Source organism: Pelophylax lessonae (genome assembly GCF_965119305.1).
Source record: "Pelophylax lessonae genome assembly, chromosome: 9".
Lineage (NCBI taxonomy): Eukaryota > Metazoa > Chordata > Amphibia > Anura > Ranidae > Pelophylax > Pelophylax lessonae.
This window is the reverse complement of record NC_138776.1, coordinates 152,732,543-152,804,631: the sequence shown is the minus strand read 5'-3', so window position 1 is coordinate 152,804,631 and position 72,089 is coordinate 152,732,543. Positions and strand designations below refer to the sequence as shown.

The 72,089-nt window shown below is 43.5% G+C and overlaps 1 pseudogene across 1 annotated transcript; it reads left to right on the top strand.

The window, feature by feature from the left end:
- The first annotated feature begins 23,948 nt into the window (after positions 1-23,948).
- On the top strand, positions 23,949-68,090 carry LOC309563322 (annotated as a pseudogene). The gene is made up of 3 exons: positions 23,949-23,994; positions 45,608-46,115; positions 67,839-68,090. The product of its transcript is annotated as an uncharacterized misc_RNA (transcript).
- The last annotated feature ends 3,999 nt before the right edge of the window (positions 68,091-72,089 follow it).

Below are 72,089 nucleotides of genomic sequence, written 5' to 3'. Positions count from 1 at the left end.
AGATACAGGCTCCTGGTCAGTGAATAGGGAGAAGAAGAGATTCACACTGCTGTGGTGAAAAGAGAAGAGAGGGATGCACTGCAGGCTTCTGACCACTGTAACACCCCCATTGCATGTGTCAGAGGAGGTTGGTGTATTACTGAGTGCTGGTTATTGAGCACAGTCTAATGCTGATGCCTATTGGGATGTCCAGTCATATTTGTACACTTGTTGTAACAGGACAGTGGAGGCAAGACTAAAAAAATGGAGGTTGTTATTCTATCTGGATGTAAAGTAACACTGTATGTAAGTGTACACCGGATATAAGTGTACTCCCCGCGCCTGGCTTTTAAATTAAATAGATAATAATAAAATGTGAATAATGATAAAAATATTAAAAATAATAATAACAGCAGCAGCAGTAGTAAAAAAGTTGTATGAAAGAAATAGACCTATTTGGGCTATCTACAGTGCATGCTAAATTATTGTGCAAACAATATGAAAATATATAATATATGATAGATATTAAATAAATATATGATCCCAATGCTTGATTAATAAAGTGCGAATAATAAAAATTAAAATTTTTAAGCTGGGGGGGGGAGTGTAGCTGGGGAAGGGATGGAGCTAGGGGGGTGTATGGAGCTAGGGTGGGCATTTGGGGTGTATGGAGCTTGGGGGGGGATTATGGAGCTTGGGTGGGCATTTGGGGTGTATGGAGCTTGGGGGGGGGTGGATGGAGCTGGGATGGGCATTTGGGGTTTATAGAGCTGGGGGGGTGGATGGAGCTGGGGTGGGCATTTGGGGTGTATAGAGCTGGGGGGGGGGGTGGATGGAGCTGGGGTGGGCATTTGGGGTGTATAGAGCTGGGGGGGGGGTGGATGGAGCTGGGGTGGGCATTTGGGGTGTATAGAGCTGGGGGGTGGATGGAGCTGGGATGGGCATTTGGGGTGGATAGAGCTGGGGGGTGGATGGTGCAGAGTCCGACCCCTGCATTCTGTACATTACATACTCCTGTCCCCTGCATTCTGTACATTACATACTCCTGTCTCCTGCATTCTGTACATTACACACTCCTGTCTCCTGCATTCTGTACATTACATACTCCTGTCTCCTGCATTCTGTACATTACATACTCCTGTCCCCTGCATTCTGTACATTACATACTCCTGTCCCCTGCATTCTGTACATTACATACTCCTGTCTCCTGCATTCTGTACATTACATACTCCTGTCTCCTGCATTCTGTACATTACACACTCCTGTCTTCTGCATTCTGTACATTACATACTCCTGTCTCCTGCATTGTGTACATTACACACTCCTGTCTCCTGCATTGTGTACATTACACACTCCTGTCTCCTGCATTCTGTACATTACATACTCCTGTCTCCTGCATTCTGTACATTACATACTCCTGTCTCCTGCATTCTGTACATTACACACTCCTGTCTCCTGCATTCTGTACATTACATACTCCTGTCTCCTGCATTGTGTACATTACATACTCCTGTCTCCTAAATTGTGTACATTACATACTCCTGTCTCCTGCATTCTGTACATTACACACTCCTGTCTCCTGCATTCTGTACATTACATACTCCTGTCTCCTGCATTTTGTACATTACACTCTCCTGTACTATATACACAATACTGTACATTATATACTTCTCACCAAAGTCTTCATTGTCTCAACAGTTGCTGGTTGCTCTGCAGTCTCTGACTATTTTAATGAAGTTCTTCTTTAAGGTAGGCTGAGCAATCAAAGCATATTTTATAAGTACTAGGAAGTCTGGGTTTTGTTTACCATATCCCTTAAGCCCCTCCCACTGCTAAGCAATTGGCCACACCCACAATTTGCCGCGGCGCGCTATGCGCACCGCAGGTTTTTTCCACTTTCAGTGTCCCTCATTGTTCAAAAGTTGGGAGGTATGATAAATATATGAATATAAACCCCTTTAAAAAAGATACCATCAATGTTAATAGGCAATCAGTACAAATAACTCATGTGCAATCTCAAAGTAATAAAAAATATATTATAATAAAATCAATTTCCATGCATTGAACAATCAGGTATCCAATGAACGTCCGTGAAGATAAATCAAAATAAAATGAACATGACATGTTATATTTTAGAACGGCACATATTTCATGATGTAGTTTAATTTGAATTGATCTACTAGGGATTTTTGTGACAGATTTTTTCATTTTTTTTTTTATCTTTTGATATATCCATCCCCCCCCCCCCCCATTTACCCCCTCCGAAAAACACTGGATGTGATATGGTTATTTTTATTTTTTTTGAGTGATATGTTGACACGGTGATTAAATGACAAGGGAAAGGTGGTTTGCACTTTCCCCTATATCACCTTTTTTTTTTTCTTTTGTCTTCTTTTTCACTTTTTTTCTCATTTTCACTATTAAGTATGATTGCAATATATAGTGTCTTGCCTTATTTCACTTCACGGAATGTATATGACTGGGGGTAATGGGGGAATTTATGTAAGATGTATTTTGTTTTTTTTTTGTTTTGTTTTTTTGTGAGATTATATATGTATGTTAATAAAATTAATAAAAGATTTAATTAAAAATAAAATAAAAAATAAAGTGCTTCTGTGCCTGAACAATTAAAGTGCCGTGCTGTTCTGTGATTCTCATGCAGCAAACTGCTCCACACCCCAATGTTTTTGCACTTACTGGAGAACATGGACCCCTTTGCAGTACTGCATGTGGGTCTGACAGGCTTAATCTGGTAAGTGGAGAGATATCACTTCCTGTGGGTTTCTTGTGTGATCACAACTCACATAAAAGAGGAGGAATCCAAATAGTGTAATACGTTCCCTTTATTCATTGACATATAAACAGATGTACACCTACAGTGTTCCAGATAAAACACCCGCATTCCATAGCCTATACTATGCAGAGAAGGGCAGCTGATCGGTTCGCCTAGTATGGAAACCAGCGCAGCGTGCACACTTTTGCGTGCGTTCTACTTGTTAATCGGACGTGATGTCACTGAGGAGCCGGAAATCTGCCTCTACGCGTTTTGCGCCTGCCACAGGGCGTTATTAAAGACAGTGATTCCAGGCTGCTCAGTGAATATATAGCCATGCGCAGATGCTCACATGACTTCATTACAGTTTCCTGTTGGGTGTACTTGGCTTCACAGTCATCCTGTGTAGTTCACTTCCTGTAACCATGGCATATTACTTCCACATCCTAACGGTGTTAACCTTTTTCATTCAATTTTAATCCATAACCAATACCTCATTAATTATACCACTTATACCTATATCTCGTAGTATTCATTGTACATTTTCCTCAACAGAACCTCATATAATGGATTATCAATGAGGCAAATTGAGCAAAAACACTCTAGGTTGGTTAATGGAATGGTACATATAATTATATATGCTATAAAATGATTAATTAATAAAATACTCTGTATATTTAAAACAATAAAAAAATATAAAAATATGTATATGTAAAAATTTGAAAAAAATATTAATAAAAAAAAAAAATATATATATATACCTCCCTTCTAGATTGTAAGCTCTAACGAGCAGGGCCCTCTAGTTCCTCCTGTTTTGAATTGTATTGTAACTGTATTGTCTTCCCTCACATTGTAAAGCGCTGCGCAAACTGTTGGCGCTATATAAATCCTGTATAATAATAATAATAATATATGTATACATTAAAAAAAAAATATATATATATATATATATATATATATATATATATATATATGAAAAAATCCAGGTAATAAAACCTTCCCATAAAAATGTGAATATTACCAATTTGATATAACACAGTTGAGATCTAGTTCAATGTTCAGTCCCTTAGGGCTCATTGTATTTAACAGATATATTCATTTACTTTCATTTTGGGATATACCCTTTTTCATATTTCCCCCTCTCCAATTGGGCAGAACTCTATCTATGCCACAAAACTTTAACAATGTAGGATCTCTATTATGAACCAATTTAAAATAATTTGTTAAACTATGATGTCTAAACCCCTTTTTTATGTTACCAATATGTTCTCGTAAACTGATTCCTAACGTTCTTGTTGTCTTGCCCACATATTGGAGACATTCAAGAAGGTAGGTCACATTGGTGATTTCACAGGATATAAATTTATCAATCTTGTAGGTTGTCTCTTTACTCTGTGATTCAAAATGGGTGTTTTTCTTTTTCCTATTTCGATTATTTTCACATGCACACCTCTCACATTTATCAAAAACCCACCTGATCCAAAAATGTGGTAGTTTTTTTTAGGGGGGTCAACCACATTCTTCGCCAGCTTTTTTCTCAAAGGGGGGGGGGGTGGTTTTTTTGTATGTGCCAGTGTTTCTGGATTATTCTTTCCAACTGCTTGTATTGCCTAGAAAAACTGGTCATGAAGGCCAGTCCATAATTGCTGTTGCTGTTAAGATTGTTAAGAGAGTTTTCTCTCTTTTTTCCAGCACTTTACCTCTGTCCAGTCTTCGTACTTCTCCTATTTTATGTAACTCTTCAGTTTTATATCCTTTTTCATAGAACCTTTCTATAATTGTGGCTGTTTGACTTTTTTTAGTCCTCTTCGTTCGTTATCGCAGTTTCTCAGTACTCTCAAGCCATCTAGGATGGTGACAACTCCTTATTTTTGTTTGTGAAATTCCCCTTTAATTTTTCATAGGTATCCTGGTCCTCCACCAGTCTATGAAAAATTAAAGGGGAATCCCACAAACAAAAATAAGGCGAAACTGAGGAAACTATTCAAAAATTCACAGAAGGAAGAGTTGATTAATAAAAAGGAAACAAGATATTTAATACCTGATGCTCCAAGAATGCCAGTAATATATCAAATTCCCAAAATACATAAATGTAGAAGTAAGCCTCCTGGTACACCAAAAAAAGGTACTGTTAACTTAAGCTGGCCATTCACATAAGGATTTCTCTATTACAGGCCCGCAGGCTGAAGAAGAAAAAAATCCATAGATTACCCCGATCCATTCTAAACAGTGTGGATGGAAGAATCTCCCCCTGCTGGCTATTATTTTATGACAGCCTGCACCCACAGCTGTCAGAATACCCAAGCGTTGACTACAGCTGATTGGCAGCAGTCACTGTTTGGCTTACTTTTTTCTGCATGGCTCTTTCAATTTCTCAAAGTTTGTTCAGCCAGGTAGCATCCACAGCTTGAATTTTAAGCCAGGTTACAGAATCACTAGAACACTGCATCATTGCACTAGAACTGATATCTCAATAGTTGCCAGGTAGGTAAACAAGCTTTTTTTCTATATTTTAGTCACTACGATGATGGGATCTCTTTGCTTGAATTCCAAGACCTGCATACCTGTTGCAGCTACTATGAATGGATCCACCTCTCCTTTTTTGAATTTCAGTTAATGTTATTTAAAATTCCACAGCAGACAGCTATATACTTCTTTTGCAGCAGGAGACATGAGACTCCAAGGTGGGTGGGGACAGAATCCTTGATATGCCAGGCTCGGCAATGGAATCCCCAAATGCCAATGAGAGATAAATAAATAAAGTAGGGGAGTGATGTGATATAGTATATAATCCCCTTGGAGAGTATCATCCCTAATAAACTGCAAAACAGAAGGAAAAGAAGAAGGAAAGGAGAATGTCATAGGATGTTGATAGGCATATGGCTTGTGGAGGGAACAAGATGCAAACATCTAGAGCCCATATGCAGTCTCCAACTAGTCCTCCAAAAATGGCATCCAAGTGATGAAGTTTGTTCCTTTTTTGGGCATTGAGATTAACTTTTTTGTTGTTTTTTTCACACAATATAATTTAATTGCTATACACCTACAAGAGACCCCCAGGTGGGTGGTCTCCCCAGGTGGGTGGTAGGAATTTACTGGGTTTGGGACCCCCCTTTCATCACCTGTCCCCCCCCCTTTTCTCAGTGCTTTTGATTGAATTTAATTTGATACATCTGTGAAGTGTTCATTCTGTTGGTGGAGATTTGAGGTCCTGAGAAAGCGGGTTTCCCGCAAAATGTATCAACCTATACACAATGATCTTCTGTGTCCCTACAGTTTGAGTCCCTATACTCTTTTCAATCTATTTGGTATCAATATTTACACAATTTCAAAGATTTTTTTATATATACTTTTAACATATTTAATATTTTTTCCAGGTGCATATATGCAATCAATGGCTGAGGACAGTTGGATTATGCTTGCATGTTAGGCATTTAAGGTCTACCGACACCTTAACAATTTTTGTATTTCCTCTCTTATCAAAGAGGTTGTACTCAGTTGACCCTTTTCTCTCTTTCTTTATTTCTGCTTAAACTCTATACATAAATAGATTCCGCAAGCTAGACATGATGAGCCACACCAAGATGACTGTCAAATGATCAACTTGATAATCCAGCTTGGTAGCTGCAGGGCATGACACAGTTTCACTTGACCATTAATGTAACTGGGCTGGTCAGTTCTAGATGTGGTTTTCTTTGATCAAAGTCTTATACTGGAAGTGCAATATAATAAAGCCCTGAGGCTCTGAGCCATTTAGCAGTAACAATAAAAAACAAAGGCTTAGATACATATGACACTGATTTATGAAACCACATAGTGTGTTGGGATACCCCTGCCATTTAAAACTTAGCCTAAGTACATAGCTGCAAGTTCAAACAATTTCCACACACACGTTCAGATATAAAAATTGTATCTAAACCTAAAAACCAACATTTTAAAATATTGCAGCTTATCATTCCTTAGTTGTGCTAATGCAAAACTTTTTCCAGGCTTGTTTTACTTTATTTTGCCTAGTACTAACACACTTCCTGTCCTAGGAAGGCCACACTCATTGACAGTATGTTGACAGTATGTAGAGAGGGAGCCATGGTTGTCATCCAGACTGGGTTTTTAACATACCTTCCTTTCTTCATCTTTCTTAACATTAACAGAGAACATAGCTTATTTGAAGAGTAGCTGAGTTTTTAATTCTGACATTGCTATACTGCACCTGGCTGGTGATGCTTGCCCACTATAGGACCCCAGGGTTGCATGTAGTCTGACAAGTTGAATTTTGTGTATCAAGACACCAGTTTGTAATGGAGTAATTAAAAGGTATTGGCTTTCTGTAGTTTAGTGTAAATTCAATTAAAAAAATATCACTATAAAAATGATCAATGTTTTGATGTATCTTATGTCATTTTTTAAATGTTATAATGCGTCAAAATACATGTTAATTATTAGGAGAGAATGCACAAATAAGAACTGATTCTAGGACAATATCCCCCCGGACAATATCCCCCGGACAATATCCCCCCTGGACAACATTCCCCCGGACAATATCCCCCTAGACAATATCCCCCCTCTAACTCTAACCCTAACCCTATGTCATTGTCCAGGGGGATGTTTTCTGGGGGGATATCGTCCAGGGGGGATATTATCCAGGGGGATGTTGTCCCGGGGGGGGGGGGGATTATGTCCAGGGAGATGTTTTCCGGGGGGATATTGTCCCGGGGGATATTGCCCGGGGGGATAATGTCCTGGGGGGGATATTGTCCGGGGGAAATATTGTCCTGATACCAACTGTACTCCAATAACCAAATGATTAGGTATTGTGACACCACAAGGCCCTGACACTATGTGAATCTAGGTAATAAAGGTAGAAATCACACAGGATTTACATAGAGACCTAATTCCAAGTTCCAGAGTGTTTGTTATGAGTGGAGAAAGCTGTTGCTTTATGTTTTCTCTGATTGGCAATTCAGGATGAGCTTGAAAATTCCAAATTGTCTTGGGTCGGACTAAACCCTCAATCCTATGCCTAGGGGGGGGGGGGTGACCTTCTTGTGAGACAGGACCCTATGTTGGGAGGACTTCTTGCCCACAGAACTGGGAGAATCAGGACAGCTACATGGGTCTGGAGAGACAGAGAAGGCTTAGGTGACTAGCGAGCCCACAGAAGGGGCTGGAGTGAGTCCAGAGAAGTCTGCGAGAACCCAGGGTGCTAGTGAAATCTGTCAGGAAGCCAGGAATAGGCAAGTGCAGCGAGGTGCTGTGGTCAAAAAAGGCTAAGTGAGCCTGAAAAACCTATGGTCTGGGAGACCAATGCTATTAGCAGCAGTGCTGCTAAAGTGCAGCCAGTGGGCTAGAATTTCTCATTGTGCTGGAGAAGAACCTCTGCGTGTGCAACCAGTTTGAACTAAACTATGTGTTGGACTTTGTGTTTTAATAAAAGGGGCCTGCCAAGCCTTTAACTATAGTTCCTGTGTAAAGTAGAGATAAGACCCCAGGGGGAGTTAGGGCCAACTATAGCGCTTGCTGAGATTAAACCAGGGGTGGACAAGGGCTTAGCAGTATCCCAGGTTAGGGAAGAGTAGGCGTAAAAATAAAGTGCTGGGTGCTGATAAATAATCAATCAATAAATTAATTGTATGGTGTGGATAAATATCATAATAATAACAATAATACTGTAAGTGGATGGATAGCAATCAAAATTATCATGAAAATAAATCAAATAAATATTGTCACAATAAAGATATTAATGGTGCTTCAAGTGAAAATGTGCAAATAATAGTCCAAATAAAGTTAATTTGTGACTTGAGTGAAAATACAAATAGATCTTGAATGCCAAATAAGGAAAGTGCAGGTGCTCTGTGCTAAATCCTCCACTGATCCAAGCTGGTACTTGTGGTGTCACCGTGAGGAAATAATAGGGGAATGCACTCACCAGACGTAGTGGGTATTATATACCATACGGTATTAAGACCTGTATGCGCTTAATGGCCACCGAGGCCAGAGAGGATACTGCTGGGCTTTGTAGTACTGCGGCGATCCAGGGTCCCTCACCTGGATGAGCTTTATCTTCAGGGTCCGATTCAGGGTAAAGGAATAAAAGCTTCAGATAGTGCAGTACCGTTAAAAAGATTCTTTAATAAAGTAAGCGGTGTGCAGTACATAAAAAATAGTAAATCGTCAGCCAAAAGGTGCCCGTGAGTGGAGAGCGGTGAAAATCGGCTTGCGTTCCACTCAGGCTCCTGTGACGTGTGCAGCGTGCGTTCCACCTTACGCGCGTTTCGTCAGTGCGTATGACGTCTTCAGAGGTCTAACTCCCCCTGGGGTCTTATCTCTACTTTATCCTACTTTATTCCCTATAGCAGCTGCATTTCTCCTCCTATATCCCTATACCCATTTCACCCTTACCTATCTGTTGGAACATCCTAGGCGCGAAGGATATACACACAAATTTTTTTTGGAGTATATACACTTTCTCATCTATAGTTCCCGTGTGACATGGATTCACTTTAAAATGTTGACCACCTCTGACTCTTATCACACTTTATCACAGTATATAGGAGTATGGTCTAGAAAGATAATAAAGGGGAGGGAGATAGGGTACCAATATAAGAAGGAAAGCTAGTCAGCAAGAAATAAGAGAAAGTAGGAACAGATAAAAGATAGGAAGAGATGAAGGGTCTTTAGGAAAAAGGCAAAGGAAAGGGGTGGGGAGCAATTAGCATGGTCAGTCAGCTGTGCAAAGATCTTCAGCTGGCCATTGGGTTCCCTATGTGATAAACCTGGAAGGAAGCCCAAAAGCCACCTGAAGCAGAGCCCACAGAAAGCTTACAACACTGCTTCTATTTGCAGGGCAGTTGCTTAGTGTTGGTCTCCTGCAATAGCATACCTCCCAACTTTTGAACTTTGCAATGAGGGACAATGAAAGAGAAACAAAACCTGCGGCAAATTGTGGGTGTGGCCAATTGCTTAGCAGTGGGAGGGGCTTAAGGGATAGGGTAAACAAAACCCAGACTTCCTAGTACTCATAAAATATGCTTTGATTGCTCAGCCTACCTTAAAGAAGAACTTCATTAAAATAGTCAGAGACTGCATAGCAACCAGCAACTGTTGAGACAATGAAGTCTTTGGTGAGAAGTATATAATGTACAGTATTGTGTATATAGTGCAGGAGAGTGTAATGTACAAAATGCAGGAGACAGGAGTATGTAATGTACAGAATGCAGGGGTCAGACTCTGCACCATCCACCCCCCCCCCCCAGCTTTATACACCCCAAATGCCCACCCAGCTCCATACACCCCCCCATCCACCCCAAATGCCCCCAGCAGCTCTATCCACCTCAAATGCCCACCCTAGCTCCATCCACCCCAAATGCCCACCCTAGCACTATCTATCCCAAACACTCCAAATGCCCACCCCAGCTCCATCCACCCCCCCATCCAGCTCCATTCACCCCATATGCCCACCCCAGCTCCATCCACCCCAAATGTTCCCAGCTCCATCCAACCCAAATGCCCCCTTTTGGGGGGCGCAAACAAAATGTAATAGGCATTGCTTTGCGGCAAAAAACGCTGTAAAAAATTGGGTGACTTTGAGGTCACAAAAGTGTGAAAGGGGCCTTCAGTAATCAAGGTAGAGTGTGCCCCCTTCAATGCAGAGAGACCAGCGTGCCCCCTTTCAATGCAGAGAGACCAGCGTGCCCCCTTCAATGCAGAATGACCAGCGTGCCCCCTTCAATGCAGAATGACCAGTGTGCCCCCTTCAATGCAGAATGACCAGCGTGCCCCTTTCAATGCAGAATGACCAGCGTGCCCCCTTTCAATGCAGAGTGACCAGCGTGCCGTGCCCCCATTTAATGCAGAGAGACCAGCGTGCCCCCTTTCAATGCAGAATGGCCAGCGTGCCCCCTTTCAATGCAGAATGACCAGCGTGACCCCTTTAATGCAGAATAACCAGCGTGACCCCTTTAAATGCAGAATAACCAGCGTGACCCCTTAAATGCAGAATAACCAGCGTGACCCCTTTCAATGCAGAATGGCCAGCGTAACCCCTTTCAATGCAGAATGGCCAGCGTGACCCCTTTAATGCAGAATAACCAGCGTGACCCCTTTAATGCAGAATAACCAGTGTGACCCCTTTAATAAAGAATAACCAGCGTGACCCCTTTAATAAAGAATAACCGGGGGACGGGGGGCACCGGCGGCCAAATTTTCTGGGACTTCAGCCCAGCTCCGCGGGACCCCGGGACCCCCTTAAAATTGCGGGACAGTCCCACGGATTCCGGGGACGGTTGGGAGGTATGTGGAGGGGGGGGGTGGACAGAGAGCTCAGGATACAGGATGGAGGGGAGATGGACAGAGAGCTCAGGATACAGGATGGATGGGGGGATGGACAGAGAGCATGGGGTACAGGATTGATGGGGGGGATGGACAGAGAGCTCAGGATACAGGATGGATGGGGGGGGGGTGGACAGAGAGCTCAGGGTACAGGATGGATGGGGGGGGGATGGACAGAGAGCTCAGGGTACAGGATGGATGGACAGAGAGTACAGGATGGATGGGGGGATGGACAGAGAGCTCAGGGTACAGGATGGATGGAGGGGGGGGGTGGACAGAGAGCTCAGGGTACAGGATGGATGGGGGGGATGGACAGAGAACTCAGGGTACAGGATGGATGGGGGATGGACAGAGAGTTCAGGGTACAGGATGGATGGGGGGATGGACAGAGAGCTCAGGGTACAGGATGGATGGGGGGGATGGACAGAGAGCTCAGGATACAGGATGGATGGGGGGGGGATGGACAGAGAGCTCAGGGTACAGGATGGATGGGGGGGATGGACAGAGAGCTCAGGGTACAGGATGGATGGGGGGGATGGACAGAGAACTCAGGGTACAGGATGGATGGGGGGGGATGGACAGAGAACTCAGGATACAGGATGGATGGGGGGGATGGACAGAGAACTCAGGGTACAGGATGGATGGGGGGATGGACAGAGAACTCAGGGTACAGGATGGATGGGGAGGGGGTGGACAGAGAACTCAGGGTACAGGATGGATGGGGGGGGGGATGGACAAAGAGCTCAGGATACAGGATGGGTGGGGGGGATAGACAGTGAGCTTGGGGTACAGGATGGATGGGGGGGGATGGACAGAGAGCTCAGGATACAGGGTGGATGGGGGGGATGGACAGAGGGCTCAGGGTACAGGATGGATGGGGGGGATGGACAGAGAACTCAGGGTACAGGATGGATGGGGGGATGGATAGAGAGCTCAGGATACAGGATGGATGGGGGGGGGGGGGTGGACAGAGAGCTCAGGGTACAGGATGGATGGGGGGGATGGACAGAGAGCTCAGGGTTCAGGATGGATGGGGGGTGGACAGAGAACTCAGGGTACAGAATGGATGGGGGGGATGGACAGAGAGCTCAGGGTACATGATGGATGGGGGGATGGACAGAGAGCTCAGGATACAGGATGGATGGGGGGGGGGGGATGGACAGAGAGCTCAGGGTACAGGATGGATGGGGGGGATGGACAGAGAGCTCAGGGTACAGGATGGATGAACAGAGAGCTCAGGATACAGGATGGATGGGGGGGATGGACAGAGAGCTCAGGGTTCAGGATGGATGGGGGGGGTGGACAGAGAACTCAGGGTACAGAATGGATGGGGGGGATGGACAGAGAGCTCAGGGTACAGGATGGATGGGGGGGATGGACAGAGAACTCAGGGTACAGGATGGATGGGGGGGATGGACAGAGAGCTCAGGGTACAGGATGGATGGGGGATGGACAGAGAGCTCAGGATACAGGATGGATGGGGGGATGGACAGAGAACTCAGGGTACAGGATGGATGGGGGGGGGGGTGGACAGAGAACTCAGGATACAGGATGGATGGGGGGGATGGACAGAGAGCTCAGGGTACGGGATGGATGGGGGGGGGGGGTGGACAGAGAGCTCAGGGTACAGGATGGATGGGGAGATGGACAGAGAGCTCAGGGTACAGGATGGATGGGGGATGGACAGAGAGCTCAGGGTACAGGATGGATGGGGGATGGACAGAGAGCTCAGGATACAGGATGGATGGGGGGGATAGACAGAGAACTCAGGGTACAGGATGGATGGGGGGTATGGACAGAGAACTCAGGTTACAGGATGGATGGGGGGATGGACAGAGAACTCAGGATACAGGATGGATGGGGGGGGGATGGACAGAGAGCTCAGTGTACAGGATGGATGGGGGGGGGGTGGTGGACAGAGAGCTTGGGGTACAGGATGGATGGGGGGGATGGACAGAGAGCTCAGGGTACAGGATGGATGGGGGGGATGGACAGAGAGCTCAGGGTACAGGATGGATGGGGGGGATGGACAGAGAGTTCAGGGTACAGGATGGATGGGGGGGATGGACAGAGAGTTTATGGTACAGGATGGATGGGGGGGATGGACAGAGAGCTTGGGGTACAGGATGGATGGGGGGGATGGACAGAGAGCTCAGGGTACAGGATGGATGGGGGGGATGGACAGAGAACTCAGGATACAGGATAGATGGGGGGGGGGATGGACAGAGAGCTTGGGGTACAGAATGGATGGGGGGGGGGTGGACAGAGAGCTCAGGGTACAGGATGGATGGGGGGGGGATGGACAGAGAACTCAGGATACAGGATGGATGGGGGGGGGGATGGACAGAGAGCTTGGGGTACAGGATGGATGGGGGGGATGGACAGAGTTCTCAGGATTCAATATACAGGCTTTTGGTCAGTGTTTGGAGAGCAGAAGAGGAGAGTCAGACTGCTGATCAGTATGTAAAAATAGGAGAAGGGGTGCAAGCTTCTGGTCAGTGTAGGGAGAGGAAGAGATTTAAGACTGTTGATTGGTGAAAAGAGAAGAGAGGGGTGCACTGCAGGCTTCTGCCTGTGAATGGAGGAAATTGAGACTGCTGACTAGTGAACTACATAGAAAAGAGGAATGACAGTGCAGCTGAGCTCCGGGCTATAGCAGGGAGCTGAGGAGGAGGTTAACAGCATTACACTCACTGTCACTTGTTGAGAAAAGCCGGAGGGAGATCACACAGGTCGGTCTCGTCTTCCTTCCTTGAGAGCACACGCCTCCCCATACACGAGCTTCCTGGAGTGGGCCGAGCTTAGTGGCAAAGCCCAAGGCAGCAGCAGGCTTCCAATAGCGAGGGAGTGGGCGGAGATACCGGAAAAAGCCTTGGACACCGCTGTGTTTACATTTACATTGCGGGACACAGCCTGAATCAGCGGGACAGCGGGACTCTGTTAGAAATGCGGGACAGTCCCGCGGAATCCGGGACTGTTGGGAGGTATGCAATAGGAAATGCTGTTATTTGAATGATTTCAAGGGAAGAAACTTGTAACAGATTCACTATGCATATAATTTTTAAGAAAGCTGTATACAGTGAAACATAACAAGGAAAAATACCTAAGTATACCCTTCTTTTGAGGGGCACTGGGAAGGCTGTTCTGAAACAAGGGAAAATTGGCTTTGCAATTTTCTCCAGGATTGGTAAATCCTGGTATGGGATCTGTAGCCTTATGCCTCGTGCACACGCAACGATTGTTTGCCGATCGATCGGCCGTCTTTTGTCCAGCGTTGTTGTGTTGGTTGAAATGTGCTCTAGACTGCACACAAATTTTTTCGGCCAACAACAACCAACTTCAGAAGTGATGTCATGTGCTGGTTTACTTTCCGTCTGTTTTTTCTTCTCTGAGCATGCCCAGTCTTGCTCATCTGATATTTGTCTGCCGAAATCTGTACTGACTGACGGAAAATCGGCCGTTCTGGTGACGGCCAACAAAAATTTTATAGCATGCACACCAGATTTTGTTCGGCCGAAAAGTCGCAGTCGGTTCTCGGAAGCATCATACTTACAAGCCGACAATCGGCCGATCGGACGTTGGCCGAAAATTCACGGCCAACAATCGTTGCGTGTGTACGAGGCATTAATCTGACTCTTGTTAGAGGGTGGCTACGTTTATTTTTCCATGTTTCAACTGTATGTAGGATGGTATGTAGAAACCTTCTCTCTAGGAACCCTTTCTTGTTCATTCCAGAGATAGGCTAAGGACTATGGACTAGGAATGGGTAGTGTGAATAGAGCATTGCACATGACCATAACTAACATGCACTGCTCTTTCCAAACAAACAGATTTAGGAGGGAAAAGGAGGGGATTTGGAGCTTACATAGGATGTTACATAAAAAAAAAAAAAAAAAGAGCCCTTTCACACTGAGGTGCTTGAAAACTGCCCATAAAACACGGAGTGCTTTTGCAGTGCTTTTCATGCACTTTTAAGGTGCTCCCCAAACATGCTCCAAAGATGCTGCTTGCAGGATTATTTTCACCTCCCCGCCAGTGCAATGCCCCAGTTTGAAAGCATTCATTGATTTTAAAGTGAATAGGTTTTCGTGAGCTTTTCAGGCACTTTTTTTTAGTGTGAAAGTGCTCTAAGAAACGATTTATTTAAAAATATATTACAGGGCCACTACGTAGTTGATGTGCATCAGTTACCTTTGAAGATCTTTAGTGTTACGTTAAAGCAGCCCACCGATTACTCTATTTTCTTTCCCTCCTGCAGCGCTATTGCGTTCTGCTGGCAGAAAGGCACAGGGAGCCTTCATGGTTGTCAGAACACAATGATTACTGCTATAGCCACCACCAGTAATTGCATGCCAAAAATCTGACAGGCTGGTTGTACCCAAGTTAATTGATGAGTCGACTTGGGTACAATCAGCCTGCCCATACATGGATCAAAGTTTGGCCAGTCCCTGATGAACTAGCTGAATTTCTATCCATGTATGGCCAGCCTAAATCTGTTATTTCTCAAAACACCAAACTTTCCAGCAAAAGTGGCAATTAGAGGGTTAAGATTCATGATTCACTATCTCAAAAGAACAAAAAAAAAATCTGTTACTGTCAGGGCCAGATTAACGTAGGGGCTATTGGAGCTGCAGCTCCAGGCCCCTACCTTTTATATAGGCCCTGGGTTGGCCATATTCACTGTTACCGCTCTTCTGTCACTTGTAAACACAGAAGTCTGGCTTCTATGCTCGCTTCCCCAGGCAGCTCCCTCAGAACCTCCCCACACAGCACGAAGGCCGACCAAGGAGGGACAGTTGCCGATGCATGGATGTGTTCAGAGACAGCATCCCATGTTGAATTAGGCATGCATGGCTGCACCCTTCCTCCTCTGGGTGCATGCCAAGGCACGGCCCTTAAGGCCCTTCAAAATCCTCAGCACCAAGCCCATGATGCTCTTAATCCAGCCCTGGTTACTGTAACTGCTAAAAATGTGTTAGCTGAAGTTCAGCTTTACTTTGTTAGTCAAGTCCATCAAAATGTGTTGGTACATCAAACAATACCCTCTCCCTAGATTGGCAATGCTGCTTTCCAGAGGAGTTTCCATTATTCCTCTATCCAGAGTGGAGACACCACTACAGGAGGTGTGATACTGGCCAGGTAAAAATAATGGAAAAAAGGCTTAAAAAAATAAAACGAATGCTGCCACCACGTTTGAGGTTTAGTAATCTGCAATATAGTAAATGTTTGTTTTTGAGTTAAATACCATTTTTAAACAGAAGATATTGGTGAGTGGCTGAGTCTTTAACCACTTTACCACCAGAGGATTTTGCTGTCTTACGTCTGGGCCACTTTTTGAGATTCGGTACTGTGCGACTTTAACAGACAATTGCGTGGTCATGCAACGCCGTACCCAAACTAAATTTGCGTCCTTTTTTTTCCCACAAACAGAGCTTTCTTTTGGTGGTATTTGATCACCTGTGCGATTTTTACTTTTTGCGCTATAAACAAAAAAAGAGCGACAATTTTGAAAAAATAACAATATTTTTCACATTTTTTTATATGAAATTCCCCCCCCCCAAAAAATGTAAAAATCTAAATTTTTTTATCATTTTAGGCCAATTTGTTTTCTGCTACATATTTTTGGTAAAAAAAAACGCAATAAGCGTATTTTGATTGGTTTGCGCAAAAGTTATTGCGTTTACTAACTAAGGGAAAGATTTCTGTCATTTTTGGGGGTTTTTTTTTTAACGAGTAATGGCGGCGACCTGCGATTTTTTTTGCGGGACTGTGACATTGCGGCGGACAGATCGGACCCTTGATTGACATTTTTTGACACTTTGGGGGTACCAGTGACATTACTACAGTAATCAGTGCTATAAGTATGCACTGTTACTGTAAAAATGACACTGGCAGGGAAGGGGTTAATTTTTATTGGTGATCAAGGAGTTAATGTATGCCTGGTGCTTACTGACGTGTGGGGGGGGGGGTGACTATGTGACACAGGGACAGATCGCAGGATCGATTCCCCAATGATCGGGGAAGAGCAGCGGCGATCGCCGCCGCTCCTCCCCTGGCCGACTCCTGCTGTGACTGAATACAGCGGGAGCGAGCCTCCGGCGTCGCGCGCCGCCGAGAGAGGGGAATGTCTGGCGACGTAGGTCTACGTCGCCAGACGTTATCGAGCCACTTTGCCACAGTAGAGCTCTAGTGAGCAGTGGCAAAGTGGTTAAAAGCGCTACGCTTGAAGCTAATACATATGTACAAACTGGAACACATTATTGGCCTAATACACCAAGCTATGAAGTTTATCTGATATAACAACTTATATACAGCAAAGACAGCCAATAAAAGCTGAAAATGACAATCGCATAGGTGAAAATAATGATTCTTATGGCAAATAACACATACAGTACAGCTTTCAATTGAGCCTATTCTCCGTGCTATGCTACCAAACTCCACAGCAAATACCAGCCATAGTAAAGTTCACAAGTAATGTTCCATACTGAACAGAAATAAGATATTACCTTATTATAAGTTTTCATTATTATAATATTCATAGTGTCCCAGTGAGTATAAATTTGTTTTTAACTTATATAGGGGGATGGTACCTGCATGACAAATGCCAGATCTATTCCCAAGTATGTTCTTCGTGACTTTAAACGGTATCTCTTGTAAAGTTTATTGTTACAGAATTGTTATCATGTTTAAGATTTCTGGTTGTGCGAAGGGCATTTTTGATCGATGGGCTCCGTTCAGCAACACATACACACCTAGCAAATGCTGAGATGGAATGCGGACGGACAGGTGGAAATTTCCAGTTTTAGTCAGGCACTATGTACATATACTATATCTGCTAGATCAATAATTTATGCTGCCATAAAACAAAACAAAAAGGTTTTAGGGAAGTCATTTTTTCATGCATGCCTGGGTTATGAAAAACCTACTATATTCTTTGCAAAAAAAGACCATATAAACATGTTATATGTACTGCGGAAGAAATACATAAAATGTCAACATTTTCCAATATGGCAGGGTATATACAGTATAAATATATATATATATATATATATATACATACAAACCCGATTCCAAAAAAGTTGGGACACTGTACAAATTGTGAGTAAAAAAAGGAATGAACAAATTTACAAATCTCATACTCTTATATTTTATTCACAATATATTATAGATAACATATCAAATGTTGAAAGTGAGACATTTTGAAATGTCATGCCAAATATTGGCTCGTTTTGGATTTCATGAGAGCTACACATTCCAAAAAAGTTGGGACAGGTAGCAATAAGAGGCCAGAAATTAGTTAAATGTACATATAAGGAACAGCTAGAGGACCAATTTGCAACTTATTACGTCAATTGGCAACATGATTGGGTATAAAAAGAGCCTCTCAGAGTGGCAGTGTCTCTCAGAAGTCAAGATGGGCAGAGGATCACCAATTTCCCCAAATGCTGCGGCGAAAAATAGTGGAGCAATATCAGAAAGGAGATTCTCAGAGAAAAATTGCAAAGAGTTTGAAGTTATCATCATCTACAGTGCATAATATCATCCAAAGATTCAGAGAATCTGGAACAATCTCTGTGCGTAAGGGTCAAGGCCGGAAAACCATACTGGATGCCCGTGATATTCGGGCCCTTAGACGGCACTGCATTACATATAGGAATGCTACTGTAATGGAAATCACAACATGGGCTCAGGATGGAATACTTCCAGAAAACATTGTCGGTGAACACAATCCACCGTGCCATTCGCTGTTGCCGGCTAAAACTCTACAGGCCAAAAAAGAAGCCATATCTGAACATGATCCAGAGGTGCAGGCGTTTTCTCTTGGCCAAGGCTCATTTAAAATGGACTGTGGCAAAGTGGAAAACTGTTCTGTGGTCAGATGAATCAAAATTTGAAGTTCTTTGTGGAAAACTGGGACGCCATGTCATCCGGACTAAAGAGGACAAGGACAACCCAAGTTGTTATCAGCGCTCAGTTCAGAAGCCTGCATCTCTGATGGTATGGGGTTGCATGAGTGCGTGTGGCATGGGCAGCTTACACATCTGGAAAAGCACCATCAATGCTGAAAGGTATATCCAAGTTCTAGAACAACATATAATCCCATCCAGACGTCGTCTCTTTCAGGGAAGACCTTGCATTTTCCAACATGACAATGCCAGACCACATACTGCATCAATTACAACATTATGGCTGCGTAGAAGAAGGATCCGGGTATTGAAATGGCCAGCCTGTAGTCCAGATCTTTCACCCATAGAAAATATTTGGCGCATCATAAAGAGGAAGATGCGACAAATAAGACCTAAGATAGTTGAGCAACTAGAAGCCTGTATTAGACAAGAATGGGACAACATTCCTATTCCTAAACTTGAGCAACTTGTCTCCTCAGTCCCCAGACATTTGCAGACTGTTATAAAAAGAAGAGGGGATGCCACACAGTGGTAAACATGGCCTTGTCCCAACTTTTTTGAGATGTGTTGATGCCATGAATTTTAAAATCAACTTATTTTTTCCTTAAAATTATACATTTTCTCAGTTTAAACATTTGATATGTCATCTATGTTGTATTCTGAATAAAATATTGATATTTGAAACTTCCACATCATTGCATTCTGTTTTTATTCACAATTTGTACAGTGTCCCAACTTTTTTGGAATCTGGTTTGTATGTATATATATATATATATATATATATATATATATATATATTTATACACACATACACACACAAAAATCACAATAAAACATAATCACAATATGAAATATAATCACACTAGAAAAAATATTATCTTACCAGGAAAAAAAAAAGCAATTTTCTTATAATTATTAATACAGCAGTGTGGGTTCAGTGTGGGTTCTGGACATGCTACAGAGCTGAAACTTCACAGGTACACTTTTCGACACCCCAGACACTAAATCCAAAAAAGTCATGCCTGCCTCCAGAGACGCCAAAAAAATGCCCGATAAATGCCAGCAAGAAAAACGGCCAGGTGGAGAGAAGCCATATTCCTGTTCTTATAAAATTTATAAGAAAAATGCTTTTTTTTCTGGTTCTGGACATGCTACAGAGATGAAACTTCACAGGGACACTTTTTGGACCCCCCAGACACTAAATCCAAAAAAAGTCATGCCTGCTTCCAAAAATGCCGATAAATGCCTGCAAGAAAAATGGCCAGGTGGGGAGGAGCCATATTACTGTTCTAATAAAAATTATAAGAAAAATGCTTTTTTTCTGGTTCTGGACTCGCTACAGAGATGAAACTTCACAGGGACACTATTTGGACCCCCCAGACACTAAATCCAAAAAAAGTCATGCCTGCCTCCAAAAATGCCCGATAAATGCCTGCAAGAAAAACGGCCAGGTGGAGAGGAGCCATATTCCTGTTCTAATAAAAACTATAAGAAAAATGCTTTTTTTTTTCTGGTTCTGGACATGCTACAGTGATGAAACTTCACAGGGAGGATAAATGCCTGCAAGAAAAACGGCCAGGTAGAGAGGGTGTCAGGATAAGTCCAAACAATACAATTGCTCCTTAACAACTCATATGAGGCCGGGCTACCCAGTAGAAAAATCAGTAGATAACCACAGCAGAGCTTGCTGCCCGAGGAAGTGATCCCAAGAAATGGCCGACAAATGCCTCTCCACCTTCCCCGGATGGGGATAAACCACCAAGGAACAATTGTATTGTTTGGACTTATCCTGACCCTGATAAACAACTACAGGTGGTTAGTATTAAGGACATGATTTATACCTCTATCAATTGTCTTCAAGTTGTTCCTGGCCGCTGACTCCACCTTCCCTGTTAAAATACTGAGGCTCTGCACCCTATACCATGTTGACATTTTTAACTATATACAGAGCACTGAATTATTAGCTCCAGAAGAAGCTTTCTAAGCGAAACATGTCGAGCAACCTGGCTTTATGAATATTCTGTATATTTATCATCACATCAACCAATCTCGATGGACGACAGTACACATACCTGTCATCTTGTGTGAGATCCTGTGGATGTGAAGTATCTAAAAATACCGCAATTAGTATTGTTTGTGTGTGTGTTTATACTTTATCACTGTATTATGGAGGCTACATATACTGACGCCTTTCTTGAGGCGAGTCATTTATGTTTGTGATGTATTTTTAGTCATGTATCAATAAAATTGTTATATTTTAATATACTCAGTGCCTTTAAAGTCCATGTTTCTCCAACAACCTATTTATAGTCTATGTAGGATGTGGCACTTATTTACACTCATGTGCGCTCAGAATACTGCTATCTGGTAGCGCATACAAATTTAAGTAAATAAAAAGTTTGGCTTTAGATACAATTCAAGCAGAGCACCAGCAGAGCACAATAAAAGCTAACTGTCTTCTGACTTTCCTATTCATCACATAACAAAAAGGTTCAAGGGCATAGGCCAGGGATCCTTAAACTATGGCAATCCAGCTGTTGCCGGACTACACATCCCATGAGGCATTGTAAAACTCTGACATTCACAGGCATGACTAAGCGTGATGGGAATTGTAGTTCCTGAACAACTGGAGGGCCATAGTTTGAAGACCCCTGGGGAGAACTGCATAGGTCAGCAAGGTAAAGAACTTTGAAGAACCTTGAAGCCAGTACTCTGGGGGAAATATACTAAGGCCTGGTTCACACCTATGCAGGTTGCAGTTTTCATATTCCAGGTGCATTTTGCGTTTTTCAATACACGTTTTTGATCCAATGAAGTCTATGGAACTAAAAACACAACCTGCTGGTCTCTGGCCCTTTCCATATAATGCACAGATGTGAACATGACCCCTAGGAAACCATGTTAAATGGACTGCAGTGTGTTCCTGCAAAACTGAATGCACTAAAAAATACAAAGGTGTGAACCAGGCCTCAAACTGGAGAACTCAGAATTTGGTACAGCTGTGCATGGTAGCCAATCAGCTTCTAATTTCAGTTTGTTCAATTAAGCTTTGGCCATAAAATCCACAGCAATGGATTTGTAGCTGTAGATAGCTGAGGTCATCTAAATGGCCTTGGTGACGTGATTGCACAAGTTCAAATTACGTAACTGAAAATCTATCTTTTACCACTAAATCCTTTATCAGAGCAAAATATGTAGCGCCCCCCCTCAGGTAGGGTGATATCGGCCCCATCCAGCCTTAGACCTGGCCACAGCTGATTCTATACAGTTGCTCTGAAGCTGAGCAAGAACTAATGTTTTTATAATTGTAAGTAATAGGACACACAGCCGCTATGTAAACTATAAAGAAAAATTCTAATACAGCAAATGACCTGGGAGACTGGAAACCAGGGCTCTGGGCCAGATGCTTTGAATTGTAGCAATAAGCCTCTAATACAATAAAGCCAGCTACTCAATAACATCCATTGCAACAATTCTTTATTGGCTACATGGCAGGATACAGCAATAACACGCTAAAGCGCTTCAGCCAAAGCCTTACTTAAAGCATGTTCTACGCAAACTATATCTGGTGCAATTATTTATTTTACACAGGATGACATTTTATAAAAAATAAAAATCTGTGTACCCCTACTCTTGTCAATCTACTGGGTCGAGTTGTATTTGCTTGCTACTGCTTCATACCATTGTACTTCTTATTTGTAAATGGTAACCAAAATCTATTAAAAACAGAAAAATGCAAATCTATAGGTTTTTACCTTTCCCGAGAAGTGGCAAATCATTAAATTGTATGTCTTCAAATGTACATGCAATTTTCTATGCAACCCATTGACTGAACTTCCCAAAAATATTTGTAGCAAGAGCACAAAAGATCGGTAGTATGGAGTAAACACTTCATTGTATTAATAAACAGAAAAGATGCTTTTTAGAAATTGTTCCTAAAAAAAGAAACAGATTCGGTATACCTAAAATTGCTTCTGTAAAAGGCTCCGTAAAAGGACACATAGAAAAGTGACAAAGCCCAACATTACATTTTTTGACTGTGTTTGTGCAACAGCAAGCTTTTTACAGACCTCAACAGCTCAAGCTGAAAATTATGCAAACAAGGGTATAACCCATTTCTTATCAGATGGCATAGTCCGAAGTTTCAATCAGACAAACACAGTCTGCAAGCAGGCAGCATCTTCTTTGCTCTCCTGATCCTTCAGTATTGGTTGAACTAGATTGACTTGTGTCCATTTTCAGCCAGACTAACTATGTAACTATGCAGTGCTTTGGGAATCCAGTAACACTTAAAAACACAAAGACTTGTAAACTTAAAGGCAATGAAAGTGACACTAAACTCTGGTTTAAAGCAGTAATAAACAGCCAGAAAAAAAAAAAAAAATTGTGTCCCCCCCCTGCAGGTTTAAAGTGTTACTAAACCCACAACAGTAAAATCATGCTTGTTATAGTCACTGTGGAACCTAAGGGGTTAATCTTCTGCATCGTGAAAAAATTATGTTTGATCCTGGCTTCTCTGATCTTCCCCTTCTTCCACTGACTCCTAATAATTTACTGATGACACAGAGTCTATGGAATCAGGCTGCACATGCTCAGTTTGGTGTGTATTGCTAGAGAGGTTTTTTCCTGGGAGAGTGCATGTGATCAGCACAGGGCCAATCAGCACTGTCCAGACAGAGGTTCAGGGGTCTTGCAGTCTCATAGGTCAGTCAGAAAACTCCTCCTACAAGCTTTAACCAGTGCTCAGCTGGGCACTGATAGGATACACAAGACTACTATATATTGCTAATGAGAAAATGTATTTAGCAGTTTATATTTAATAAAATAACTGCATTTCCATGTTCTGTGTACTGTGGGAAACCAGATACAGTGAATGCAGAGTCCTGGGTTTAGTAACACTTGAAGTCATAATGTACTAGAATGCACTGCATACTTGCACATAATGACAGACTTAACTGGACATGGAGCCCTCATGCGCAGCGCTTTTACAGCTCCCTGTACCTACAGGTAAGTCTTATTATTGTGTTACCTGTAGGTACAAGTTAAAAAGTGGACTTAACTTCCACTTTAAGAAGAAAAAAAAAATTCAATGATGTATTCCTAATTTTAAAAAATACCTTCTATTGCTTTTAGCCTTCTCCAAAAATGCAGGATCGTATGACTAGACCGGAGCGAATTAGAAATGTTTATTTATACAGGTTAGGCAGGATAGGTATGAAACGGGGAAGGGAACATTTTTAAGAATAGTTAGGCTTTTCTTTCCCTTTAATCCTCTGGGTCATGCCATTTACTAGCTCCTACTAAGACAACAAACTTGACAGCATTGCAACATAACCACCGGCTTACATTATTCCTTTGTAGAAACCTCATAAACAAGCAAGTGAAATGTAATCCTTGTAAATACAGTTATCTGTACCGAAGATCTTATTATATATTACCAACATGGAAGAAGTTTGTAGTAGAATGCCATCATGGGGTTATGACTATACTACATAAAACTTTGTAACAATGGGGATCAGTGATATTATGCAGCCTGTCTGTTGCTGGATAGAATACAAGGTAAGTGACTAACTTACCTGTCGCAAACATCCATTATTTGCAAAAACCTAATGCATTCTGGTTTCTCTGGTAATAACCAGTGTATTTTTGAAGACAAAATATCACCATTTTGGTTATAAAATATTATAATGCTTCATAGATGCAATGTAGTACTCAATGTATTAACCAGGCAATATCTATAAGTTAGTCACTTTATAACTGTAAGTCATTTATGATAACGACTAGTCCAAACACATTTTTTTCCCTGTACAAAGCATTGCATAAGAGCAACCTCCTAATTCTGGGAAATGCTGCCCTCCAGTGTAGGGATAAGGAACTACTTTAGACATAATATCCAAGCTAATTTAGTAAAAACGCATAAAGAAAATGAATTTGGAGACAGTAGTAAAGCTGCTCAAAGGCATGAGGCATGAGTTAGCCATATTAAGTGATGTCTGGTGGCATTTTAGCAACCTCAAAAGAGTTTAAATTAAAAGTGTTACAAAATACCATAACTATTGTTTGCTCCTGAGATATGCAGCAGCAGCACAATCTGCTCACAATCCCCCCCCCCCCCCCCCCTTAAAAACATAAATGCTTTATATGCAAATGAATGGTGCAAATTAAAGCAGGGCAGAGAGCTGTGATGATGTGAAAATTGTAGTAACCGATAGTAGCTAAAACAAAAATGATCTCTTATCTGATCTGGTTACTAGAAAAAAAAATCTGGCTGCTGTAAGAAAAGCTTCCCCTAGACCTTCAATGTTAATCCAAAATCAAAGCACAACCCGACCACCCTCTGAGGTCTAATGCAACTTTTATTTATTATACCACAGATTTCATATGTGATGTTAACTATTATGGTAAATAAAAAGTGGTAATAAACCCAAAACCAAAAATGTATTATATTGCAGCTTACCAGTCATTAGATGTGATGGCTAAATTCATTTTCTATTTTCATGCTTTTTTTTCTTTTGTTTTCACCTAGTGATCTTACCTCCTGTATTTGTGAGACATCTGGATGAATGAGCACAGAAGGCACAGCAGACAGCAGCATTGTGAGTCTTGGAGGGGGGGGGGGGGTTGTGTTAAATGTATTAGCAGATTTAAATACACTAGCAAACTGAAGCCATATTCCAGTTCACACTTTATAATCAGTTACAGCAAACGTTTTTTTTTTCCTTTTGAGATAAAGATTTTACATGAATAAATAAAAGCTGATCATTGTAAACAGCTCTGTTAGTGTCAAATGGTTTGTCTCATCCATGTAAATTGATGCATTCTGCTGGAGAGCTTGTGCTTTTGAAAGACAACAGACTTGCTGGCTGGATCACCACACGAAACAGGGCGGATCCTGGATGGATGCACAAGGTGGACTGCACCCAGATACTGTGAGCTGAAGCAGAAGGAGGGGGGGGGGGCACTGAAGCTCAATTGGCACTCATTTACATACATCACCTGCTAACCAATCACCGTACGCACACACAGCCAGGTCCCCCCTCTCGTGCCTGTTACTAACTAATAACACTAATGATGCAGTGCAGTTAGGGATCTATGGCAGAGATATGTGTAGATGCAAACCGGGCGGAAAGTGGGCACCGGATAGGCGCAATCTAGTTGGGGGTCATCCTATTGGCTCTGATGTCTGCCTAGTGGACGGAGCGCCACACAGGACACATTCTCCCAGGTATTCCCTGTGTGGAGAGGTAGGACATTTACGGGGAAGGGGGTGGGGTTCTCATATGTATAGATGACAGGCTCTGCTTCTCTTCCTGTATTTTGTTTATTGTTTAGAGATCGTGGGAGGATCCCAGGGTAACGAAGACTCCTTAGGGGAGCATCTCTGTGTTTGAATCGTTGCCATAGTAACATTTGTAGAGAGGAGTCAGTAAGATAACCATGCCCATGTGGGGTACCATACATTTTTCTGCTCCCAGGCGTCTGTGACCCTAGGATCGGCTCACGGGTAGGGTGGAGGGGATTGATTAAACAACCATACGGCTAAATTGACACAGCTTCAACATACAGTATCTCAAAAAAGTGAGTACACCCCTCACATTTTTGTAAAAATTTATTGTATCTTTTCATGTGACAACACTAAAGAAATTACACTTTGCTACAATGTAAAGTAGTGAGTGTACAGCTTGAATAACAGTCAATTTGCTGTCCCCTCAAAATAACTCAACAAACAGCCATTAATGTCTAAACCGCTGGCAACAAAAGTGAGTACACCTCTAATAGATAATGTCCAAATTGGACCCAAAGTGTCAATTTTTTGTGTGGCCACCATTATTTTCCAGCACTGCCTTAACCCTCTTGGGCATGGAGTTCACCAGAGCTTCACAGGTTGCAACTGGAGTTATCTTCCACTCCTCCATGATAACATCACAGGGGTTGGTGGATGTTAGAGACCTTGCGTTTAAGGATGCCCCACAGATGCTCAGTAGGGTTTAGGTCTGGAGACGTGCTTGGCCAGTCCATCACCTTTAGCCCCAGCTTCTTTAGCAAGGCAGTGGTCATCTTGGAGGTGTGTTTGGGGTCGTTATCATGTTGGAATACTTCCCTGCGTCCCAGTCTCCGAAGGGATGGGGTCCATGCTCTATTTCAGTATGTCACAGTACATGTTGGCATTCATGGTTCCCTCAATGAACTGTAGCCCCCCCATGCTGGCAGCACTCATGCAGCCCCAGTGTAATGTTCTGGTACCTTTGGGTACCCTAATTACTCTTTCATACGTGTATGCGCCCCACCATTCTCTTTTGTTAAGGTGCGCATACACCTTTAAGACTGATGCTGTCATCACTGAGCGCCGGACTGGATGGCTATTTAGATCGCCGGCTCTCACTCACATGTGTTCGTTCAAACTGCTTTGTGCCTTGATGCTAACCTGTCTTGAAGCTCTCATGCTTGCAAGCATACCTCGCTGTCAGAACCACGCTGCGCTGATCCCTGTATCCCGCTACCGGATCATCCGCTCTTGCCGAACCTCTCCTCTGCTACATTGCTATTAGTGATAAGTACCCCACAGGGGAAACCTCTATAACCTTTATACTAAAGCTTACACTATCTAGCTCTGCATACTAAGGACTATTACTACATCTGCACTATCTAAGATTGCTAGCTCTTGAGCCTACTACCACCTGTTCTTGCACTGGGTTGATCTCTCTTGTATGTCCACCTGCTACTCTGTCATCTGCTACCATACATGATTGCTAAACCTATCTGCATCCCATCTGCTACTATCTTACTTTCAAGAACATTTCCTTTCAAGTGTCTGTCATCTACCATCTCTACCCAACCTGTCTCTTCAGCCTATCATCACTGTGTTACTATATACATAAGTCACTCTAGGAAACATCTTATTGAGTGTGTGTATTTACTTGCTGAATTGAGATCATCCACACATGATGAGTCATTGAGAGTTGGGATTGGTGTCTCAGCGTTTCTCTACATGACTACTGAAGTGGAATATTTCTGCAGCTGAAAATCCACATCATACGTAAAACGCAGGAGCGTTACAGATTGAACGACCCACAAATGGATTCAGCAGAAATAACCACTCAGATGACACAATTAAAACAGCAAGTAACTGCGTTAATACACGCACTTGCTGAATTAAAAGAAGACAATCAGGCTCTGTCGCAGCAGGTAATTAGAATGACACAACTTACCACTGCTCAGTCCCCTGAACCCAAAATAAATCCTCCTTTGGTATTTACAGGCGATCGCAAAAAAATTTGCGAATTTAAAAACGCATGTGAGTTACTTTTCTTGCTAAAACCCCGTACCTACCTTACTGATCACATTAAAGTGGAGTTCCACCCTATTTTTATACTTACCTCCATCTTCTCGCTCCGGGTCACCTGAAAAAGAAATGGATAATCGCATATTTCTTTTTTTTTTACTTACCTCGTAGCGAACAAAATATACTTACCTTACTTCCTTCTTCCTCCTTCCTCGGCCGCGGCCCGTCGTCACTTCCTGGCTCTGCAATGATTCCTGGGAGCTGGACGTCATAGCTCCCAGGAATCATTGCGCCTGCACCGGCCCCGACGTCAGTTCCGGGTCGCGCGCGTCATCCCCTTCTAAACAGCTTCTGGGCATGCCCAGAAGCTGTGGAGGGGTGACGCGCGCGACCCGGAAGTGACGTCGGGGCCGGCGCAGAGCATCGTGGGACCACAGAAGGCGGAAGAAGACGCCGAAGAGGACGCGCTGGCTTCAAGCTGCCCACATCTGAGATGGCAGCGCTGGACAAGACGTTTGCAAGGTAAGTATTTCGTCTTGCAGGTAAGTGCAACCCGGGACAGATCAGAGGCTAGCCATTGTGGAATGCACTAGCCCTGACTGTCCCGGGGGTATTAAAAAAAAAAAAAACCAGGGTGGAACTCCACTTTAAGGTTTGTACTATTATTTCTTACCTAACAGGCGATCCTCGGGCCTGGGCAGACTCTCTTTTTGAGAAAAGCGACCAGCTTCTCAACTCCTATGCATCTCTGAAATCCCAATTTAGGCTTGGCCTATCAGAGGCCGTTAAAGACGAGATCTGCGGATCTGCCAAAAACCCTGGATGCATTGATACAACTCAGTATCACCATAGATAGAAGACTACGAGAAAGAAAGGCTGAGAAAATGGGAATGCCATTATCCAGTTCTTCTCGGATCTCGGCCGTTGACCCCGTTCCTATGGAGGTAGGAACCATACGCCCACTTCTATCAACTATGGAAAGAGCCAGAAGACGATCTGGTAATCTCTGCTTGTACTGTGCATCCCCGGATCACAAGATAAACGTCTGTCCCCTAGTCTACAAAAAGAAGGGTGAGTGTTCACATGTCCTCCTAGGGGGATTGACAACTTCAATCACTAACCCTTACCTTTCTGTTTGCTTAACATTACAGTGGGACCAGAACAGGATTACTACTAAGGCCATGATTGACACAGGATCTTGTGGAAATTATATTGACATACGTTTTGCTGCTTTAAATAAAGTTCCTATTATTCCTAAACTTAAACCTGTCTCAGTAAGTCTTATTAACGGTGTTCCTTTATCCTCTGGTCCGATCACTGATCAGACACAGGCACTCCTAGTCACTACTAACGGGTCTCATATGGAGACCACTACCTTCGATCTAATACCTTCACCCCACTTTCCCATTGTTTTGGGACTTCCCTGGTTGCACACACATCAACCAACCATAGATTGGAAGGAACGGACCCTGACCTTCCTCTCTTGCTATTGCGAGGGTACGTGTAACCTCCCGTCTTTCGGGAAGATCCTGTCTGTGGTGACAGATGAGATTGCACCACTACGTTATCAGGATCTCTCTGAGGTTTTTCTTGAGAAAAATGCTCAAGCACTACCTCCCCATCGAGACTATGATTGTAGCATTGATCTACTCCCAAATAGCAAATTGCCGTTCGGTCATGTTTATCCTCTTTCACAGGATGAACTTTCCCATCTCAAAGACTATTTGGATGAGAATTTGGAAAAAGGTTTTATTAGACCTTCCACTTCTTCCACAGCAGCAGGACTCTTTTTTGTCCGCAATAAGGACTCAAGTCTCAGGCCTATCATCGACTATAGGCAATTGAATGCAATTACAATAAAAGATCGCTATCCTCTACCGCTTATCCCTGAGCTCATTGAGCAGGTGCGTGGAGCTACCTATTTTTCAAAATTGGACCTGAAAGGAGCATACAATCTCATTCGAATCCGTGATGGACACGAGTGGAAGACTGCATTCAGAACCAGATACGGATTGTTCGAATATCTTGTAATGCCATTCGGGCTATGCAACGCCCCTGCAGTTTTTCAACGATTTATAAACGATATTTTCAGAGACTTACTAGATGTCTGTGTTGTGGTATATCTGGACGATATACTTATATATTCACGATCCCTGTCTGAACACATAAGACATGTAAGACTAGTATTATCGAGATTGCTTGCACACAACCTTTATGTGAAACTGAAAAAATGCTTGTTTCATAAAGAAGAGGTACTGTTTCTAGGCTACATCATATCCAAAACAGGAATCAAGATGGACATGAGTAAGATATCCTGCATTCAGGATTGGCCTACACCAACCACACGCAAGGCGCTACAGCGATTCCTTGGATTTTCAAATTTCTACAGGAAGTTCATTAGAAACTTCTCTGCCATTGTGAGACCCCTCACACAGCTCACTAGCATTAAAAAAACATTCAAATGGTCAGATGAAGCAAAAAAAGCTTTTCACCTGTTAAAGACAAGGTTTACTTCTGCTCCCATACTACGCCATCCAGACCCATCCCTCCAATACATTCTGGAAGTAGATGCGTCAAACATGGCAGTAGGAGAAATACTCTCCCAACGACCAACTCACACTTCACCACTTCATCCAGTCGCCTTTTTTTCTAAATCCCTAAGCAGTCCAGAGATAAATTACCCCGTGGGTGAAAAGGAACTGCTTGCTATAAAATTGGCTCTGGAGAATTGGCGACATCTGCTCGAAGGCACCCAATTACCAATACTTATATACACGGACCATAAAAATCTCCAATATCTTCAGACTAACAAAACTCTCTCGCACCGACAGGTACGATGGTCACTATTCTTTCTAAGGTTTAACTTCTTAGTGACCTACACACCTGCAGATAAGAACAAAAAGGAGGATGCACTATCACGACTAACTGAAGAAAACTACTTCGAAATCCCTTCTGTTCCTATAATACCTCACAAACGCATTATTGGAGTTGTCCGTTCCTTGAAGGAAGAGGTTTTGCATGGTATAAGTTTGGATACACCCCCACCACAACTAAATACTGATGCAGAAGGCTTCCTCTACTACAACGACAAACTTTACATACCACCTACCATACGCACCAAGATCTTGGAATTATCGCATGATGTGCCTATGGCAGGACATATGGGTATGACAAAGACTCTTAATCTGATTACCAGGCAATTCTGGTGGCCTGACATGAAAACATCTATACAAAAATTTGTCTCTTCATGCAATGTCTGTGCCAGGTCCAAAATTGACACTACGAGACCATCCGGTCTACTATGCAGTCTACCAATACCCCAAACTCCATGGGAAGTTGTGTCCTTGGACTTTATAGTGGAATTGCCTCCTTCCAAAGGATTTAATACCATCTTAGTGTCAGTGGACCATCTGACAAAAATGGCACATTTCATTGCTATTCGCAGACTACCTTCGTCCAAACAAACGGCAGAACTCCTGATGAAACATGTCTTTAAGTTACATGGTATCCCAAAAACTCTTCTGTCTGACCGTGGATCACAATTTATTTTCAAGTTCTGGCAAGAACTATGTCACATACTACGGATCGAGCGGAAGCTCACTTCTCCTTACCATCCGCAGACCAACGGACAGACTGAAAGAGTCAACCAATGCATCGAGCAATATTTACGTTGTTACACTTCTTACCAACAGGATGATTGGGTGGATCTTCTCCCTCTGGCAGAATTTGCCTACAACAACGCAACCCACAGTACGACCAAGCAGAGTCCGTTCTACTTGAACTATGGGTTTCATCCCTCTATTCTTCCACCACGCATCCTTCCTTCAAATAACCCAGTAGCTTCAGACTATCTTACCCAAATAAAGGACTCTCTGGGTTTGCTTAATACTACCATTGCACACGCTCATAGTCAACAAAAGAAGTACTATGATCTTCGCAGAAGACCTCCTCAGTACGCTATCGGGGACCTCGTTTGGCTCTCAACAAAAAATTTAAGACTGAAAATCCCTAGCAAAAAGCTTGGACCTCTGTTCTTGGGACCTTTCCCAATCAAGAAACTTATTGGAAAAGCTGCAGTACAGCTTACATTGCCAATAGACCTCAAAATACATCCCATTTTCCATGTGTCGCTACTGAAGCCCCATGTTCCTGACCAAGGAATAAGGCCTACTATCCCACCTCCTCCTCCTGTACAAGTTGAAGGTGGAGAAGAATACGAGATAAAAGAGATTCTGGATTCTCGTATCTACAGAAGAAGACTTCAGTACTTGGTTAGATGGAAGAACTATGGGCCCCAAGACGATACCTGGCTAAACACCTCTGACATACATGCCCCTAGATTAATCCGCAATTTTCATGCGAGATACCCAGACAAACCAGCTCCAGAGGCCTTCAGGAGCCGGCCTTAAGGGGGGGGGTACTGTAATGTTCTGGTACCTTTGGGTACCCTAATTACTCTTTCATAAGTGATGCTGTCATCACTGAGCGCTGGACTGGATGGCTATTTAGATTGCCGGCTCTCACTCACATGTGTTCGTTCAAACTGCTTTGTGCCTTGATGCTAACCTGTCTTGAAGCTCTCATGCTTGCAAGCATACCTCGCTGTCGGAACCACGCTGCGCTGATCCCTGTATCCCGCTACCGGATCATCCGCTCTTGCCGAACCTCTCCTCTGCTACATTGCTATTAGTGATAAGTACCCCACAGGGGAAACCTCTATAACCTTTATACTAAAGCTTACACTATCTAGCTCTGCATACTAAGGACTATTACTACATCTGCACTATCTAAGATTGCTAGCTCTTGAGCCTACTACCACCTGTTCTTGCACTGGGTTGATCTCTCTTGTATGTCCACCTGCTACTCTGTCATCTGCTACCATACATGATTGCTAAACCTATCTGCATCCCATCTGCTACTATCTTACTTTCAAGAACATTTCCTTTCAAGTGTCTGTCATCTACCATCTCTACCCAACCTGTCTCTTCAGCCTATCATCACTGTGTTACTATATACATAAGTCACTCTAGGAAACATCTTATTGAGTGTGTGTATTTACTTGCTGAATTGAGATCATCCACACATGATGAGTCATTGAGAGTTGGGATTGGTGTCTCAGCGTTTCTCTACATGACTACTGAAGTGGAATATTTCTGCAGCTGAAAATCCACATCATACGTAAAACGCAGGAGCGTTACACCCAGACCATGACACTCCCACCCCCATGCTTGACTGTAGGCAAGACACATTTGTCATTGTACTCCTCACCTGGTTGCCCCCAAACACGCTTGACACCATCTGAACCAAATAAGTTTATCTTGGTCTCATCAGACCACAGGACATGGTTCCAGTAATCCATGTCCTTAGTCTGCTTGTCTTAAGCAAACTGTTTGTGGGCTTTCTTGTGCATTGCAGGACTGTGGGACCTCGCGCTTATGGTGTGTAAAATCTGAGTGATTAAAGTGCTAAGTGTTTAGTTTTGTGCAAAATATAATAATTTAAATAAATACTTGTGTAAGCTGCTTGCTGCAGTGAAAAGTGCTAGTGCTCTTTTAAAGTATAATGGTCAGTGATTGCAGCGCTGCTTTGAGATATTTTTGAAAATATGCTTAAGCCAACATAGTGACAACATTCATGAAATTAATAAAATGCAAAAAATATTCATATAAAGTGCTTAAACAATAGTGCATATCACAAATTTCTTGTGCATTATCTTTAGAAGAGGATTCCTTCTGGGACAACAGCCATGCAGACCAATTTGATGCAGTGTCGTGGCGCGCTTCTTTGTCTTTGTTTGCAGTACTTGTCGGACTACCCCAGTCCTTTAGCACCGACAGGCTGACCCCCCACCCCTTCAACCTCTGCAGCAATGCTGGCAGCACTCATACCTCTATTTCCCAAAGACAACCTCTGGATATGACACTGAGCACGTGCCATTAACTTCTTTGGTCGACCATGGCGAGGCCTGTTCTGAGTGGAATCTCCTGTTAAACCGCTATATGGTCTTGGCCACCGTGCTGCAGTTCAGTGTCAGGGTCTTGGCAATCTTCTTATAGCCTAGGCCAGGGGTCCTCAAACTTTTTAAACAATGGGTCAGTTCACTGTCCCTCAGACTCTGTTGGGGGGCCGGACTATAGTTGAGAAAAATATGAACAAATTCCAATGCACATATTTTATTTGTATATACAAAAGCAGCAGTCTTGTGTGATTCCCATTATTATATACAGCAGTAAATATATTACATACAAAAGCAGCAGTCTTGTGTGATCCCCAATTATTATTATTATTATTATTATATAGGATTTATATATTACTTTACCGATATAAAATATTGGGCATCAGACAAGAATGCTGCTTTTGTATGTATTATATTTTCCTGCTGACATATAATATTGTCATATAATAATAATAAAAATTCTAAAATATAATACTCTAATACTGCTGCTTATATATTTACTGCTGATATAAATTATATCCTGATTCCTAATCATACACTGGTCCGCCCGTCCCCATCTCTTCTCTTGTCTTACCTTCACTTCTCCAAAACCACACCGTGTGGGACAGCCAGGGACTGTGGGCGCCTCTATGCTCTTGGGTGGGGATGAATGACGTCACGTTGAGGCACTCAGCACTTCATTGACTGGAAGCACCTTGTCATGGTCTTACCTTCTTTCTGTTCTCCTTCGTTTGACATGTGCTGGCGGCCATCTTGGTTTCTGGGTTTCTTGTAGCCTCCCACCCTGCGGCTCCTCCTTCCCACTGGGAGGAGCTGGATGCCTAGCTCATATATATAGGAGGTCTGTGGCTTCAGTTCCCTGCTTGGTCCTCCTGTGTTTACATGCTTCTAAGACTGCTGCTACTTCTGGTTCCTGTTCCTGGCTTCGTCTGACTACCCTGCTGGTTCCTGATCCTGGCTTCGTCTGACTACCCTGCTGGTTCCTGATCCTGGCTTCGTCTGACTACCCTGCTGGTTCCTGATCCTGGCTTCGTCTGACTACCCTGCTGGTTCCTGACCCCTGGCTTCGCAAAGACTCTGCATCGGTTTCGCCATCCGTTTGGACTTTTGCTTTATAGCTTGTTTTTCAATAAAGCTTTCTTATTTTCACTTATCTGTTGTTGTACGTCTGGTTCATGGTTCCGTGACATTAGGACCAAGCCATGAATTCTGACGGTACAGGGCCATCCTCGCTACCCACGCTGGTTGCCAGACTTGATCAGCAGGATCACCTGTTGGGTCGGTTCGCCGTGGCGTTGCAAACCCTGCTTGAACGCACGGCACCACAGGCCACGAATTCTGACGGTACAGGGCCATCCTCACTACCCACGCTGGTTGCCAGACTTGATCAGCAGGATCACCTGTTGGGTCAGTTCGCCGTGGCGTTGCAAACCCTGCTTGAACGCACGGTTCATTTCGCTCCCGTTGCCGATGGGTCGGTTGTCGCTCCTGGGCCCGCTCCTACTGCCGCTCCGGTTGTTGCGCCAGAGTCTACCCCGACACCTGTTGTTGCGCCTGCGATGTTTCGGGGTATGTCCAGTTCTGCCCCCCTTCCTCAGTGCTTTGGGGGAGAGCCAACTCAGTGCCGAGGTTTCCTTAACCAGGTGGGCATTTATTTCGAGTTGCTGCCACATGACTTTCCTACTGAGAGATCAAAGGTGGGCTTCTTAATCTCGCTGCTCTCGGACAAGGCCTTGGCCTGGGCCAGCCCTTTATGGGAGAACAACAATCCGGTGGTTGCCGAGTTTTCCGGTTTTGTTGCTTCTCTTCGGAAGGTATTCGATGTGCCGGCTCGTGCTGCCTCTGCTGCGAAGCTCCTTATGTCCATCAGACAGGGTTCACGATCCGTAGCTGAATACGCCATTGAGTTTCGTACCCTGGCAGCAGAGGTGGGCTGGAATAATGAGGCTCTGGTTGCTGCTTTCTCTCATGGTCTCTCGGATGCCTTGAAGGATGAGGTTGCAGCTAAGGACCTACCAGTGGAGCTCGAGTCTCTTATTTCTTTCCTGATTTTGATTGACACCAGACTCAGGGAGAGACCTTCCTTTAAGGAGAGTCTGCGGAGGCCTCCTAACAGATTGGCGCCTACCTTTGTTGTCCCACCCGTGCCTCCCTCTCCTCCCACGCCTCCTGGGGATGACTTGTCTGGGGGTGAACCCATGCAGCTGGGGTTTGCTCGCCTGTCCGAGGGGGAGAGGGTACTCCGGAGACGCGAGGGCCGATGCATGTACTGTGGTCTCGGTGGGCATTTTCGGTTGGCATGTCCGAACCGTCCGGGAAACGCTCGCACCGGAGATCCTGTCGGGGGCAGATCTTGGGTGGAGTCTCCTCGTCCCCGGTTTCCCGTGTTGACAAACCACTGATCACTGTTGTCCTCTCCTGGGTCGGGGGCTCGGTGACGACCCAGGCGTTGGTGGACTCTGGTGCTGGTGGTTTGTTCATTGATAGTGTGTTCGCTGCTGCCAATTCCATTCCTCTGCAGGCTCGAGGTTCTCCTCTGGCTCTTGAGGCGATAGACGGCAGACCCCTTCTGCCGCCACACGTGACTCATGAGACCCTTCCAGTGGGGTTAGCCATTGGTGCCGTCCACAGAGAGTCGGTCTGCTTCCAGGTTATTTCGTCTCCACACTACTCGGTGGTCTTGGGGTACCCCTGGCTCCAGAAGCATAATCCAATTTTCGATTGGAGATCGGCCGAGATCCTCTCGTGGTCACCGCAGTGTGGGGCTAGTTGCATCCATGGGCCTGTCAAGTTGCTGTGTACTTCCTCGGACTCTCTGTTGCCCCCTGAGTACGAGGAGTACCGGGATGTATTCGATAAGGTGCGCGCGGTTGCCCTACCTCCGCACCGCCCATACGATTGTGCCATCGAGTTACAATCTGGTACCGTTCCTCCTCGTGGTAAAGTCTATCCACTGTCGGTAGCGGAGAATGAGGCCATGGAGGAGTACGTGAGGGAGGTGCTTTCACGCGGACACATTCGCAAATCCTCGTCCCCGGCAGGGGCTGGATTTTTCTTTGTGAAAAAGAAGGGCGGTGAGTTGAGGCCTTGCATCGATTACAGGGGTCTCAATCGCATCACGATCAAGAACGCTTACCCGATACCCTTGATTTCCGAGCTGTTCGATCGCCTTAAAGGGGCCACGGTCTTTACCAAACTCGACCTGAGGGCGGCATATAACCTCGTAAGGATCAAGGCGGGCGATGAGTGGAAGACCGCGTTTAACACCAGGGCCGGTCATTATGAATCCTTGGTTATGCCCTTTGGGCTGTGCAATGCGCCCGCAGTCTTTCAGGAATTCATCAACGATGTTTTCCGTGACCTGTTGCAGCAGTGTGTGGTGGTCTACTTGGATGACATCTTGGTATATTCTGTGTCCATGGAGACCCACATTCTGGATGTCAAACGAGTGTTGCAACGGTTTCGAGAGAACAAGCTGTTCGGTAAGCTTGAGAAATGCGAATTTCACCGATCCCAGGTAACCTTCTTAGGTTACATCATTTCCGCTGAGGGGTTCTCCATGGATCCTGAGAAGGTTTCGGCTGTCTTACAGTGGCCCCAGCCCAGTGGTCTTCGCTCCCTGCAGCGCTTTTTGGGCTTCGCCAATTATTATCGGAAGTTCATCAGGGACTTTTCCATGCTAGCCAAGCCTCTCACGGATCTGACCAGGAAGGGCAGTAATTCCCAGGTCTGGCCGCCCGAGGCCATCCGAGCTTTTGAGGCTCTAAAGTCCGCCTTTGTGTCGGCTCCGATTCTGTCGCATCCCAACCCTGGGTTGCCCTTTGTCCTCGAGGTGGACGCGTCTGAGACGGAAGTAGGCGCCCTTCTGTCTCAGCGTAGAACACCAGAGGGTCCTCTGCTTCCTTGTGGGTTTTACTCCCGGAAACTGTCTTCCGCGGAGTGTAACTACCAGATTGGTGACAGGGAGTTATTGGCCATCGTGCAGGCTCTTAAAGAATGGAGGCACTTGCTCGAGGGTTCGGTGGTTCCGGTCCTCATCCTGACGGACCACAAGAATCTGACCTACCTCTCTGAGGCCAAGAGATTGACACCACGTCAGGCCAGATGGGCTCTGTTCTTGTCACGTTTTAATTACGTGGTCTCCTACCTACCCGGTTCCAAGAACATCAGGGCGGATGCCTTATCACGGCAGTACTCTGACCTGTCCAGGGAGGAGTCGATTCCGACTTCGGTCATACCTCCGAATCAGATCCTGGCCGCCATTCGCACCAGCCTGACCTCTCCCCTGGGTGAGCAGATTTTGGCGGCTCAATCTGGTGCTCCCTCTGGGAGACCCAACGGCAGATGTTTTGTGCCTGAGGAGTTGCGCACTCGGTTGTTGCGAACCTACCATAACTCCAAGACCGCGGGGCATCCTGGAAAGAATCAGCTGTCCTGGGCTGTTTCACGTCTGTTCTGGTGGCCTTCCCTACGTTCCGACATCGCCGCATATGTAGCGGCATGCTCCGTTTGTGCCCAGAGTAAGTCCCCTCGGCACCTTCCGTTGGGCCTTCTGCAACCCTTAGCCACCGGGGAGCGCCCATGGTCACACCTGGGGATGGATTTCATTGTGGACCTCCCTGCATCCCGAGGCCATACGGTCATTCTCATGATTGTGGATCGGTTTTCCAAAATGTGCCACTGTGTTCCTCTCAAGAGGTTACCCTCTGCACAGGAGTTGGCCACGATTTTTGCCAGGGAGGTCTTCCGGTTGCAAGGTTTGCCCAAGGAGATTGTGTCGGATCGGGGGAGTCAGTTTGTGTCCAGGTTCTGGCGCGCCTTTTGCTCCCAGTTGGGGATTCATCTCTCCTTCTCCTCGGCCTACCACCCTCAGTCCAATGGGGCCGCAGAACGGTCCAATCAGGCCTTGGAGCAATTCCTTCGTTGCTATGTCTCCGATCACCAAGACAATTGGGTTGACCTCCTGCCTTGGGCTGAGTTTGCCAGGAACACGGCGGTGAACTCTTCCTCTGGGACGTCTCCCTTCATGGCCAACTATGGGTTCCAACCTGCCGTGTTACCGGAGGTATTCTCTCCCCAGGATATTCCGGCTGTGGAGGATCACCTTTCCGTCCTACGTGCTTCTTGGGTACAGATCCAGAAGTCCCTTGAGGTCTCTGCGCAGCGCCAGAGACTCCAGGCTGATCGCAGACGAGCGCCTGCTCCTTCCTACCAGGCCGGAGACCGTGTATGGTTGTCCACCCGCAACCTCAACCTTCGAGTGCCCACTCCCAAGCTGGCGCCTCGCTTTGTTGGTCCCTTCCGAGTGCTTCGCAGGGTAAACCCGGTAGCCTATGCCCTTGCGCTTCCTCCTGGCATGCGGATCTCCAACGTGTTTCATGTCTCCCTGTTGAAGCCTCTGGTGTGTAATCGTTTCACTTCCTCGGTTCCTCGGCCTCGTCCGGTCCGAGTGGGCAATCGTGAGGAGTATGAGGTGAGCAATATCCTGGACTCACGCCTGGTCCGCGGTCGGGTGCAGTTTTTGGTTCATTGGCGTGGTTATGGTCCAGAGGAGCGTTCCTGGGTTCCCTCCACAGATGTCCATGCTCCTGCCTTGCTCCGAGCCTTCCACGCACGCTTCCCTCAGAAACCGTTCTTTACTCCGCGGAGGAGGGGCCCTTGAGGGGGAGGTACTGTCATGGTCTTACCTTCTTGCTGTTCTCCTTCGTTTGACATGTGCTGGCGGCCATCTTGGTTTCTGGGTTTCTTGTAGCCTCCCACCCTGCGGCTCCTCCTTCCCACTGGGAGGAGCTGGATGCCTAGCTCATATATATAGGAGGTCTGTGGCTTCAGTTCCCTGCTTGGTCCTCCTGTGTTCACATGCTTCTAAGACTGCTGCTACTTCTGGTTCCTGTTCCTGGCTTCGTCTGACTACCCTGCTGGTTCCTGATCCTGGCTTCGTCTGACTACCCTGCTGGTTCCTGATCCTGGCTTCGTCTGACTACCCTGCTGGTTCCTGATCCTGGCTTCGTCTGACTACCCTGCTGGTTCCTGACCCCTGGCTTCGCAAAGACTCTGCATCGGTTTCGCCATCCGTTTGGACTTTTGCTTTATAGCTTGTTTTTCAATAAAGCTTTCTTATTTTCACTTATCTGTTGTTGTACGTCTGGTTCATGGTTCCGTGACACACCTGTCCTGTGTGAGGCCTGCACACTTGCACAGTGAGTGACAGGCAGTCAGCCCTATGCCAATGTAGTCTTGGAGGATCGCAGTGCCGCAATAGCCTCGGCCGCCGCCGTGCCCGGCAAACAACATGAATGATCCATCCATCCCGGCTGGCGGGCCGGGTTCAGGGCCCTGGTGGGCTGGATGCGACCCACGGGCCGTAGTGTGAGGACTCCTGGCCTAGGCCATCTTTACGTAGAGCAACAATTCTTTTGTTTAGATCCTCAGAGAGTTCTTTGCCATGAGGTGCTATGTTAAACTTCCAGTGACCGGTATGAAAGAATGAGAGCAATAACACCAAATTTAACACACCTGCTCCCCATTCACACCTGAGACCTTGTAAAACCAACGAGTCACATGGAGGTAAAATGGCTAATTAGGCCCAATTGTGATAATTTTACTTAGGGGTGTACTCACTTTTGTTGTCAGCGGTTTAGACATTATTATTATTTTGAGGGGACAGCAAATTTACACTGTTATACAAGCTGTGCACTCACTATTTTACATTGGAGCAAAGTGTCATTTCTTCAGTGTTGTCACATAAAAGGATATTATAAACGATTTAGAAAAATGCAAGGGGTGTACTCACTTTTGTGAGATACTGTACGTATAGCCTTATGTGTATAGCTTTGCGAATTGAGCTTAAAGTGCCAATGTTCATGCTTTTAGACATCCTTTGAGAGGCAGCACCTGAAATGCTGTCTGTAATGTTAAAGATGCATACTACTGAACCATTCTTAAGGGCCTGTTCACACTATTGCGCTATGGTAATGCACAACACTGCGTAGTTCATTTTAATGCATCCTGAATGACATTCCAATGCACCTTCTCAACATCATAAGCATGCGCACGGGGTGCACAAAGTTTGCTTGGGCACACCCTTATCACCCTGTGTGGTGCAGATTCCCATGTGTTCCCACCCCCCGCAGCACTCTCGGCTTCTCTCCTCTGCCACTGCCTGCTGCAAGAGGTGGTTCAAAATGAAGAGTGGGGCAAGGGGTCGGTCAATATGACATTTATCGGTCCCTTCCTTTTCAGAATGAATACAGTGAGTGATTGATATTGATCACTTACTGTGTTCATTTATAACTGAAGCATAATAATTAGTGTTTACTATGCTTTAGACTGTGAATGAACAGAAAGCCGCTCAGCACGTCCAATTCATTCACTGCCCAGTGCAGCTGAGGCTTCAGAGAAAAAGACTAGGAAATCTCTGTCCTCAATCCTTTTCTTTGTCTAAAAAGTAAGACATCAGGGGTTTGTTTAGAGCCCTGATATTTCACCAAAGCTCCTAAAAAAAATAATATAATAATAACAACAACAAAAAATTTACACTGTCCACTGCGCTATTGACACCAATTGCTGCCCAACTGACACCATCCACTTATCTACTGGATGGTCAGAGACTGCGGACATGATACAAGAGATGGTCAGAGACTGCGGACATGATACAAGAGATAGTCAGAGAGCGGACATAATAAAAGAGATGATCAGAGACTGTGGACATGATACAAGAGATGGTCAGAGACTGCGGACATGATACAAAAGATATGGTTAGAGACTTCGGACATGATACAAGAGATGGTCAGAGACTGCGGATATGATACATGAGATGGTCAGAGACTGCGGACATGATACAAGAGAGGATCAGAGACTGCGGACATGATACAAGAGATGGTCAGAGACTGTGAACATGATACAAAAGATATGGTCAGAGACTGCGGACATGATACAAAAGATGGTCAGAGACTGCGGACATGATACAAAAGATATGGTCAGAGACTGCAGACATGATAAAAGAGATGATCAGAGACTGCGGACATGATACAAGAGATGGTCAGAGACTGCGGACATGATACAAAAGATATGGTCAGAGACTGCGTACATGATACAAGAGATAGTCAGAGACTGCGGACATGATACAAGAGATAGTCAGAGACTGCGGACATGATACAAGAGATGGTCAGAGACTGCAGACATGATACAAAAGATATGGTCAGAGACTGTGGACATGATACAAAAGATATGGCCAGAGACTGTGGACATGATACAAGAGATGTTTAGAGACTGTGGAGATGATACAAGAGATGATCAGAGACTGCATACATAATACAAGAGATGGTCAGAGACTGGGGACATGATACAAGAGATGGTCAGAGACTGTGGACATGATACAAGAGATGGTCAGAGACTGTGGACATGATACAAGAGATGGTCAGAGACTGCGGACATGATACAAAAGATACGGTCAGAGACTGCGGACATGATACAAGAGGTGATCAGAGACTGTGGAGATGATACAAGAGATGATCAGAGACTGTGGAGATGATACAAGAGAAGGTCAAGACTGTGGAGATGATACAAGAGATGGTCAGAGACTAAGGACACAGCTGATAGCAGAGGCTTCTCACATGGCCATGAATGTGTACAATATTCTGTGTACAGTGGAAGGATGTCAGTGAGGTAAGTACAATGCACAGGTCAGTGCAGTTTGCTCAGTACAGTGTGTGTGTGTGTGTGTGTGTGTGGGTGTGTGTGTGTGTGTGTGTGTGTGTGTGTGTGTGTGTGTGTGTAAACCTGAGCCCACCTAATGTGTGATTTTCCACAGACATTCATCTGCAGAGAGAGCCCAAACTGCAGGGTATAAACATACCTCTGCTTGGATGTACACATACTGCAGTGGAGCTCAGATCAGGCTACCATTTTCATCTTCACCTCTCAGAGGCTGACAACGTCTCCCTCTCACTGAGAAGCAAGCACCACCTGACCTACCCACATGCTTATTCATTGGAGAGGAGGTGGCAGGGGGAGGATCTGAGAAATCTCTCTGGCGCTGTAACACACTGGTTAAACACAGGTTTTGCGATGCTTCTGCTTCCCGGGACGAAGACTCCCGGGACTTTTTTTTTTCGGGAATTCAGGTTCCCATGAATGTCCCGGGAAATCCGTGAGTGTTGGCAGCTATGCCCTATTGTAAGGTGACCAGATATTTAAAATGAAATCCGGGGACATATTATTTTTTTTAATAGTAATGGCGGCAATCAGCGACTTACAGCGGGTCTGCAATATTGCGGTGGACAAATCGGACACTAACTGAAACTTTTGACACGTTGTGGGAACCAGTGACACTAATAGATTGATCAGTGCTGAAAATATGTACAGTCACTGTACTATTAACACTGGCCGGAAAGGGGTTAACATCTAGGGCAATCAAAGGGTTAAATGTGTGCCTAACAAATGTTTTCTCACAGTGGTGGAGGTGCATTTACTAAGGGAAGGCCTTGATCCATGTTCCTGCTTCCATACTGACAGACTGCCATTCATGGTGTAATGGCAGCCTGACTTGTCTTTCTGGGTTGGAGAGTTTCCATCAGGACTGATACGTGGAGGTGAGGAGGATCCAGCTCCGGAGTATCAGGAGTAATAAGAGGATACGCTGGAGTGATCCATATCCCAGGAGGAGGTGTTTCATATCATCACTAGTGGAGATTTATAAGGCTCATATCCAACCTACTTCTGGTGAGTAGGGAGGAAAGAGGGGAGCACGGCTCACAGCCCTGGGCACAGTGTGATTTCACGAGTGTGATTACTTTGCACAGAGGACACCGGTCACTTTATTTACTTATTTATTTATTCATGAACTGCTTAACCAAGGACTATAGAACATAAGGAAGAGGAGTTCATGGACGTTTTTTCACTAGCACCTGTCACTTTATTGATTCATTCATTATATGAGATATGTTTTTATGATATATATATCACTGTCTATATTTATTGGTGGACATAGGTTTAGCACTATCATTTGCACGTCATGTAATATCCATCGCAGAAATCTGGTGGGTATAATTTATAACCACATCACAGGTATTATTACTATCATCACTGCATTATAGACACTTTATATTTATATATTATATATTTATTCTAGTGTAAGGAGGGTGGCAGCACGTTCTTTTTCACATAATATTACCTTTTATATACATAATTTACATATAGAGTTGGCTTAGAGCAGCGCTGATTCATTTATACACAGACTGCCATTTTGCCTGTGTACAGAATTGTTGGCGAGTACTGGTGGACATTAAGTACGCTTGACCCGCTGATCGGTTCCAATACCCAGAAATGCAGGATTACGAATATATAGATGATCCTGTGCAGCGCAACCGCCCTGTAGCAGTAAATCTGCTATGGGGCGGTTGGCAACTGGTTCAGATCATCAGCATTATGATAATACACAGGCAGGGGGTGCTCTATCATGGCTCTGTCACAGTGTGTCACATGACATGGCTGCTGATTTTGTTAACTTATGACCAATAATCAGCCATGTTATGTGATACATTGTGACAGTGCACTGCCACCCAGAGCCATGATAGAGTGCCTCCTGCCTGTGACACCTGATGATACCATCCAGGATGCCAGAGAGACAGACACAGTGCAATGTAGTCTATTCACAGACACCCCCGAAGCACACCTGTGTTGAAGCCTTGAAGACAGCCCCATGATCAGATCCGCTTCCCCTTTGTTCTTGCTGCTGGACAATGTCAGCAGAGCTCAGCTGCCTCTCTCTGCCTGTCGATGCCGCCGCCGCAGCCACGGCCTCTGCCCATCCTACAGCCTCTCAAGTCTCACTCTGCGGGCCCTGGCTACTACTGGGTGGGGAGCGGAGGAAGATCACTCTGCTGGGGAAGGCAAGGAGATAGTCAGGCCAATGACTGCCTGGGACTTGAGATAAGGCAGAAGAACATATGAGCGGAAGCAGAATGGGCATGCACTGGAAACTGAAGAAATAATCCCTCCGCTCCGACCAGCACATCATCATCAGAAAGGGGCACGGATAATGGAAAAAATACACCCCCCTAAGCTAGTAGGAGCGGCGGAGCGGGGGTGTGTAATTCAGAATTTTTTTAAATTTAACCCAGCGGGCTGACAGCTTAAGTCGGACCTGCTGTACTAACTATGCAATGTTAGTACAGCAATCTCCCCTGCTGTTCTATTGTGTTCTGACAGGGGGGCGGCTGAGAGCACTGACCGGGAGCCAATCGGCAGATCTTTTTTGTTCATGCCCCTTCCGTTCGGCCAGCTTCTTTCGGACCAGCTTCAGTACACACAGGCTAAATGTCAGTCGGTTTCTATTGAACCAGCCAATGGATGACCAATATTTGACCCGTGCGTACTAGGCTTTAATGTAGCACATGTTAATTATCTGTTAAACAAACTCCAGCTGGGACTGCTGCAATGCCACTGCCACAGAGGAACCCCAGAAATGGCAGATGGGTTACTGTAGGTTCTGGAAGACTTAGAGTGGTGGATAGAAGACATGTCCCACAGTCGGTGGTTCTCCATAATTCATTTGCAGCACTCTCAGAATGTAAGGACAACATGGATATGGACTCAAGCACAGAGGGTGAGAAACCATCGACTCCTATGTCTAATGTATGCAAGACTGCAGCCAAGGACAAAAAAGATAAAGTGAAGTCTCAAAGGAAGCAGCTGTTGCTGGGTGATTCAATCATAAGAAGTGTGGAGCTTAAAGAAAATGGTTTTGTGAGATGTCTCCCTGGTGCTACTGCTAGACGAGATAGAAGACGTATTATTAATATTGTTAAGCAAGCAAAGCAGGAAGGGGACGTGGATGTTCTTGTCCATCTAGGGACAAATGACCTGGCTTGCAATGAAGTGTCAGAGGTGAAAAAATCTTTTATCACACTTGGTAATGACGTACAGGATTTTGCATCCACCATTTCATTTTCTGAAGTTCTGCCTGTGCATAATGTTCAGAATGATAGGCAGAGGCGCATAAAGGAGTTCAACATATGGCTTAGTAAATGGTGTCAAGAGCAAGGATTTTGCTTTGTTTCTCATGATAGCTCTACTTGGAATAGAAAGGAACTGTACAAAAAAGATGGTTTGCATCTTTCTCTCAAAGGAACAAATGTACTTAGTGAACAACTCCAAGAATTTGCGAAAGAGTATTTAAACTAGGAAGGGGGGGCAAAAGAGTGAAAATACAAGAGTCCAATTGCCCCCCGAAACAATGCCAGAACAGGTCAGAAGCACAGAGGTTAAGAAATTATAAGCTCAGAGTCCTGTCTACAAATGCTCGCAGTTTAGGTAAAAAAATCAATGAACTTGGGTCAATAATGGCATCTGAGAATGTAGATATAGTGGCTGTTACGGAGACATGGTTTAATGAAAGAAATGACTGGGACATAACCATACCAGGGTACTCTTTATACTGAAGAGACAGAGAAGGCAAGAAAGGAGGAGGGGTGGCCCTGTATGTGAAAGATAGCATTAAATCTAACCTAATACAAGTTGGTGAGGCCAACATAGAGTCAGTTTGGGTTGCAGTTTGCTAATCATGCAGTAACTCGTGTAGGTGTGATATATAGACCACCTGGTCAAGTTAAAGAACTAGATGATCTACTAGCTGAAGAAATAGCTAAAATGACAATGAAAGGAGAAGTTATCATTATGGGAGATTTCAATCTTCCAGATATAAACTGGAAAACCAAAATAGCAAGTTCTACCAGGAGTGCAGATATTCTAAATTCCCTACTGGGGTTGTCTCTGCAACAAGTGGTTGAGGAGCCAACCCGGAGGGAGGCCATTTTGGATTTGGTATTCACAAATGGGGATTTGGTATATGATGTCATTGTAGGCGAAACCTTGGGATCTAGTGATCACCAGTCAGTGTGGTTTAATATAAGAACTGTGAAAGAGTCACACCACACAAAAACAAAAGTTTTAGATTTTAGAAAAACAGACTTTTCAAAAATGAAATTATTCATAAATGAGTCCTTATCAGACTGGAACGGATTACATGGAGTCCAGGAGAAATGGGACTACTTAAAAGGTGCATTATTGAAGGCAACAGAAAATTGCATTAGACTTGTCAGTAAAAGCAAAAAAAGGAAGAGACCACTGTGGTACTCAGCAGAAGTGGCCCAAATCATTAAAAATAAAAAGCTAGCATTTTGTAATTATACAAAAACCCAGAGCAATGAAGATAAGGAAATCAAGGCAGAAGAAAAACTAGCTCAGTCTATGAAAAAGGGGGATAAGACATTCTTCAGATATATACAGTGGGTACGGAAAGTATTCAGACCCCCTTAAATTTTTCACTCTTTGTTATATTGCAGCCATTTGCTAAAATCGTTTAAGTTCATTCTTCTTCCTCATGAATGTACACATAGCACCCCATACTGACAGAAAAACACAGAATTGTTGACATTGTTGCAGATTTATTAAAAAAGAAAAACTGAAATATCACATGGTCCTAAGTATTCAGACCCTTTGCTGTGACACTCATATATTTAACTCAGGTGCTTTCCATTTCTTCTGATCATCCTTGAGATGGTTCTACACCTTCATTTGAGTCCAGCTGTGTTTGATTATACTGATTGGACTTGATTAGGAAAGCCACACACCTTTCTATATAAGACCTTCCAGATCACAATGCATGTCAGAGCAAATGAGAATCATGAGGTCAAAGGAACTGCCTGAAGAGCTCAGAGACAGAATTGTGGCAAGGCACAGATCTGGCCAAGGTTACAAAAAAGATTTCTGCTGCACTTAAGGTTCCTAAGAGCACAGTGGCCTCCATAATCCTCAAATGGAAGACGTTTGGGACGACCAGAACCCTTCCTAGAGCTGGCCGTCCGGCCAAACTGAGCTATCGGGGGAGAAGAGCATTGGTGAGAGAGGTAAAGAAGAACCCAAAGATCACTGTGGCTGAGCTCCAGAGATGCAGTCAGGAGATGGGAGAAAGTTGTAGAAAGTCAACCATCACTGCAGCCCTCCACCAGTCGGGGCTTTATGGCAGAGTGGCCCGACGGAAGCCTCTCCTCAGTGTAAGACACATGAAAGCCCGCATGGAGTTTGCTAAAAAAAACACCTGAAGGACTCCAAGATGGTGAGAAATAAGATTCTCTGGTCTGATGAGACCAAAATAGAACTTTTTGGCCTTAATTCTAAGCGGTATGTGTGGAGAAAACCAGGCACTGCTCATCACCTGTCCAATTCAGTCCCAACAGTGAAGCATGGTGGTGGCAGCATCATGCTGTGGGGGTGTTTTTCAGCTGCAGGGACAGGACGACTGGTTGCAATCGAGGGAAAGATGAATGCGGCCAAGTACAGGGATATCCTGGACAAAAACCTTCTCCAGAGTGCTCTGGACCTCAGACTGGGCCGAAGGTTTACCTTCCAACAAGACAATGAGCCTAAGCACACAGCTAAAATAACGAAGGAGTGGCTTCACAACAACTCCGTGACTGTTCTTGAATGGCCCAGCCAGAGCCCTAACTTAAACCCAATTGAGCATCTCTGGAGAGACCTAAAAATGGCTGTCCACCAACGTTTACCATCCAACCTGACAGAACTGGAGAGGATCTGCAAGGAGGAATGGCAGAGGATCCCCAAATCCAGGTGTGAAAGACTTGTTGCATCTTTCCCAAAAATACTCCTGGCTGTATTAGATCAAAAGGGGGCTTCTACTAAATACTGAGCAAAGGGTCTGAATACTTAGGACCATGTGATATTTCAGTTTTTATTTTTTAATAAATCTGCAACAATGTCAACAATTCTGTGTTTTTCTGTCAGTATGGGGTGCTATGTGTACATTTATGAGGAAGAAGAATGAACTTAAATGATTTTAGCAAATGGCTGCAATATAACAAAGAGTGAAAAATTTAAGGGGGTCTGAATACTTTCCGTACCCACTGTAAATGAAAAAAGGAAATTAAAACAAGGAATAACTAAATTAAAAACAAAGGACGGAAGGTATGTAGAAGAGAATAAAGGGCTAGCCGCCTGCCTTAATGAATACTTCTGTTCAGTTTTTACAGAAGAAAAAGAAGGAGAAGGACCTCCACTTGAAAGGATGACTAATGAATTGTTTGATGCATGTGTCTTTACAGAGGAAGACGTTCTAAGATTGCTGTCTAAAGTGAAGACAAATAAGTCACAGGGTCCTGATGAGATACACCCAAAATTATTAAAAGAGCTTAGTGGTGAGCTGGCAAAACCATTAACAGATTTATTTAACCAATCATTAGTAACAGGAGTCGTCCCGGAAGATTGGAAATTGGCAAATGTCGTGCCCATTCACAAGAAAGGTAGTAGGGAGGAATCAAGCAACTATAGACCAGTGAGTCTGACATCAATAGTAGGCAAATTAATGGAAACCCAATTAAAGGATAGGATTGTGGAACATCTTAAATCCCATGGATTGCAAGATGAAAAACAACATGGGTTTACTTCAGGGAGATCATGTCAAACAAATCTTATAGATTTTTTTGACTGGGTGACTAAAATAATAGACGGTGGAGGTGCAGTAGACATTGCATATCTAGATTTTAGTAAGGCTTTTGACACTGTCCCACATAGAAGACTTATCAATAAACTGCAGTCATTGAGCATGGACTCCCATATTGTTGAGTGGATAAGGCAGTGGCTGAGTGACAGACAACAGAGGGTTGTAGTCAATGGAGAACATTCAGAACAAGGTCATGTTACCAGTGGGGTACCTCAGGGATCTGTACTGGGACCAATTTTGTTTAATATCTTCATAAGTGATATTGCAAAAGGCCTCGATGGTAAGGTTTGTCTTTTTGCTGATGACACAAAGATATGTAACAGGGTTGATGTTCCTGGAGGGAAACGCCAAATGGAAAAGGATTTAGGAAAACTAGAAGAATGGTCAGAACTCTGGCAACTGAAATTTAATGTGGATAAGTGCAAGATAATGCACCTGGGGCGTAAAAACCCAAGGGCAGAATATAGAATATTTGACACAGTCCTGACCTCAGTATCTGAGGAAAGGGATTTAGGAGTAATTATTTCAGAAGACTTAAAGGTGGGAAGACAATGTAATAGAGCAGCACGAAATGCCAGCAGAATGCTTGGATGTATAGGGAGAGGTATAAGCAGTAGAAATAGAGAAGTGCTTATGCCGCTGTACAGAACACTGGTGAGACCTCACTTGGAGTATTGTGCGCAGTACTGGAGGGCATATCTCCAGAAGGATATAGATACTCTAGAGAGAGTTCAGAGAAGAGCTACTAAACTAGTACATGGATTGCAGGAAAAAACTTACCAGGAAAGGTTAAAGGACCTTAACATGTATAGCTTGGAAGAAAGAAGAGACAGAGGGGATATGATAGAAACTTTTAAATACATAAAGGGAATCAACTCGGTAAAGGAGGAGAGCATATTTAAAAGAAGAAAAACTACCACAAGAAAACACAGTTTTAAATTAGAGGGGCAAAGGTTTAAAAGTAATATGAGGAAGTATTACTTTACTGAGAGAGTAGTGGATGCATGGAATAACCTTCCTGCAGAAGTGGTAGCTGCAAATACAGTGAAGGAGTTTAAGCATGCATGGGATAGGCATAAGGCTATCCTTCATATAAGATAGGGCCAGGGACTATTCATAGGATTCAGATATATTGGGCAGACTAGATGGGCCAAATGGTTCTTATCTGCCGACACATTCTATGTTTCTATGTTTCTATGTAATTAGTGTGTGCTAAAGCAGAACCCTACCTGAAGATGCTAATTGTTAATATCCTTATACGTGTAACCAGATTTGTTTGATGGCATACCACTTATTTGACCGGTCTCAGAGGAGAGGTGCCCATTTATTTCCAATTTGGACAACATAGGCACATAAAGCGTGATTGACTCCATACCCTCAGTATGGGAGTCCACTTTTTTTAATAAGTGCATTTGCCCATCCTTTCCAAGGTTAAGGTTCACAGGAGCAGTGAGTGTTATATGGACTAATATGTGGTGATTCCCTACAAGGAAGAGGATCCTTGACTAATCACTGTGCTGTTATCACTTTGGCTTTTATATTTCCTAATTTTACATTCCTTGTTCATATTTTGATTTGTTGATTCACATTTCACTTCAAGTGCTGAACTTATGTTATCTTTTCTAGGATGTACAAATACTTTATGTTATATAATACGTATATATTCTGTTACTGAATAATTAAAGCGTAACTCCACTTTTGTTGAGAAAAAAACGTTCCCCTTTGGGTGATCTATGTACATTACAAGGTCTTTAACAAACTCTTTTGCAGATTCCTACCTTTTGTTATTCTGAAGAAATGCCTGTTTGTTCCTCTGTGCCTCTGTGCTGAGTGGGTCAAATGGGAGTGGTTTCATAATTATCTATCATCTGTTGCAGCAGCAGGGCTCTAATGAATAAATCTGCTGGGCCTGCATTCCTTTAGACATGTTCCTATTGGGAGTATCCCACCAAAAAATGACATTTTTGTTGCAGGGGATGCCTGTATTCTGACTTGTATCTTAGTACAGACTTCTAGGAAAATTGGTGAGCCAATCACATAAGCAGGAAACTATGTTTCTGGGGTTTGGTCAGTACACATTCTGTGTACAGAACAGCTCCAGGTAGCCAGATTGCATTGAATTTTCAGAAAATTACAGCGGCTGCAGATTGAAAAGGAAAGGTCATTTTTAATAACATTCAATGATTTATATCGCAATTGTATACGCTATATTATTTTTTCTCTATTTGCTATTTTTCTCCCCACGAAAGTGGAGTTACCCTTGAAATAATTATTTGAAAAATTGAGAAAGTCAAGTTCTAAAGAACAATATAAATTAAGAGACCTACTTGCATATCACTTACTTCAAATTGCAATATTGCATAGCATTTCTTTAACTGGTTAGCACTTAACTTAAATATTTACTATAATTAATTCCTATCCAGCAGTTCTGAACTCTCTAAAAGTGTTTGATGACTTGCTGATCACTGCTGGTAAGCCAGGCATGTTTTCATTCTCTTTAAGCTTTCCTTTAAAACGGAAATTTAAACATTATAATTTTAATGTCAAGGGGGACCACTTTGCTAAATGGGTTTGCAACAAGCCCAGCACAAAAGATTCATGGTGAGAATCAACCGCACTTTAGTGTGTCTCGATTCTTGTTGAGATATCAATAACTGCCAGTCATTTTATCGCACTTTCTGTTCCTGCTGCTGTACAGAAATTACAAGTGCTTCAAAATCCCCGAGCTATACAACGAACGTTACAGAGCCGAGCAGATTACACTTGCCCCTGGTTAGCACTTTTTCATTTTTTGAGTGACTGTGTAGGTCCTGTAATTACTGCTTTTTATCTACCATAACTGAGTCTAACATAACACAATATGGATGAAAAGAGCATAATAAACATATAATTTACTACAGGCAAGAAAGCTTAGCAATTCTGTGATTACATCGGCGAAGTAAAAAAGTTATTTTTTTGTTGCCGCAATAAACGTTTGGTTATTCAGGAAAACAGCACGATGCAAATAAACAAAGTAATTATATGGAAAGGTATTTATGAAAGGAAAGCTGGAGAGCAAGCTATGCAGAAATGAGTAAGTAGGCAATATTGGGATTACTGTGTGTACACCATTTAAATGGGCGTAAGGGCTTTTACGTGGTCTCCTACAGAGGTGGTGCTATTTATAAAGCAGCCAACAAAAACTGGCTTACTCATTTTGGTAGTTTTTTTTTTGTGGTTGCGTCTTCTCACAATTCACAAAAAAATGTAATATTAGAGAAACAAAAATATTGTAAAAAAATGAAAAAACACCAGCCATTAGATAGGTGATAGCATTAGTTTTCATTTCCTGGCAGTCTCCATGGCAGCCTACGTGTGGGTTAACCCCGCCTCCTCTCCAATGGTATAGGACCCCCCTCTATAAATTTCAGCTTGCAGGCACAGCCAGTGTTCCTTTTTTGTCCTCCTCCAAGGATCAACTATTTGGATTATTTCCTGTTGGAATTTGGTCGGCTTACCTCAGAATGAAAAGTCGGTGTCTATGTCCAGGGCCCAGCCACGGGCGGGTGAGTGACATTTCAAAATCCCCTTTGGCTGATAACTGTGCGGTGCTTCGGATGGCCGACGGATATCCTGACAGGGTCTGAAGATTTGTCTCCTCCATGGCAGTGTTTTTGTTATGTTTGTTTGTCTCCAAACTATCTTTCTTTGCTATCCCTGGTGGCCCAATGGCGGCTGGAACGCTCCGTGCGTTCCAGCCATCTCCTTCCTGCTTCCCCTCCACTCAGTCCGGCGGACGCATGCGCTGTGTGGTAATGGAGCTCCGCTCGCTGCCTGCGCATGCGCACTTCGCCGCGATCGGAAGCGAGGCCTGGTCCACGCATGCGCACTTGCGATCACGGCCGGCCATCGCTGACGTCATCCTGGCGCGAAAATTTAAACGCCTGTCAGCTCCAGAGCATTTGGGAATGCACTGTGGGCATAGCGACGTCTTCCCGGTACCTTGTCCGTTTGTTTACCAGGTATGTGGGGACCGGATGCTGCATACCTTTTTGTGGTATGCAGGGGGGGGGAGAGCGGTTGGATGCATATTAGGACAACACCTGAATGTTCCTTATTGCTTTGTAGTGATCCCTGTATGCTCTACTTCCTAGTGAGTTTGTGGTTTTGCCTGAAACATGGATCCTGCTTCACCGCCCTCTTGTGGCCAGCCCTCTCACAACAGGTGAGTGCTGGTACATTTAGAGGGATATGAAGGGAGGGATGCTGGCTCATGATTCATGGCTAAATCCTGTGTCTCCCTGGATTTCTCTTTCTCCCAGCTCCTCCAGGTCTGGTCAAGAAAGAGACCCTGTCAGGCCACGAAGAGAATCATCTTCAAGGTCAAGACGCCGTGAGTCTCCATCAGGGAGCAGACATGAGAGGAGACGCTCACATTCCTCCTCCAGACACCGCACACACCGCCACAGTAGCCATACGGCCCAGAGAGCCTGTTGGGGTTGTGGGGCGCATGTCCCGGAGGACAAGTCCCTTTGCGAGCCCTGTTTCGCTCGTGCAGCTGGTGAAAGAGAGTCTGAAGATCAGAGATTGGAATCCCTGGTGAAACGGATTGTCCAACAATCCATGAAGGAGTGGAATGCTAGTCCCACACCTGGATCTGCTACTCCCAGCTCTCCTGCTGATGCTCCTGAAGAGCAAGGTCCCTCTCAGCCAAGCTTCACTTCCGGGAAATCCTCAGAGAGCGATTCGGAAGAAGAGGAAGGTGCAGTTGGGGGTTTTGATTTTGCCCTTGTTGCACCTCTCATAAGAGCAGTCAAAGAGGCTCTGAAATGGGAAGATCCCAGTACCCCACAGGTAAAACAGAGAAGGTTTTTCAAACATTTGGGGAAAGAGCGGCTAAACTTTCCGCTCCTGTCAGAATTGAAGGATGTCATCCTAGAAGAGTGGAGTAAAGGGGACAGCAAGACCTCCTTATCCTCCAAACTGTCCAAGTTGTATCCTTTTAAATCGGAAGAAGTCAGTCACCTGGAATCAGCTCCTCTGGTTGATGCTGCAGTTTCCAGACTGGCTAAACACGTTACACTCCCGCTGCATAATGCGGTGTCCTTTAAAGACCCTCTGGATAGGAAGATGGACTTGGATTTAAAAAGAATTTATGTCACAGCCGGTGCGGCTTGTAAACCTGTGCTAGCACTAGCAGCCATGTCTAAGGCCATGGAAACCTGGGTTTCTGATGTTGAACTAAAGTTAAGAAGTGTGTCTGAAGATGCAGTAGAGAACTCTCCTGTTCAGGAACTGAAGTTAGCTTCTGTGTTTCTTGGAGAAGCATCCATTGATGTGTTACGTCTCTTATCCAGATCCATGTTGGCTTCTGTCACAGCCAAACGGGCCCTGTGGTTGCGTCCCTGGCTGGCAGACCCAGCCTCTAAACAGGCTTGGTGCAAAATCCCTTTTGAAGGTTCCTCTTTATTTGGAAACAAATTGGATAATGCAATTACTAAAGTGACGGGTGGAAAGTCAGGTCTCCTTCCCCAAGATAGGCGCCTCTTTGGCCCTAAGAAGCAGCAACCAAGAAAGCAGTTTGCAGAGCGATCAAAGGATGCCCGCTCATATAGGCCTGGGCGAGATTACAGGAGAAATTGGAAGAGCAGCCAAGCATCCTCTCGTAAGCCGGTCAGAGGCTCAGCACCTTCCGGTCAAGAAACCTCGAAGTCCTTTTGAGATTGGGCCCGTTCAGACATGCCAGGTGGGGGCACGCCTGCTCCACTTTCAGCGTGTCTGGGCGGCCTCAATCTCAGACTTCTGGACCATCAGGACAGTGTCCACAGGACACACATGGACTTTCTCAACAGATCCCGTGTCCAGATTTATTCCCACTCGCTTGCCTTCTCAGGACGAGAAAAGAAACGTTTTGCTCGACTATGTAAGCACTTTGGTAGCTCAGGGCGCAATAATTCCGGTGCCCGTGCAGGAAAGATTCCAAGGCGTGTACTCGCCCCTCTTTCTAGTACAGAAGAAGAATGGATCCTGGCGCCCTGTGATAGATCTCACCTATCTCAACAGGTTCATCAAGAACGAAAAGTTCAAAATGGAAACCTTATCTACTATCCAGAAAGCAGTACTTCCAGGAGACTGGCTAGTGTCAATAGATCTCAAAGACGCGTATTTCCATGTGCCTATAGCAGTAAACTTCCACAAGTACCTTCGTTTTGCGGTAGAACATCAACACTTCCAGTTCATCTGCCTTCCTTTTGGCCTGTCCACATCCCCAAGGGTGTTTTCCAAGGTCCTTCTAGCTGTGGTGGCTCTAATCAGAACAAAGGGTGTACGTCTACATCACTACTTGGACGATCTTCTACTGTTGTCACAAGACCGGGATCAACTTTTGTTCCACAGGGACCTGGTCACTACAACTCTCATGGAGTTCGGGTGGTTGTTGAATCTTCAAAAAAGTCATCTGGAGCCCTCTCAACATCTGGTCTATCTAGGGGCTCAATTCAACACCGTTCAGAATACACTTTCTCTGCCTCTAGAGAAAATCCCGGTGGTTCGGGAGAGGATCCTTCCAGCCCTCTCATCCTCTTTTCTGACGGCATCCCAGTGTCTCAAGATCATCGGCACAATGGTCTCGACGGCCCCTATGGTCAAGTGGGCACTGTGGCGAATGCGGCCCTTTCAGAGGGGCTTCCTTCGGCAGTGGAATCCGGAAGATCACGATCAGCATATCTTTATTTCCCACAGCATGAGGAGCAGCTTATTTTGGTGGCTCCAACGCAAGAACCTGCTCAATTGCCATTCTCTAGTCCCCATCACATGGGTCATCATTACAACCGACGCCAGCAACTCTGGCTGGGGAGCCCATTGCATGACAGAGGTGGCTCAAGGGAAATGGCCCCCGCAAGCCCACTCCCCGGTTTCCAACGTCCTGGAGCTTCGTGCGGCTTTTCTAGCTCTTCAAGCTTTCCATCATCTAATAGAAGGCAAATCCGTACTTCTTCGAATGGACAACACCACGGCAGTGGCTTATGTGAAAAGACAGGGCGGTACCAGGAGTCTCTCCCTTCTTCAAGAAGTAGACCCAATCATGACATGGGCCCAAGCCCATCTGTCCAACATCTCGGCGGCCTACATTCCGGGGCCACAGAATGTTCAGGCAGATTTCCTTTCCAGAGTTCAGTTGAATCACAACGAGTGGTCTCTCCACATAGACTCATTCAAGTGGATTCTGTCCCTAGGGGTCTCACCAGAAGTAGACCTGTTTGCATCTCCATGCAACCACAAGCTAGTCCGGTACTTCACACGCAGCAAGTGTCACCAAGCATGCGGAACGGATGCTCTGACCGACAGATGGGAATTCAGCAGGGCATATGCTTTTCCCCCATTTCCCATCATCCTCAGATTTCTTCAGAGACTCCAAGCGGAAGATGTGGAGATCGTCATGGTAGCCCCTCACTGGCCGAACAGGCCCTGGTTCCCACTTCTCCTGCAACTCAGCTATCGGAGCCCGATTCCCCTGCCCATCAAACCAGACCTTCTCTCGCAGGGAACAACATTACACCCCTGCCCCGCCTTGCTCAGGTTAACGGTCTGGTTCTTGAGAGGGAGAGGTTGGAGTCACTCGGATGCCCTCCTGGGGCAATCCCTACTTTAATGAACTCTAGGAGACCTAGCACGAACAGAGTTTACTGTAGAGTCTGGTCTAGATTCTTGGAATTCACGTACCCGGAGGGAAATCATTCCCTGAATTTCGGAGTTCAAGAAGTCCTGAAGTTCCTTCAAGCAGGTCTGGATAAGTCCCTATCAGTTGGGACTCTCAGGGTGCAAATATCAGCCTTATCGGTGTTCTCAGGGTTCTCCTGGGCCAAGCATATACTCATACAACAATTCTTCAAAGGTGCGGTCAGACTCAGACCTCAGAGGAAGCCAAGGTTCCCAAAATGGGACCTTCCCCTTGTCCTTAACGTCCTTTCAAGATCTAGTTTGTCGGACTCCATTAAAGATCTTACCATTAAAACAGCCTTTTTAGTAGCAATCACTTCAGCTAAAAGAGTTTCTGAGATCAGTTCTCTTGGTTATAAAGAACCTTTTCTCACGTTTTTCCCGGACCGAGTAGTCCTAATTCCGATGCTCAATTCCAATCCGAAGGTATCATCGGTTTTTCATGAGAACCAGGAGATTGTACTTCCTACCTTTCGTTCTTCAGAGGATAATGAACCTCATCCCTTGGATGTAGGGAAAACTCTTATGAAATATCTCCAGTCAACGTCTTCTTTCAGACAATCGGATAATCTCTTCGTCCTTTTCTCAGGCAAGAATAGAGGGAAACGGGCCTCGTCAAGGTCCATTGCGGCCTGGATTGTGTCTGCCATTCAGCGAGCTTACTGTGTAGAGGGTTTGGCTCCTCCGGAGGCGGTGACAGCCCACTCGACGAGAAGCATCTCAACGTCCTGGGCGGCTTCACATCATGTTGCACCAGAAGTAGTCTGCAGAGCAGCTTCATGGTCTTCTGTAAATACGTTCATGACACATTATTGTGTGGAGCCAGCCTCCTTATCTTCAGTTAATTTTGGCTTGACTGTTTTGTCTGCTAATAATTTGAAGTAAAATTTGATTTGAAACATTCCCACCCGTGTGGTTTGGGCTAGTTATTTCCCACACGTAGGCTGCCATGGAGACTGCCAGGAAAACGGAAAATTCCTATCATACTTACCGTAATTTTCCTTTCCTGGTGGTCTCCATGGCAGCCGGAGTTCCCACCCTCTGGTCTTGGATTCGGCTAAGATATGGAACACTGGCTGTGCCTGCAAGCTGAAATTTATAGAGGGGGGTCCTATACCATTGGAGAGGAGGCGGGGTTAACCCACACGTAGGCTGCCATGGAGACCACCAGGAAAGGAAAATTACGGTAAGTATGATAGGAATTTTCCGTTTTTTCAAGCAAATACAGAAAATACCCATAGATCTTGCCAGAAATGCAATGTGCTTGTCACATCCTGCAACCTGAACCTAATTATAAATGTCATCCTACCTTGGAAAAATGTCTATCCCCTATTTGTCCCTTTATGTAATTAAAAAAAAACACATACTTACTAGTCCATGGAGTCCAATGTTGTCTTCCTTCCAAAGTTCTTCTTCATTGCTCTGCTCCTATGCGCCATTTTAAAGTATTACTGATAGTAGCTTGTGGTTGCCAGCATCCCCTAATAACATTCAAGTGAAGAAGAAAACCCTCATAGGTAGGACTTTAAAAAGGCAACAAGAGAGGAAATAATATCTTACTGCTTGTAGCATTTGATAAAGTAAATGGTGTCTACCATCTTGAGTTTAGCTGACTGATGATTTATAGTGGGAACACTTAAACCTACTATGCTGTATTATATACAGGACGTATTGTATGAATAGCCATCACAACTTTGTGTACAATGCTTTTACACTTTACATGTTTTTTGCTATAAATAAAGATTTTGTATTTTTTTATTTTATCATATGCTACAAGCAGTGAGATGTTTTTTCCATTCTTGTTACTGTCTAAAGTCCCACCTATGAGGGTTTTCTTCTTCACTATGTTGCCACCTTGGACCATGAGCTCACAGATCTGCAGACACACCACAGGTCTCTGCCAAATTTATAAAACAAAGAGACCCATTGCATGTCTGCACAAACAAGAGGTTGTGAGCTCTCTCCAATTAACACTTGAAAAGTCCTGCAGTGGTCTGTGCATGCATGGGGCATGCGTGGGGCAAGTACTACCTTCTGGGATGTTACATAGATATCCCAGGAGGCAGCGGTTGGCTGGACTCACCATTCTCACATAAACAAGGATTTAAGAAGTGTATCAAAAATGCTTTTTTTGTAAGAGGCAGAGGGGAGCAAGCAGAATAGAGGTAGTGCTATAAGTGAATTAAGGTCCACTTTAAAGCGCAAACAACCTTATCTTCCTTCAGTACTTTCCCACGCCCATGTCATAGAGATCACACGTGGAAGACATATCCAACTTGCGTAACAACAATGGCTTTCTCCTTAGATACAGTGGAGAAAAAAGGAAAATGAATACAGCCATTTCATCTGCAGACTGCTAAGCTACACCCTATTTAAAATTGATTTTAAATAGGTAAAATTAGGTAAAATGATTTTGCTAGACATAGAAGCACTTTTAAATAAAACGCTAGTTGATTGTTCATTTTGATTCTAACTTTCTATTTTGATTCTATTTTAATTCTAATTACTAACCCATATCTTTACTGCCAAAAAACAGACCATTTCCAGCCCATGAAGAAAACCCCCTTTTGAGAAGCTTATATTTTGCATTATTTGTGCATGCCATATGAGAAATTGGTGGCCACATCGGATGATAGACTATATGAATTTTAGAAAATATGGGATCCCTGGATCACACACTATTTGCTGCTAGATTTTGACTGTGCACTCCTTTTCGATTCTTTTCCCCCATCTATTTTATTTTTGCTTTCTTCCTCCCCCTTCCCTACCCACTGTCTTGCATTGCCCTCCCCTACCCTTTCGGCTGTGTTTGCCCAAATATGGTTTCTTTTCCGCTTCCTGCTCACCTACCATGGAGTTTGTTCTGTTTCCTTAAAAGTGTTTACCCATATTCCCAGTCCCAGGATGGAATGTCTCTGAGGTTGCTGTTTCTAGTGAACACTGTGGATGTTGTTACAGATTTATAACCTATTCTATTGTTCTAAAAGATAATTTTATGCATTTTTTTTATTGTTGTTTTAAGTGCAACATAATGTCTGTGTTCGATTTTGTTCTACTGTTTCTTTTTTCAGCTTGAAAATTGTTTAATTCAATAAAAAAATGTAAAACTAAAAAGGATTTTGCTGCAGTATTACACTGAGTGGTTTTTCATCCAGAATGACTTCAAAATATTGTTAAAATGTCTGACATCTTCTACTGGCATGGGTTATGGTAACCAATACAAGCTAAGCTAAGCTTGCTGTTTTGAATTTTGGTAAGGCATTTTTTCAGGAAGAACTGGAGAACAAATTCTCTACAGAACCCACTCTTGCAGAAAGAAAAATCCCCGGAAGGTCTGACCCCATAGACCTTAATGTCACCCACCAAAAAGGTTTGATTTAACCAAATGAGCAGATTTAGTTCAGTGGATGACTGATTATGATATTCTATTCAGAGCAATGGACCGATGTTATCCATTTAATGACTTAGATAATGTATAGAAAATGTGAAATGAGATTTATAATTGCGTATTTACGTATTTGCGTATTTACAATTTGTGTTCATTATTATTTAGTAGTTAAAATAAACCTGTATTCACTTTAAAGATAAAAAAAACTGTAGGGAGATCATTGAAAACAAAGTACATGAATATTAGGACCTGTATGTTCACATTGTAGGGAACCAAAACCTAGAAGCCCTGAAGCAGATAGTGACCTAATGGACTGAAATTGTTCTTGTCTGTACCCCTACCTATGCTTCACCATAGCTCACATGGCCGTCCACCTTAATAGTAAATTAGTAATGACAGTTGGTAGGGGACAAAGCCAAGCATGAGTTCAGTTTGTGAGGGCATTATTTGAACATTAAAATGCTCCAGCTTTTTGAGTTCCTGGTTTGCTCTCAATGGCAAAACTACAGATCACTTAGCCTTAAATCAAAATTTTGAAGGGGTGCTCTGCAACCTCTCTCTGCGGCAGTACATGTCACTGATCTCAACATGAAGTATCTCCAAATCAAATGCAAGTAGCAGGAGAGCTGCCAGTATTGGCAGTACACTACTAGGGACCAGGGCTGTGGATATTGCCTGAATTTGCCAAGGAGGAGTGGGGAAAGGGAATTACATTTTAACCTTCAAGCTAATCTCTAAATTCCCATCAGCTCACCTGTTTTCAACATCAAGAGATCTATTTAGGGCCAGGGTGTTAATAGGATTGTGAAGTTAATACTGGGGTGCACTAACCGTGGTGCAGAAATTGGTACTAGACACTACCAGACTGCATTAAACAGTGGAAGAAGCCTAAAGTAGGATGGCTAAGTACAATCTGAGCCTACTTCCTATGTACACTGCACACATATCTGCACTCCTTTTACCCACATAATATGCTTTAATTACTGTGCCACTTCAACAGCTTCCCAGACACACATAAACCTCAGCACAAAGAGTCATTTTAAAAAAACAAAACCCTCTGATTAACTTTTAAACTCCTTTCTAGGCACATAATATAGACTGAGAGCTAACACTATCTGAGCCTACCTTAAAGAAGTCGAGGACTATTTAGCAACCACAAACTGTTTATGCAATAGGGTTGTTTTTTTCAGTCAGGGTTCCAAGGTCCCCACTGTTCAACACTGTGTACAAGAAGAAAAACAGAATGAGGAAAATCAAATGATATCAAAACGCAGAAACCATAACTCAATATGCAAAACCACCCCTTATTAATTTGCAAAGCTGCTCTGTGAGGGGCCCACATCCAACTAGATATCAGTTACACAGATATACTTTTAATAAATGCCTATATAAATGCTTAAATATTCAAATGGGACTGTGTGGTAGTACCCTGACTGGCTTCCCCCACTAAAACACTTCTTGTGCAAAGTGCCACTTCGGCGTTGGGTGCCTGGCACTTTCAATGTGGCACTTTAACGAAGGCACTTCTACAAAAAGCAAGCATAAACATTAGTGTTCCACATCAAGCTGTCTGTAAGTTCCATATCTTTTCCTTTTCCCTCAGCCTTACCCCCTGTCCACCCTCCAACAAGCTCATACTAATCAAATTCTTTTTAGTAATGCCTTCTCTCCTCAAACTCTCATTTGAAGCGTGGCGCCGACGCACAGCGGGACAACCACCCCATCGACCAAGCCTAGATGGGCTAGGGAGAAGAGGAAGAGTCCCGGTGTGCGTTGCAGCTCCCAGGGATAAGAGGGTCAAACCATCCCAGCAAGAGTGGTCCCCATGACTGCAAGACTATGGAAAAAAGTGTCAAAAACTAAGACACAATTGTAAAAAAAGAAAATAAAAAGGAATATGGATGTTGTCAAAACTAGATAACTATGTGTGTTGGTAATTATTTATAAAACCACCTAGTAAAAAGGTGGTATCTGACTAGTGAAAACCATGAATGGGAAATCACTAATAGTCAGAGGGTATGAGGCAAATCATGGTCACACGTCTCCATCTCTATGCTGCATAGCAAAAAACCTCTCCCTCTCCTCCTGCACCTTTCCCTCCATGCTCAAACATGCACTGGTTACCCCCATAATTAAAAAACCCTCACTGAACCACACCTATCTGAATAACTTAAGACCCATCTCCCTGCTCCTGCTTGCCTGCAAGCTTCTTGAATGCCTTGTCCACAACCGTATGAGCTCCTAACTCACAGACAACAACTTTCTCAATCCCCTTCAGTTGGGCCCTGCCTATTCGCTCTCTATACCTCTTCCTTTGGCCAGTTGATAACCTCCAAACTTAAACTCAATCTTTCTAAAACTGAGCTTGTAATATTTCTCCTAGGTGTGATCATAGACTCTGACCTTTCCTTCTGCCCACGTCCAATCACTGGCTAAATCTTTCCACCCTAACCTCTGCAACATTTCCAAAATTTGCCCTTTCCTGATTAAGGACACCACAAAAAAGGTATTCACTCCTTGGTTATTTCCTACCTTGACTACTGCAACCCCCTCCTTACTGACCTACCTTTACACAGGCTATCGCCCCTTCAGTCTATTATGAATGTTGCTGCTAGACTAATACACTTTACTAACCAATCTGTGACTGCTGCTCCTCTCTGCCAATCTCTTCACTGGCTTCCCCTACCTCATCATAAAAAATTCAAAATACTAACTAGAACAAACAAAGCCATCCACAACATTACCCCCAGGATCATCACCAACCTCCTCTGCGGATTTCGCCCAGATCGTGCTCTCCACTCCTCCCAAGACCTCTTGCTCTCTGGCACCCTTGTTACCTCCTCCCATGCTCACCTCTAGGACTTCTCGAGAGCCACTCCTATTCTCTGGAACTCCCGCCCCCAGTATGTCCAGTCAGCCCCTACCCTGTCTGCCTTTAGGCGATCCATGAAAACTCAGATCACCCCCTGCAGCTATTACCTTTTGTACCACCTCCTCCTCCCTTTAGATTGTAAGCTCCATGAGCAGGGCCCTCCCATTCCTTCTGTATTGAAATGTATTGTAATCATACAGTCCCCCTTTACATTGTAAAGCACTGCATAAACTATTGACACTATATAAATCCTCTATTATAATAATAATAATCATAACACGGTGCCCTAACATAGCAGTCAGCAGACTCTCAGTAAATATTGGGCGACAATATGTCCCCTCCCAATAGTTACAATTTATGTTGTGATGGGGGACTTGCGCACTGACACAATGCTTGAAACTTCAAAACACTTGCGCCTGGGTTTCAATTGTACACCCAATGTCATGATGTGTATTTCTATATGCTTGTTTGTTTCATTCATTTATTCAAGTTCATCATCAAGTTGATCATCATTATTCAAGTTCATAATTCATTCAAGTTCCTATATGCTTCCATGCACTGTTTATGTAAAATCCTCTCAAAAAAAATTATTGAAACAGAAATGCTCAAATATTCATAAAAGAGGGGAAAAAAACTCCCGTAAGCTCAATATTAACCAATATTGTAAAGATCTAAAATACTGATGTGCTAACTTGAAATGATGTTTCAATTAATACATTGAGCATTTAAAAACTCAACTTACTCTGGGGGGATCAGATTATCAGTTCAAGAACATGTGGTTCCATCCTAGTAAGCTAAGGAAATGGCTCCAGCTCTATGTTGTAAAGAAATAGGTGAGTGCAAAATCTTGTGCAGCTCTGCATAGAAACCAATGAGCTTCAGGTTTTTTTTTTCTTTTTTCAAGCCTTAAATGAACAAGTTGAAGTTAGAAGCTGATTGGCTACAATGCAGAACTGCACTAGATTTTTCAGTCTACAGTTTTGGTAAATCAACCTCAAAGTCTGTAGAAGAAAGGGGAGTGTGTTGTAAGATCCACAATGTAAATAATTCCAGTGCAGATCTTGGACACTACCCCAATATAAACCAACACAGCAGGTAAATATCAAATTCCAAAAGTCAACTATGGAAGATCAGTTAGCTGTGTCCTTAATGCACCTTTAGAAAAAAGGTTTTTCATTATGCGTGTGCTCCATGGACACAAATTGCTCCTGGTAATACTAGCTGTCACAGACATGGATAAAGTTTAATCCATAGATAACTTACAAAGTAGGATGTCACTTCATAAATGTTCTATATTAATAGAACAAACATTCGTTCTTGAGCACCTTTTTCCAGTTATCCAGCTGCTGATGGGGTGAGATTAGACTTTTTCCTTGTTTTTTAATGTGTCTATTCCCCCATGGAAATGATTGTTGATTATGAATGTGCACTTATGGGCAGTTGGATCTTACAGCACAATGATTATATAGTCAGTTAAAGTCTTTGTGCAATGAACTATACCAAGACCATAAAAATCTAAGTGCTTAAAATGCATTAAGACATTTGAGGGGGTCAACTGAACTGTATTCTCTGTGGAATAGGTTGCTTATCTGTTCCTGATGTATGAAATTGCATTTTGCATGTTGCACATACTGGCTTACTGAGTGTTTGTACCTGCTCTACAGAGGTGGAGGACTCGAGTCACATGACTTGACTTAAGTCACCAGTTTGAGGACTTGAGACTTGCTTGACTAAAATTAATAAAAGACTTGACTTGACTTTGACTTGGTATTCATGACTTAAGACTTGACTTTGACTTGAGACCTATGACTCGAAATTACTTTACTTTTTGAGTTAACATGTTTTTAGTGACTGTGGTGTTGAAACATGACCGGACGAAGGATTTTGAGCTGTTTGGGCATTCAAAGGGTTTCTTTAATATGCCAAGAAAAAAGCACTAAGCAGTTTTGTTAATGTTGAAAATAAAACAAAACCTTTGCTGACCACTGACTTTTAACTGATTTAAAGGTGAAAATTGGGGTAGATCAGTATTTTGACTTGATTTGTGACTTGACCAAAATAAATGACTTGACTTGCTTGACTTCTAGCAGGGACTCGACTTGACTTGCTTGCTTTTCGCCACAGTAACTTGGGACTTGCTTGAGACTTGAAGGTTAAGACTTGAGACTTGCTTGTGACTTGCACATGTGTGACTTACTCCCATGTCTGCTGCTCTAAAACAATAGAACTTTTATGAAAAAAACACTGGGGTTTGAGGCCTAGTACACATTATTCGTTTTTTTTCCATTCAACCCAGAGAGCTGAACGAAGAAAAAACTGAAGAGCTTGGGAGAAACCGCAGTACTAACCGTGTGATGTTATTACAGCGATCTTCCCTGCTGAGCTATTGTGGTTGGACAGAATGCCCCCGCCCCACCAGAACACACCAGTTAGTGCTCTCAGCCATTGGCTGCCAGCTTCTGTCAGACCAGCTGCCATACACAAGGGCTGAATATCAACCAGTTTCTGATGAGCTGGCTGATGCCGCCCCATGTGTACGGCCCTTTAATACCACCTGTAAATCAAATGCTATTCAAGTCTGCAACAAAAAACATCTCTGGGAATTCCTTACCTTTGCAGTGGACAAAATTTCCTTATGTTAAAAGGAATGTATAAAAACATACTTTATTATTTGTTAAAAACATATGTATAAAATGTATAAAAACATCAAATAATAAAGTATGTTTTTATACATTCCTTTTAACATAAGGAAAGTTACCCATATTAAAGTAATTTGCCTTAAATTGCTATCAGCCAGAAGTTCCAAAGCATACCTGCTCTGCAGACACCTGCTCTGCAGACAGGAAGTAAAGTGTTTACTTCCTGTGTCACCAGGATGTGCTATAGATCGATGTTTTTATACTACCTGCTCTGCAGACACCGGAAGTTAGACAATTTGCTTCCACCTGTATAAATAAAGCGGAAGTGACGATGCGCCAGTACTCCTGTCTAAGTAGAAGTCCTATGGGAAGAAACCGGTCAGATTAGGAGGCGCATACGTCACACACAACTTGCGGTCCGTGCTGCAGCCGGCCGCAAGCCTTTGCAGGAATTCGTATGCCTATGTTTATGCTGAAAACAAGACATCTAATTGTAAGTGCAATATCAACTGTTTTTTGAATAAATCTCAAGGGTAATACACTATTAGTCCTCCTTTTTCCTTTAATACACGGTGGTTTTGTGAGCTTGTGAAGAAGGAGGAGGCTGTGTTTCTTGCTGGTACTCGTTGCCATCTAGTGGAGAAAGAAAGGTAGAGCGGTTCTACATCCCACTTCAGGATTTTAAAGAGGAAGCAAGGCGGTGGTTTCACTGAACAAGTGCATACCTATTACCATCTGGTAAGAGGCTAATTCTTGGTGATTTACACGTGGTGTTTGTTCACAAGGAAATTGGATATTTTTTCAGCACAAGAAAATATAGTTGCACCTTATTTATTTCCGTTTGGTAAGGATGAATTTCACTCTGTGGTGGATACACGTATTATTTGGATAGAATACAATTCTACTCACCTGCACAATATTTATGGACACTTATGAACTTTTATGTTTATGCACCAATTGATTTGTATTATTAATTGGCTTCACAGATTGATATATGTTATATATATTTACGTTTGTTGATTTGGTTCACATATAGATATATGTTATATATTCATTATTTATTTGTTGTTTAGCGCACCCCACACTACATATACATTTATCCATATTCAAAAGCACTGAATACCGGGAGCAGCTTCAACACACTATCAGCGCACCCATCCCCCCTTACAACATTGTTTAATTATATGGGCAGAGCGTTCACGATCCACACTGGAATTTGATACATTGGGGTTGATTTACTAAAGGTAAAGAGACTGTTCACTTTGCAAGAGAATTTGAACCAGAGCTTGGTAAATGAGATAAAGCTGCTGACTTTCATCATCCAATCATGTACAAACAAAAATGCTGTATTTTTTTTCCTTGCCTGTAGTTGGGTAATTTAGCTAAGGGAAATTTTACCACATTCACTGCAACCTCCGTTGAAAAATTAACAACCTATTTACCTTTAGTAAATCAATCCCACTGTTGATCTTACTGACCTCCTCTTCTTCTACAGACTATACATGCAGATTCATATTTAGCAGAGCCATTCCTTCTGCTCATTAGGATGGAACCATGTTTAAAGAATAGTATGGAAATAGCTATAGCCCGTTCCTGGAGATCTCCGGTGGTGCCGATTGAGCTGCTTAAGGCTAAGCTGACCTGGATCAGGATCAACCAGAGGATGGTGGCCATCCTTCAAGATAAAATGCACCTCTTTGAGAAGACTTGGGACCCCTGGGGGAAATACCTGGCGGGCTCACCGTGAACAGGGGGATTATCCCCCATACAATGGGATCAGGTGGCTTATTTGAGTCGCCTGTGCCTTTCCTTCGCGGACCTGGACGCCAACTTTCTGTTGCTTCTATTCCTCACTCTATCCTTTTTCCATTTCTTCTTCTTTTTTTTTTCTCTTTTCATCTCTCTCCTCTTCATGCCCTTTTCCTTTCTCTACCACAAAGTGATTTATGAAGACATGGTTATCTTAGGGCCATTGTTGACCCTCTGCTGCTGCTTGTCGCAGCTATTATTTATACTTGCCAATTCAGTGGTTCTTTTGTGTCAATGCTGGAGGTGAAGATCTCCAATACTTGCAATAGTTCAGCGGGCTGGGGGCTGGGTGACCGCTCCCCCCTCGGGGCACAGTGAGTTCCCCTGAGGGCGGCGGAGGGGGTGCAGTGGGGCCCGGCCCTGATGGCAATGCTCCGGTCCACGGAAAGAGCTGGTGATGTGTTTTTTCAGATGTGTATGTCACTGCCTTAAACTCCTCTGATGACCATGTCGATTGTTTAGTGTTAATTTGTGTTATCTCATACTATGGTTGTTAACTGTAAGCATCTTTGTGTCTTTTTTTTCTTACAAAATGAATAAACATATTGAAATCTAAAGAAAAGTATGGGTTTGCAAAATACAAACATTCATACTTACCTAGGTGGATGCAGCACTGATCCAGGCTGCATCTCTTTCACCCGCTGTCATAAAGACCATGAACTGAGCGATCAAACATCACTGCTGGCTCAGCTCTGAGTCTTCAGTGAGCAGAGAGATGGTGACTGTCATTCATTAGCTCTCTGCTCTGCCCCTCCAGTGCTCAGTGGGCTGAGGAGGAGTCAGGAGGGGCTAGCTTCGTTTCCCATCGGCTCACTGGGAAGCTGACTCATCTGCTGGTCCAGGAATCTGGGTGGATCCCGACTGATATAAGTGATATTAATTTAGCCATGCTTAAATTCATTTATCCAGAGGCCCCCTTTATGAACTGTAACTATTTTAAAGAATTTAGTTTTTCTATAGGATGCTGAGTCTCAAAGCTATGAGCTTCCTTCAATTGTTTTTTGTTTTTGTTTCCTCCCATTGTGTTTTACTGCTAGAAGCATATTCTGTTTCGTAGTCTATATTATTTCAGAATCTGTCTTTCCTGGGCTGCTTCCTGAATGTAAACATTCCTTGTCTCTTCTTTTGTGAACACTTTTCCTGCTTTCTATGCATGATGAAGTAATTGTATAACGTATTTTTAGTGGTCTGGGAAGACTAATTGTTACATCCCCTTTTTGTACTGTATATAAGCTGTCTTCAGGATACATATATTCGAATACACCATTGAAACACTAACCTGTCTAGATGTTGTATTTCCGAGCGCTCGTATATTCTTTGCAGATTGAAGGGAGACTGGCCGGCAGAATTATACCTACCAAGGGGTATTACCTTTCAGAACTGGTGTCAGAAGTGGGATGTGACTTTGCCATCAGAGGTAAGTGAGACTATTCTGTCTTATGACACCCTGATTGCAGGCACATTTCTAAGAACCCTAGTGCTGTGGTAGCACAGGAGAATAGGTCTGTTTGAGCTGAGGTAGCTCACAGATAGATTATTAGCTGTTTGAGCTGAGGTAGCTCACAGTCAGATTATTAGCCTAGGCAAATTTAAATAGTGGTAGGAATGCTCCCTTCAACCTGCTAAGAGTGATATGCATGTTTTTTGTTTATTGTGCTTTTTATTATATTGCTTATTGTGCTGTTGTAAGAATGAAATGTCAGTTGGTAAGTTAAATGAACTGTTTTGTCACTTTGGTGTAGAGATTTAAATTCATTTACTTTTATGTCTAATAAGAGGAAATTATTTGTCACGATTACTGGTTTGACATATATGGAAACTGTGTATATATAATTATATATGACTTCTAAAAATTGCGCCTGCGGACTGTTATATAACACACTGTTCCTGATAGCGACAGTCACATTATTACTGTAAAAACTGACTGACCGATCGTAGGTTATCAGACAAATCAAGATAAATGTTTATTATGTGTATTGTTTGTTTGTCTATAATGGTAGGAAAACCTTCTTGATAGCCACAATACCTGGGAGTATCAGTCAAGACTCTGAAAGGGTTTTTTTTTTGGGTTGTTCCAAGAAGGGAAATTCAGAGTCGAAATTTTAAGGTTTAATATACATATACCAAGTGGCTTTTCAGGAATGTTTTTTAACCATAAAAAGGGTCTAAGGACCCAGATACATTTAAGTGAATTTGTAAATCTTAGAGACATATTTCTTTTATGGTTTTGTGAATTTATACTAAAGGTTTATTTCTGATGCTGGCCATACACGATACAATTTTCTTACAATTTTCTTACAATTTTCTTGAAATTTACCTTCAGCTATGTAGTACAAACACCTACCTAATTGGATACAAATGAATATGTTTAATTTTGACCTCTTATTATGTGGTTTGTGGTGGATCTAACAGAAAATTGTGATAAAGAGTTGTCCGGACATGTGTGGCCAGCCTTAGAGATATTAGGATACAAGTAAATATTTTAGTAAATGTTTAGTTGTAATGTAAAGTACATGGAAATGCGGGGAGAATTGGTTTATTTATGCCCTGTATTAGTACAATAGAATAGGAAAAAGCTATGTAGAGCTATTAGAAGTGAAAGTGAAAGTCTTTAAACACATAGATATAGTCCACAGCGATTGCCTATAGACAGAAGACAGGTGAGACAGGTGAGTTTTGGGCAGTTAGGTGTCACTGCTGAATAGCACAGTCTTATAATTCAAACATTTGTTGTTAATTTAAAGTCACAGTACATGTTAATTGTAAAACAGCAAGTTTCTGATTGGGCTACAAAAACTTTGGAAGGTTTTCAAAAAGCCATAACAGAAAGCGATATGGCTGGCTTTTTTGATCTGTCTGAAGAAAAACAGCCTGTCAGCACGCATTTCCAAAGGCCTTATCAGAAGAAGCAAATCAAAGAGTAGGACATTTTAAACATAGGCCCCCCCTACAATAATAATATTACCTTACAAATACCCAATACCCCTGACCAAACCTGTACCCCACAGTTTCATTCTCCAAGGCAGGTGTAGTTTTCTTCGTAATGTCAGACAAGCACAAATTTTTGCTTCTCTAAAGACCTTATCGTATACGCTTTAAGCTACTACATTTCCTTACGCGAGGGGAAAAGAGGGGGGTCACTTCTGGAAATGCAGCTAGCATTTCCTAATTTGGAAGAGTTGTAGGACTAACAGTGCCAGCATTCCCACACATATGCAATTATTTTTTTTTTTTTAAGTTTTTTGGAGTTTTCCATTTATACATTGTGTATAAAACATAGAAACCTCTGGAAAGAGTAATAATAGTGAATAGAAAACACAATTTTATTAGGCAAAACATTAATTGCCGTTGTCGGCAGGATATTTTGAGATAATTTATTATAGAATTATAGAATAAAATTATATTTTGCAAATGTTCCCCTATGTGAAGGGGAGCCTTCCTGCAAAATTTTGAAAATTGGCTATTTGCCAAGAAAGCGTTCAAATGTCATATCTTTGTTTCTTATAGTTATAGAATTTATGAAAGAGTTACCGCAATTAGTGTGACCATTGGACCCTGTTAGCACAGAGCCAAAAGTTTCAAATCAGATTAACTTTTATCTGATTATAGTTCTTGAATGATATTTTTACGGTTATCCTCTATTGTAAGAGGGGAACCTCTGGCCAGATTTTTGTTAGAGTAGCATGAAGCCAAAAAGTTTTTTTGGAAAATTGTCACTAAGCCACAAAGTTTTTAGTTCTTTATCTGCAAGTGGTATCTGATATGCCATCTCTACTGACAGCCATACCATCCGATGCTACCCACTTTACAGTGATTGGTTTAAGTAATGTGTTTTTTTTTTTAAGCGTCCTATTGGACAAGGAGACACAGCCATCTTTGTTTCTTGTTTTTCAGTCCAGGTAACTGACCTGGTGTAGAAATGCCTTAGGGGCTAAAT